General features: G+C 34.7%; 3 protein-coding genes across 3 annotated transcripts; 1 reads left to right on the forward strand and 2 right to left on the reverse strand.

Moving 5' to 3' along the window:
* Nucleotides 1-14,908: 14,908 nt before the first annotated feature.
* On the reverse strand, nt 14,909-18,010 carry LOC131643435 (cysteine-rich receptor-like protein kinase 44). Its single transcript, XM_058913646.1, has 7 exons — nt 17,185-18,010; nt 16,420-16,554; nt 16,209-16,330; nt 15,914-16,124; nt 15,562-15,799; nt 15,301-15,451; nt 14,909-15,223 (listed from the first exon to the last, which is right to left on the reverse strand). The coding sequence occupies exons 1-7, from the start codon at nt 18,008-18,010 to the stop codon at nt 14,909-14,911; spliced, it is 1,998 nt and encodes a 665-aa protein (XP_058769629.1).
* A 6,536-nt stretch (nt 18,011-24,546) lies between these two features.
* Nucleotides 24,547-25,605, reverse strand: LOC131611408 (NDR1/HIN1-like protein 26). The gene has a single exon (XM_058883440.1). The coding sequence runs from the start codon at nt 25,448-25,450 to the stop codon at nt 24,749-24,751; it is 702 nt and encodes a 233-aa protein (XP_058739423.1). The 5' UTR covers nt 25,451-25,605; the 3' UTR covers nt 24,547-24,748.
* A 9,650-nt stretch (nt 25,606-35,255) lies between these two features.
* On the forward strand, nt 35,256-57,572 carry LOC131648478 (uncharacterized). Its single transcript, XM_058918231.1, has 4 exons — nt 35,256-35,475; nt 35,553-35,654; nt 35,894-36,212; nt 57,487-57,572. The coding sequence occupies exons 1-4, from the start codon at nt 35,257-35,259 to the stop codon at nt 57,570-57,572; spliced, it is 726 nt and encodes a 241-aa protein (XP_058774214.1). The 5' UTR covers nt 35,256.
* The last annotated feature ends 14,517 nt before the right edge of the window (nt 57,573-72,089 follow it).

Below are 72,089 nucleotides of genomic sequence, written 5' to 3' on the forward strand. Positions count from 1 at the left end.
TTTAAATCCTCTCTTTATTTAATATCCTCCAAAATAAATTTAGGCCCAATAAAAGATATAACTCAAATAATCAATTATATCACTTATAATAATAATTCCTTCAATATAATAATTCCGACTTATAAATAATATTATTCTTAATATTATTTTCCGACTATCCGACTTCGATTTATATAATTCCAAATACGCCCTTAAATAACACCGACAATCCAATTTCGACTAAATCAAATATTTAAATCCTTCAATAATTTAATTAACCAATTTAATTAAATTCGGGGTGTTACAACTCTCCCCCACTTAGAATATTTCCGTCCTCGAAAATTGGCTCAACACCATCCAAACACAAACCTCGTATCCAAATATCAATCTCCAAATCGCGCTTGGTAACACTTCGATCACTACCTCTTCGTCACAACAATGATTCTCATGAATATAAACACATTACAGTTCTTACCAGTTTTGCAATAATCAACGACTCAATGCAGTATTTTGGCGCATCACACTTATTCCAACAGTCCATCAATCCAAATATCAAGATAACTCATCTTTACCGACTTCTGGCATATAGTTTCTTACTCCCTCAAGCCTTACAACAACAGTGTCACCTAAGGCTTCCGCTGATCAACTCTGATAATTCTCTTTCAAGTCACCATTCTCGATAAAATTCCGTCCACTTATATGGTTCACAAATTCTCGATCCAATACAAACTTTCTTCAATACTCATCCTCACATCGTTGTTTACTTGATAATTCCAATCTTTCACTTTGTGACACTCGCTTGCATAAAACGTACTACACCGATTGTTAATCTCATCTAATTCTAACTCAACCATCCCTCTTACCAAGCTACACAAGCTAATGGGCGACTATCTTCACGATAAAATATAGATATTCTTTCTACACTATTAAGACAACAAGACAAATCTATAACGTCCAACACGAGTTTCGTCTACCATTAACAATAGATTGAGGGTGATCAGTTCCCCAATTTGCCAATTAGTATCCGACAACCTTAGTGGAGTATAAATCGTTGTTACAACAAAATAGCGTCCTTTCCGAATTTCCACTTAAATCCATTAACACGACGTAATCCAATGATTCACTTTATGTTTTTACAACTCCCACAACCTCTTACTCATAATATCTCGTCGATGAGACACCAACGTCAAACATATTACAGAATCCACTTCATAGTCACTTAGCATCACACAATCATCAAACGTCTTTCCATTTTCAAAATTACTTCTATACTCGTACTTCACAATTCATCTCATCTCAACCGAAATCCTTCTCAAAATAAATTGGCGATAAAAATTCCATACAGTCCTTCTTTTACATACACCGCCACTTTTTGGCATCCCAAATACGACTTCAATCATCCTTAAGTCTGACTTTTTCCTCACTACTTCTCCACTCCTCCTTCATAGTCATCAACACTTAAATTATCTTTAATACCGAACATCTTGTCCTCTCTTCTTAATCATCAATAAGTTATGCTTAACTTCGCTTCAGACCATTGCGGTGATAACCATTCTTATTCAACACGCTTACACATTTCCATAAGGTAGAATACAACTTCACCTCTTAGTAGGTTCAAATGGTACTTCCAACCGATACTCGAAACTCAAGATACAATCTCCGACGTTATCCAAAATTGTAACATCGACGCCAAGCATCTATAATCTTTATGGTAGCTCCCAAACTCATTCTTAGCTTCACGTCGCCTTCGAATCCGTAAACATCCAAAACTCTCAACAATAATTGCATCGTCGCTTATCGACGACATATCAGATTCTCTTACAACAGAAACCTCTTCGAGAAGCAAGGCTTCTCCCCCACTTATCGTCAAACTACTTCCTGCAACAAAACAAATAAGTACTAACAGTGCTTCACACACATGTCGCGTACTAAAGGATAAAACACCGACAGCATTCAACTGTCGTACAAACTCAACAGACTCGACAACTTGGCCGGACGGACCGACCTGCTCTGATACCACTATTGTAACACCCCATTTCTACCCGGCAAATATATATAAATCAGAGTTTTTCAAAATTTCTCAAAAAACAAATGAGGCGTCACATAATCAAAACAAAACAAATCACCTCGTCGCATAAAGCGGATACATAGCACCTTTGAAATAGAATAACTTATTTGATTAAAACACAGCGGAATCACTTAAGAATATATTCAATAAAATATCTTCAGTTAACTTAACATTTTGTCCAACCAAAATGAAACAATTAAATAGCAACATCAATAATAGTATAAATCGTCCCCCCCAGAGTGCTACGTATCAGAGCGACAACCGACTCGATTAACGGCAACTAAATCTTCATACTTGAATACCTACATGTTGCCAATATAAAGGCGACGGCGAAACAAGAAAAAAAAAGGGTGAGATATCAAATCATATAAGTGGGCATATGATAAATTGCATGCTAGGATTCAGACATATAAAATCATCACATCACAAGTATCAATAGCTACTATACACATCATACTTCTACAGTTCATTAATCTCACATACTTTTCATCACACAACAAGTCATAATCATGTAAATAGTATCATCTAATAAATTTCACATATTCAAGTAAGAACAACATTCAATAGTATAATACTCAAAAGATTCAATACTATTGTCCCAAATATATACACAATCCATCATTATCACATATTCACACGTTTAACCAATTATATATCCAAACATCACCAATTCCAATTATCACATCTCATGTACACATGACAATCACATAAATGCATATATTCAAACATCACTTAACCTCAATGTGACTCAATGCAAGACATGTGACTCTATGCATGTGGTACCCAATGTGGACCCAAAGTTCCACCGCTTCCGATTCATATAGAATCTAGCCACGCTTCAGATCCGGACAAGATCAAAGCCACCAAATGTAAACATATAGTTTACCGCTTCCGATTCACTTTAGAATCTAAGCCTCGCTTATGTTTCAAAGCAAACCACCTTTGTTTCAAGGCATCCATGATATGAATGTATGTACAATGTTAATCAAACATATGCAATTAAGATCATCTCTACCATCTTAATATTTAGCATATCACAATAATTCAACTCGATGAATTATCCACCAATTGTACACAACATTCACAACACATACATATCATTCACATATAAAAGGTCAATTAATCAATTACGATTTACAAAATCCAATTAACACTAGTAACCATACTATCTCATGTTAATTCTCATTTTTCCAATTATATATGAACATACACATTTAAAATCAAGCAATTAATCATTAAAATTAATGCTATCCAACTAACCACAGAGAATCAATACTAGCACAACATCATGACATATACATATATTATTCTCAACATACATATTCAAGTCAAAACACAATTACGGACGAATCCTCAAAATACCGTAATTTACCGACAAACTGAATGATTGATCCAACTTCAAGTATATTCCAATCAATTAAACTCATTGCAATTAATTTAACTATTAATTTAACCAATTAATATCAAACTATATTAATTTAATTCACTTCAATTTCTACTCCATTTCCAATTTCTAGCATTCTATTGCTCAAAATCATTTTTATTGAAAAGAATATCACGCTAGCTTTCTAACGCTTCGAACGGAGACTCAAACGGAGTTACGGTTCAAAAGATATGAATTGTTAAAGTTCCAATAAAAAAACAAACACCGACGTTATACACTGACAACTCTAAACATGTCAGAATTACTCAAAACAAATAAAAATATGACTCTTAATAATTTTCAAACAACTCTGACAACTTATTGTCGACTCTAAAAACTCTATTGACAACTCTAACAACTCTATTGACAATTCTATTAAATTATTATAATTTATTTATAAAGAATATTTAAACCAAATACAATTTCAGTCGATTCGTAAAATATCACAATTTCAACAAAATAACACCACCATGTTAATCTACTAATTAAATTTAGCTATCATGCGAATTTTCATCAAATTTCGGACAACTAATTATATCGCTTAATTCGACTATTTTGATCAAGCGGGACTATTTTCATTTTATTATAACTGCTATTGTATTAATTCATATGTACTGCTATTTGAAACATATAATTTAATACTAATTCTATATATGTTGCTATGGCTAATATATATTGTCACTGCTACTAGAAAATTCATGTGCCAGTACCATAAAAAAATTCATTAAGGGAATAGAAAAAAAGATAACATGACATAGCACACTAGCAGCACAATGAAAGCACGATGAAACAAAGAGAACAAGAATTCATGAAATACAATGGGTGCCGGTTTTCTTACCGTCCGTCAACGGACCCTTCGCCAGTCACAACCTAAACCTTGTATATAATGATCTTTCTTTTCAATTACCAACCCAAACCAGTCCCTATGTTATTCCTCTTTGATTTCTCTCATATGCATCAAGAAAGACTTGACAGTTCTAGCCCATGCAATTATTAACACCACCAGTGACAAACAATAGCGGCAGAGATGCAGAATTTCAAGTTTTCGGAACAATTTAACACACAACCACAAAATTTAAATCCCTAATTTCCAGCAATAATTATCACAAACAAATGCAATAAATCTACACACCCAATCCCCACATACAAAGTTTCATAAGCCCTATTATAGGAAGAGAACCCCACCCTTACCTTATCAATGGAAGCAATTCAATGGGTCTCTAATTGCATCTTTACTTGACACCATGGATGCAAAATCTTCAAGCTTTTTCTTCTTCTCCATAGTCTTGCCTCTTTCTCCTCCATTATTGTTTCTTCATTATGACAACTCCCCCTTTCCAAAATCTCTAAAACCCTAATATAAAACCAATTGGGCTTAGTGTTTAAATCCTCTCTTTATTTAATATCCTCCAAAATAAATTTAGGCCCAATAAAAGATATAACTCAAATAATCAATTATATCACTTATAATAATAATTCCTTCAATATAATAATTCCGACTTATAAATAATATTATTCTTAATATTATTTTCCGACTATCCGACTTCGATTTATATAATTCCAAATACGCCCTTAAATAACACCGACAATCCAATTTCGACTAAATCAAATATTTAAATCCTTCAATAATTTAATTAACCAATTTAATTAAATTCGGGGTGTTACAGTTACTATACACACAGTATTGCTCAAAATCGCACAAGGGTTAATGATCTACTACTAATGATGCACAATTCAGAGTTTAGTTCTACCTATCACACTAAGAATGCACAACAAATATATCATATCACACCACAAGTCTTTAATTAATAAAACAAAGAAATGACTCACAAACACTTGCAACCCAAAAACCAAAGAATAAGCATGCATTTTAAACAATTTTTTTTTCATTTATTTCAAAGGAAACTGAAAGAAAACAAAACAAAGAAATAGTTCACTCCCCCACACTTAAAACATGCATTGTTCTCAATAAAATGAAAAAACATAAGTTTAAAATAAGGATGAGAGAGAGGAAAGAACACACCTGAGCAGTCAAGGAGGACATGTGTTTGCATACGCAACATTTTCTAGTAAGGGCTCTTCTACAATCTATCCTTCCAAAGTGGGACTCTCATGGAACTCCTCTAGGTAGTGCCCATTTAATTTTTTATTAGTTCCTTTGCCTTTTATTCTAGGATCAAAGAATGATCTTTGATAAGTAAAAGTTTCGAATGAGCACGTAAAAGTGGTCTCATTTCTCACAACAACAAGCATCAATGGTTTAAGGGGATGCCTTACTGCTTTTGTTTCATTTGAAACTAAGATCTTATGCACATTACAGGATGGAATAATATCAAGAATATCTCTCAAGGTCCATCCAATTCCCTTCTTATGTTCCTGCAATGATTCCTCTTCCTTCTCAATTTGAGTCTTTGGCGAATAATTTAAATCTTCAGAAAGTAATCCGGACTCTAAAGAAGGTGGTTGTCCAATGGATGATATGTTGAGGACAGTCAGGCTGTTAAGAGCTTCAGCTTCATAAACAACTTCATTTACAATGTCACCCTACAAGGCAACATCAATCTCATCACAAACAACACAAAGGTTAGTGTTAGTACAATCATCAAATGAGCAAACATCATTAAAACCAGATAAAGATGGAAAATAAGTCGAAAACAAATCAAAATAGGCATCATCAACCAACTCAGAAAGAAATTCAATGTGAAAAACAGAATTTTTTTCCACGGTATGTTTCATAACATAATAAATGTTAAATTTAGCAATGATATCACCAAACTCCATGGACATTGTTCCTTCATCAACATCAATTTTTGTTTTCGCTATTTTCATAAATTGTCTGCCTAAAATGATAGGTGCTTTGCTTGAATTTGTTTATTCTGTCATGTCCAGAATGTAGAAATCTGCAGGAAAAATCAAGTCATTAACTTGAACAAGCACATCTTCCACTACTCCAATAGGGCGAGCATTGCTCCTGTTTGCCAACTGAATAGTAAGACATATATGCTGCAAAGGACCAAGATCAAGATTGTTTAAAATACAAGTAGGCATAACATTAATAGAAGATCCTAAATCTAACATGCAATTTTTAAATTTACTATCCCCAATGGTACATGAAATAACAAAAGTTCCCGGATCCTTGCATTTTTTGGGGCATGGCCTGATTATGGGAAGAAATAATAGCCTTTTTAGGTGAAGGTTTTGGCTAAATAAGGGCCAAAAAATTTTGTCCCAAATTGAATCTCTCATTTCCCTTCAACTTCCTCTTGTGTGTACACAAATTTTTCCAGAAATTTTGTGTTATTCGAAACCTACTTAATCACATCAAGGAGCAGAATATTTACCGCAACCTTTCTGAATACACCCAAAATCTCTCCCTCACTTTCTTCCTCATCAATCTTTTTATTTTCCAGTACTCTTTGTGGGAAAGGGATTGATGGCACATACTCTTTTTCAACCTCAATAACAACAGAAGGGATTGGTGTTATCTCAATAATTTTTTTTATTTTTTCTGGGGCTGGTTCTGCAACTTTGTCGGATCTCAAGGAAATTGCACTCACATTCAAATTAGGGTCATTAGGATTCTTCACTACTGTTTGGGCAGGTAGTTGGTTCAATCCTTGAGCTTGCCGCATGGTATTCTTTGAAGTGGTAAGCTGTCCAATCTGTGTTTGCAAAGTCTGAATACTAGAATCTGTTTGTTGCTGAAACTAGAGATTGTTTATAGCCATTTGCTTGATAAGGTCCTCTAGTGAAGGTCCGAAAAATGCAGGGGGGTTACTTGGGGAGAGTTTCTGATAAGTGCCAAAATGTTGTTATTTTGTATATGTAATTTGTGGCACTTATCGATACTTTTTATTTATATCGTTTGAATCATCTCCGCTTTTTGTGTAAATATGTATACTTTAAGTATTATTAAGTTTTTGTGTAATTGTGTACCGTTTGATAGTTTTAATGTATTTTTGTAGGTATTATTGCGTATTCGGAGCCTCAAGGAATAAAGTGTCGAAGACACGACTGCGAACACGATTTTGAAAAAAGAAGAATAAAGTTCTGGTGTAGCGCGCCAAGCGCGCTTAGAGCGGTCTCGGAGCATTTCAGAAAAGTTTGGAAGAATGAAGCGTGCTTAGCGCAACTTTTAAGGCACGACGTGCAGTCTGTCGATTTAAGTTTTAAGTGAGGGCGCTTAGCGTGCTTAGCGCGGTCTGCGTTTTTCTGTTTTTCTATTTATAGGACAACTTTGTTATTTTTAGGTTTTATCATCCTTTTTCCCCTTGGAGAGGCTTTGATCCATTCTTTGTATTTTATAGGTTCAAACAAAATCATTGGGTGGTTCATATGTCGATTAGTTGCGGGTTGTTTCTGATTGCGACGACAACACGAGAAGTTTCTGCTTGTGTTCCTTCTTCCCTATAACCCATTCCAATGGTGGGTGTTGTATGTACATTTTTCTCTTCTTGTATGTACATTTTTTGATCTTAGGATCATCTATATATTTGCTTTACAAATCATTATTGATATTGTTCTTGATCTTTTTGCTTAAATGCGTCATATTTGTGTTGTTGTAGAAATAAACTTCATGAATCTTGATTAAGGATAATATCTATTGGTTTCTAAACTCTAGACATAGATTTAGGACAAATAATCTTTATGGGTATCAGAGCTTAATGCCTCCGTGTTGTTTATGTCGGTTGGGACATCCCCGATGCGAATGATATGGTTGTTCGCGATTTTGCGTTAAACATAACCTCTGTTATGGTAAGTCTCGAGCGATGCTTGGTGATTTTGATGCGTATGGTGAGTGTGTTGGGATAGATATTCAGATTTAAGTATTTGACGGGTAGAAAGAAATACGATTCCATATTTAATTCTTTTGATCTGCAATATATTGTTTATTTGCTTTTATTTACTTTTCCGCATTTACCTTCCGCAAACCAATTTATGAAACTTAGAGTACGAGAATGTTGAACGGCAGTTTTCCCTCACACCAATCTCTATAGACACAATATGATATAACCTATATCACCCAGTAATTTATTACCTATTACTTTTTCTTGCCGCTTTACCGCTCCAAAGTTGCCATACCAAAGAATTGGCTGGTATCTGTATTCGTTGTTGCTATGAGGATTGTAAATGTTTGCTGCCTATGCTTGAGGCAAATCAGTAATTACACCCTCTTGCAATGTAGGACATTATCTGTTGGGTGTTCATGGGAAGTGCAAATACCACATAACCTTGATGTTTGAGTTTTTATAACTTCCAACTGTCTCACAAATGAAGTAAGTTCATCAATTCTGGTCTCTAAAGCCTTGTTGGAAGAAACTTGAATCTCATTCTCCCCTTTTTTCAAGATCAAAGAATTGTTTCTATTTGTGAATTGTTGGGAGTTGAGTGACATGTTCTCGATCAAGGATTTGGCATCAACTTGAGTCTTATCAACAAGTGCTCCACCACTAGCAGTATCCAAAATATTTCTATCCATTGGTAACAACCCCTCATAAAAATACTAAATAAGCAACAACTTGGTAATCTGGTGTTGAGGGGAGCTGGATACTAATTGTCTGAACCTCTCGCAATACTCAGCCAATGATTCATTTTCCTGTCTAATACCACATATCTCTTTTTTGATTGATGCAGCTCTGGAGGCAGGGAAGACTTTATTCAAATCATTCCAGGTCGTGACAGAATTCGGTTCAAGAGAGTATAATCAATGTTTGGCAGCGCCTTGTAGTGAGAATGGAAAGGCTTTGAGCTTAATGTGATCTTCAGTTATTCCTTCAGGTCTCAATGGTGTAGATCAAACAACATGGAGTTCCTTTAGATGCTTATGCAGATCCTCACTTGCAAGACCACTAAACCTTGACAACAAGTGTATTATACCAGATTTCAATTCAAAAGGAACAACAACATCACCATATTCAATACATAAACCATTGTAATTAACATCAGGAGCAACAAGATGCCTTAGTGTTCTTTTATCAACCATGTTATCAAAATCAAGTTCAGAATCGGAATCAATTAAGCAATGCAACTACAAATGCGAAAATGACAGCAATGTCCTTATTAGGCATAAACAAATCGCAAGAAGCAATATGATTAAAATAAATTCAGAAAAATTCAAAAACACGAAATTTAATATAATTAAGTGAAATAAGAATTTTGAGAATTTTTTGGAATTATTTGAAACTATGAAAACAGTAAAAAAAATTAATAAAAAATAGAAAAATGATGAATTTGGGAACAAATTTTAATTCGGACACAATTTTCCTAAAAACCAGATTTTTGACTCTAGGTCGAGAATTGGCCAAAACTGTGAGGAAGCTAGGGCCTAATCTTAAGAAAACTAAACCTATGACTCTAAAATGAGTTGATAACAATACAAGAATCCCCGGAAACGGTGCTAATTGGACCCGCTGTCGCGCGCGAATAAAAAACGTGTATTTTTGAAATATAGTTTACGGTAACGACAACTCGAGTATCGTGTCTCAAGGATTCATGTTCAATTTTTAACCAAATGAAAACGATTATGGGAGGGTTTGTTCGATTAAGAAAAATAGTGCAAATAAGTGATTATTAAAATAAGCTAAGACGATTAATCTATTGTTTTGGTTTCCAAACTTATCATCGACCCAAACAATTCCATTCCTAAGCAGACTCTATTTTCTCTTCGATTATAATAACAATCATACATGCGCAATTGATATTACACGATAGATATTCCTAATTTTCCTAATTAAGCAAACAAATATAACAATCGTGAAATAAGTAAACACGACAAACAAACACAGATTAAGCAAACACAATTAAAATATAGGAACATGCAATCATCAAAATAAATCAATCAACCCTAAGACAAATCAAATTAAACAAACAAGATATCAAAGAGAATAATTGAAAGGAAATAGATTTTTATTGGAAATTAAAAGAACCTCAAATTGTCGGCGGAAACCGATTAAAACAAATTAATCGCTTGGAATTAGTTCTCCATTATCAAGCGTATGAAAATTTTGTCAATAGTCAATATGCTAGAGTACCGCGGCTGTAATAGGTAAAAAGAAACTAGGATTTCCCCCATCTAATTCTAACCGGGTCGAAAACATAAAAACCGGCCCAAAATTAGCCCAAGACTAATTATTTCATAAAGTTTGAAACTTCAATGAATTATTTGAGACTCCTCCACTCCGAATCAACTTTTAGCTTCAACAGAAAAGTTGTAACTCTTTCTCTTAGCTTTATGTCGCACATTAGAACGCACAAAACGGCACCCCATAGCTCCAGGTGTGATCCGCGCAGTAAAAATAGCTTATGCTGAAAATAAAATACGAAAATAAATTAAGAGTAAAAGTAAACTTAAATCTAAAAACACAATAAAATAGTAAAATAAATACAACAAACTAAGAAATGCCTAAGTACAATCATAGAAGAATGAGCATCAAAATGCACTGATCACTTAGGATATGTTTGTTCACTGATACCCTATTACAAGTGGATATTAGATGAAATGGCCCATTGGGCTAATTGAATTAATGAATGATAATCATCTCAATATGCAAGAGGAAATGTCAAGTGGCTAATTGAATTAATGAATGATAATCATCTCAATATGCAAGAGGAAATGTCAAGTGACTTATATAAGCATTTGGGTTGTAACAAACCATAAGACTAAATCCCAACAAACTAACTATCTAAACTAATTATCCAAAATAATAGGTAACGGTAATTAAGTTTCTAATAAAAAGAACGGTATAAAAATCATATTTGACTAAAAAGGGCATTATAAAATCATTTTTCCAAAAATAGAATTAATGAGAAGAAATCTTGGAGATTTTATATTCAAAGGTAAGTTTAAAACTCACCATCTTTAGATCATACCAGATAGAATATTGACCAAGCTAGCTACTTGGAAGAGACACATTCTTTCTATGATACATATGATTCAATTGGTCTAATTCGTCATACAAGACATGCTTCTATATAGTTTTAGAATTTATGGATGACCGACCAACCTTCTTAACAAACTAAATTCTTGAATCAATTTTTTTTTTGTCAAAAGGTAGCATAAAAAAATTAACAAAGCCGATTGGGAGAATGTTTATGTTTTTTTTCTCACCTTTGTATGAAGGAGGTCTTGGTCTGAGAGATATTAAGACAATTAACAAAGCCGATTGTTCATCACTTTGTTGGAATTTATTGACTACCAATAATCAATGGTCTTCTATGCTTATTAGTAGATAATCCAGGCACATAAAATCAATCATGCATCTTATTTCTTCTTTAATATGGCCTAACATTAAGCAATTTTTCTCCCTTTTGGAGGAATATAGTATATGGTAGGTTGGCAATGAAAAGTTCATTGATTTATGGACTAACAATTATTGGAGTACAAAATTAAAGATTTATACCTTATATTTCCATTGGATAATTAATTTTGCAAATTGCTAAGGTCAATTCAATGATCTAGGATATAAATTGGAACATTCTTCATGATGAACTAATTTAGACATGATCTGCAAATGGTTATCTATCTTTTAAAGATGCTTACAAATGTATTAAGAGGTATCACATTGAGTCTTCTTGTACAAAATTCATTTGACATCCATACATATCTCCTACTAAGTCATCATTGTCTTGGAAGCTAATGCATAATGTTGTTGCAACATAATACAACCTAATTGAAGGATAATGTTTATGATTTCGAGGTTCTCTCTCTACAAACATGACGTGGAAACTGCATAATACTTATTTCTTAGATGCATTTACACTAGGGTGGCAAAGCGAGATACCGGCCCCGCCATATACCCGCCAAAAAAAGGGCGGGGATGGCAAGCTCGCTAAGTTGAAATGGGCATAAAAACCTAACCCGCCCCGTCAAGATAATGGGTTGGTGGGCGGTGGGCTTCCCCGTCTATTTTTGTATTTTTAATTTTTTTTTAGATTAATAGACTTTTTCACATTTCAATTAGATTTTTCACATTGTTTTTAGAACAATTTTTTACAAAGCATTTTTTAAACAAATTTTACTTAAAAATATTACATATATTCACAAATAAATGTATAAAATAAAACCATTAAGAATTGAAATTACTAGAATTAACTAAACAAGAGCGGGTTTTGGCGGGACAAACTATGGAGAGCGGCGGGTTTTGGCAAGGCGAGTTTTGGCGAGCAGCGGACCCAAAATCCCAACCCAATCCTCCATTTTTTGGCGGGTGCGTGAGACGGCCCGACGGGCCATGGCCTGTTTTGCCACCCCTAATTTACACCTTACTTTTCTTATAATTGATGAAGTGATTGTTTGATATGAAGATTGATATAACAAATTATGAAAGCTTATTTAAACTTGATGGTTGAAGTTGAATTTCTCAAATTCAGAATCTAATCATGATATCAGATTCAAAATGGTACTAGGTTTTAAAACTTGACACACAAGAAATGTTTTCAGGTTTCAAGTGTCATGTGCAATCTTTCATTCACGAGCTTACAATTATAAAATGTGTCCATATCAAATGTTCACTTTCTCTCGCATCTAAAATTATACAAGTGATATGGTGCTTTCCAGTAATAATTGGATTAAGTGTAATGCAAATGGAGTTTCAAGAGGAAATCCTAGAATCTCAACATGTGTTGGCAATGTTTAGAAGTAATTTAGGAACATTTTTGAGAGCTTTCTCATCTAAGATCAGAGTTAGCAGCTCCTTTGAAGCTAAATTAAATAAAATCGTGTTTGCTATCGAATATGCTAACAAGAGTAATTAGAGAAACCTTTAGTTTAAAAGTGACTCAATGTTAGGCATTTGTGAATTTTCTAATATAATTATTGTTAATTGACATCTTTTAATTAAATAAAAGAATATTTTACGCTATACACTTTATTTAGATTCAAGATATATATTTTTAAAGAACAAAATACATACGTATTAGATATATTTGGCAATGAGGATTTTTTGTTTATTAGAATTTACTTTTTATTTGTATTTTAATTTTTTTTTTAAAATATAGGCTGAAAATGTCCAACTACCATTTTTTTTAGCTATTTGATGGATTAGATTTTGTGGTCGGTTTTCGTATTAATAATTTATTTTTTCAACGAGAAATGTAAGTATTGCAGAGAAAGAAGGATTTCAATTTATTTTAAATGGAGAATACATGCAATTTTCTTAGATATGGTTTGTATTATTTTAATAATATAAATTATATTAAAGAAATTGTAGGTAAGATTTTTCTATTTTAAAATTTAGTCATATTTTGACTTTATAATTTATAAGGTCGTATGATAAAAAAAATATGTTTCGTAACGGTCTTTTCATCACGAGTTTATAATTTATTTACTAACTTATAGCTTATTTTCCCGTCACTATTTTAAATAGCATTTTACCTTATAGTTTATAGTTTATCTTTTTTTCTTCCATTAATACTCTTATAAATTTTAATTATTTTAAATATGTATTTAATTATTAATTAAGAAATGTTTTTTGTGTCATTTTATATTTATCAACTAGTTAACCGTTAATTTTACTAAACACTTTAGTTAGGTTATCAACTACTAATTTATAATTTATAAGCTAACTTTTAATTTTAAGAAAGTGCCTAAATCAACCACTTTAACCGTATCAATAAGTTGGATAACTAACATCTGATGTTGCGACGTAATCAGTTAATGTCCACGTCAGATGCAGGAACGGGTTGGACTTCATTCAAAATTGGCGAGTTCATTACCTATTTTTTCTCTTGCTTTCCCTATTCAATCTTGATACAATCTGAGTGCAAAGAATGCAAAATAAAAGCACTTAATCCAACAGAGCTTCACAGTTGCAACTTCCATATTATTGCAAATTCAACTCCCACTCCTCAGACCTCAATCATCCATCACGCATTGAATTCACAAGATGTGCCAAGGTGATTTCTCAAGACATATTCTAACACCAAGTTATTCACTATATATGAAAACAATAAGAGTCTTGTTTTATTTTGCTGACTATACTTTACACCCCACAACTGTTTGATTAAATGTCTCTCAAAAACATGCACGCAGATTTCGCTATACATATATATGAAAACAATAATAATAATCTTGTTTTGTTTTGCTGACCATACTTTACACCCCACAACTGTTTGATAAAATGTCTAAAAAAATGAGTTAGTAAGTTTTCTTTTTCTGTATAAGAAGCTCTTAATTTAAGGTAGATTTCCATACACCCATCAATAGAATGGCCTGTTTGAAAACGTTCTATTTTGTATTCTCTCGCTTTGCCATTTATTTTTATATCGGAAGATGTAGATCTTTTCTAGCATATACTATAATTTAATATTGTCTGTTTCCAAACTCTGGGAGATTTATTCCAACTCTATTTCAGATGGTTCAATTCCGTGGTCTATACTATGGTCATTATGTAACAACAAATGATAATAATTATACAGTGAAGATTGTTTTCATCCATGTCTTAACGCGGAAAGAATTGAGTCATAGTGATACCGTTGTTTGAATCACCAATATTGTCTGACTCCTTGTTGGGGGCCATGTTTTCTTCATTTCCGCTACGCTTAAAATACGGTGGTTCAAGAGGGGACGGCAAGTTGATTGAAGAGCTGTTCAGGTAAAATGCAATTGTTGCCATTGTAGGTCTTTCATCTGGATCTTCCTGAACACATAACAAACCAATGTGGATGTACTTGATGACTTCTTCTTGGGAATAGGTTCCTTCTATACTAGAATCCATTAGTTCGAGTGGTGTTTGCGATGCCCATTTTGTCCATGCCTGCAATATTCATTTGTTAATGAAGAAAATCTTTCTTTCAACTCTATAAAGAGAAGTCAAAGAAGTTTGGTACTCACGTATCTCCGGATGTCATCTATACACTCTGATTCAGCAGAACAACCTTTCCTCTTTCCACTAATAATCTCTAGAACCATGATTCCGAAACTATACACATCGGATTTCACAGAGAAATATCCATGCATTGCATATTCTGGAGATATGTAACCACTATATATGAACAACAAAAGTGTTTGTTTAGTGGGCGTCAATAATAATGACTGCTAGGTTAAAAGGCATGTGAAAAAGTAAGTAAAGTAAAGTAGGAATTATAAGCTTACTATGTTCCTACAATCGTGCATGTGCTTTCTTCAATTTGATCTATAGATACAATTCTAGCCATGCCAAAATCTGATATTTTTGGATTCATATTACTATCTAACAAAACATTGCTAGGTTTCAGATCACGATGTATTATTTTGAGGCGGGAATCTTCATGGAGATAAAGAATTCCACGGGCAATTCCTTTGATGATCTTCTGACGTTGAGACCAAGATAGTAGTTTTCTCTTCTGGAGATCTACGTTATTAGTTTCTTGGAACAGTCAATTATCTATTTCGAATCATAATGGATCCATTAAGGTGATTCATTTATCAAGACATGCCTTTAGCTTATAGGTTAGAAATGACATACCAAATAAAAAGTAATCAAGACTCTTGTTTGGCACATACTCGTAGATAAGTATTTTTTCCTCTTCTTCCAAACAAAATCCTAGTAATCTCACTAGATTTCTATGTTGAAGCTTGGCTATAACTTGAACCTCATTTTTAAACTCTACTGCACCTTGTCCAGAGCTTCTTGTAAGCCTCTTCACAGCAATTTCTTGTCCATCCGAAAGAATTCCCTAAACAGCATAAAACAGAAGTCAATATAGAAAATAAGTATAGATGATATTATCGTTTAATGTAGTACTAGTTGATGTATTTACCTTGTATACTTCTCCGAAACCACCTTTGCCTATCCTGTTTTCTGCAGCAAATCTGTTTGTTGCTGCTTCAATTTGGGCAAATTCAAATTGCAAGGACTCCAAAGTGCTAATGTCATCTCCAACTACAAAAACAAGTTTGAATTTTGTAAATTATATGGCTAAAGGGAAAGCTTCTTTTTGTTTGCAATAGAAGTATATTTTTCCATCTTACAGCTTTCTTTGAGAATATCATGCTTGCTCTTTCTTTCTTTTCTATATAGAAAGCAACAATATCCCAAGACTAAAAGCACCAGTAAAACAATAATTGGAACAATGATCTCAAATATTGTTTTTGTCTTCTGTTTTCCTGCATCAATATCAGTAGTACATTGTGTTATTTTGTGTTTCCATCAAGAAAAATGAGAAAATCCTTAAGCAGAAAACCAACGAGAAAAATAGGAGTTTCATTTTTAGTGTCTTCTATGAATTAGCTTATTGTGTGTGTTGTCAGGGAAGTTAATAATAATCCAAAATATCGTAGAGCATTTTATTGTAAAGCCGATTTTCCTCAAATATCATGCTTATTCAAATGTGCTAATTGATTTTACTTTTACTTAATTGATTTGTATGTGTAAATTGTTATTGCTGTATTTTATTAAGGAAGCGTATAGAGTTTATAGTGCAACAAATTTTTCAACTTGACCAATCAAGATTTTTTCACTGGAGCAAAATCACATATCCCTTCTCTTATGCTCACAACAGAACGTAAAAACATAACACCGAGCAGAAACTTTTTTCTCTAAAAGCTAACACCCTCTAGTAGTTGATAAAATAGTGATGAACCAGATTATTACAGAAGATATATTTCTTGCTAGATATAGTAATCATGGGTTGATAGTAATATATGGTATGATAATAACTTGATTGATGTTTTATTGTGTCAAAATTGATAGTAAAATTAAGGAAATGCATATTAGGGTCAGTCAAAAGTTTAAACCTGGTGGAGCTAAAGAGTTAGGACTTGTGGGTGATGGTGGCACCCAAGAAATACTTTCGTATGTCTTGCGAAATGGATATAATTCGAATCTAACACCACAACTGGGATAAAATATCGTGCCTCCAGATTTTCCTCTGCAGCAACTAGTTGGAACTTCTGCTATGGCATCCGTAAGACACCACCTGCAGTTTTCTGCAGATAGGTATGGGAGGCACCAAGCGTTGGCATATAGTTTTTGGTTTTCTGTGAGATTCGTCGACTTGTTAGCCAACTTTGCAGAAGAATTTGCTGCTGCATTTCTCAAATCGTTCAACATATCCCAAAGAATGTTGTTGAAGCTTCCAACCTGACCGACATAATCCTTATCGTTCATGAAAGAAAGTTCTGGAGTTTTCTCAACGATGGAAAAGAAGCTATTATCAGAATAGCGCACATAGCATATTGTGTACCAAACTACGGCTTCTTTTGCAGTGGTGCACAGTGATGATATGATTTTGGCTGCTTCTATCACACACGACTGGCAGACTTTGGGGTCAATGTCTCTAACGCAAAGGAAGAGACCGTAGACAGTGTCCACGTTATTGTCGCCAACAACTGTGGCGTTGTAGTATCTTGCATTATTACTACTATTGGAGGAGAGCAAATCTAGGAGTGTTTTGATGTTGGAACGGTAAGTGTTATACGTTGCAGAAGTGCTGTTCCTTGTGCAGTTATAGTAAGCATGTGTGTCATTATCAATAGCAGCTTGCATGATGGGAGAAGAAGAGCAATGGACAAAGTGGAAAGAGAAAGTTGCAAGTAGAAACAGAAAACTGAAGGAATCCATACTTTGCAAGGAGGGAATCAAGAGCTCAAATAATACACCAACAATACATTGTCATGTTGGTGGTGGTAGGTATGTGTTTTCTTCTGTAAACTTTTAAGGATTAAGTTAAGTGATCCTATGACAAAATGATTTAGTTCAGTGATACTTAATATATTAATCCCAACCCACTGTGTATTTATTCATTTTCGTTCTCTTGATTGAGTTTCTTACAGAAAACTTTTCTTTGCCATACATGATGCTATCTCCACTCAATAATTTTATACTCTGACAGTCTACACTACCTCCAGAAAGTCATGTGAAACATCAAGTACCAACCCACTTCATTCACACTGCAATTATGAAAGTTCAATTTGGCTGCTTTTGGTGTCCACATAGAGTATATATTTATATTTTCCCCTCTAAAATAGGACACATGGCCTTAAATACTGTTGTTTATTTTAAAAACATAGGAGAGAATAGTGGGAGAAAATTATGAAATTGAATGCTGTTGGAAAATGCATTACAACAGAGTTTTATGCAGTGGTCTTTAAGTCAGAGGATGAAGAAATTGTAAACAACAAACAATCACATACAATGAATCATAGAAAAGGGGTTAATTTAATATATATACATATACCTTCTTGTCAACAAAATCAGGCCATGTAAGGATCAGAAAGACAAGAAAGGAGATCTATCATTCCAAACCTCATCAATATACTGAATCATATCTCCCAGAAAGGTAGCCGCCTATGCACATTGAACATGTGCTAGTAATAGTGGGGAAGTTAAATTGTTATTTTTAGGCTGTTTTATTAAGTATACTTTTAACATAGTCCAAGCAAGAGTTTTAGATTCTTTTGCAGTTGGTGTGTGTTTGTGAAGAATTGTCATTTTACTAAGTAAAACTTGAGGGAGAATATTCTTATTGAATAATGCAGATGGGTTTTAAATAACTTTTACTCAAACTAAACAAATCCTAACAACATCGGTATAATGGCTAAAGGATAAGTGTTCTTAGGTGTAATGGCTAGAGAATAAGTAAAACACCCACTAAACTCTAAACGCTGCTGATTTTATTTTAATTATAAATTTTTAAAATATTTTAAACATAAAAAACAATTATAAATTTTACTTATTTTATTGTTTTTATATTACTTTATTTTATTTTTCTAAATGAGTCGCTAAAAACTATTGTTGAAGCATATAATTCATACCATTGAGAATTATTTATCATTAATTAATTGGTTAATTTTTAAAATTTTAAAAAGCATTATAATATAATATATGATTAAAACTATACACGTAACAAATAATTGTTATTAAATAACTAAATAAAATTAATTTTTTTAAATCTCCAATGTAAATATGAGAACGAATAGGTTGGTTTAAATAAAATTTGAATTACAACAGTGTTTTCTGCAGCAGTTGACTTAAAGTTAGAGGATGATTGTGTGCATTGTTACTATATCTTAGGTGTGTGTGAAATTATATCCCTTAAGAAAGGTAGCTGCCTATGCACACTGAATATATGCTAGTAGTGGTAGGGAAGTTAAATTGTTATTTAGTATACTTTAAAGATGGTGCAAGCTGAGTTTCAGGTTCTTTTGCGGTTGGGGTGTAAAGAATTGCCATTTTACAAAGTAAAAGTTGAGGGAGAATATTCTTATTATTCAATAAAGCAACTGTTACACAAACTAGAGAAAAAATAGTCAACTGAACAAATCCAAACAAATCCTAAGAACATTGTTATAATGGCTAAAGAATAAGTGGTCTTATGTATATAATGGCTAAATAATAAGTAAAAAAAAACCCACTTAACTCAAACACTAACATTGCAGATTTTATTTTAATTAATAAATTAATAAATTAAAATATAAAACAAAAACAACTCTAGTGTCCTCCCTTAAACAAAAAAAATTAAACTACTAGCAATCATTTTAATTTGGCGGAATACACTCCCAGTAGGTTGGGCAATTTTACAAAAGCATCAAGTTTTAAAAGCTTTGTTATCACATCAGCTATATGTTCATGAGTATTGCAGGGAACTAGTTCTACCATTTCATCTTTTATGAATTCAGAGAAAATTTTGTTATCACATCAGCTATATCATATGTTCATGAGTATTGCAGGGAATTAGTTCTACCATTTCATCTTTTATAAATTCAGAGAAAATAAAACAGATATCAATATGTTTGTTATGACCATGCATCATATTGCTAGCAAGTTTAATCCAAGTTGTTGTTACACTAAAAAATTGTAGAGTTGTTTTTAGTATGTCCAAACTTCTCTAAAATCCTTCTGAATCAAACTACTTGACAAACTCAAGTAGAAGCAATCCCGTCTCATGTTTTTTTTTTTTTGGATAATCAAGATATTGCATAAGAATTCAATAGAAACACATATCTTGAAGGCTATTGTTATGTGTTGTGGTCATCAAAACTTCGTATATTGATCTTCATTACCTACACGCACATAGATTCGCAGAAGCCTTATCAAGTCTCATCATATAGAAGGAGTCAAGTCCCGAATGAAATGTTGTCATTATTGTATATATCAAGCAAGGGATTTTGTATCTTCTGAGTTGTTAAAGAGATTGCTTGTCCATGTCAGGTGATTTGTGTATTTCAAGATATAAGATTAGATCTTAAATTACTAAGGCAAATCACACAAGCACACTTTCAAATGATAAAAAAGCCTATACTTTTATTAATCACCAGAAAATGTTTTGTGCAAGTACCTAGTTAGTTACTAGCCTGAATAATCTTTTATGAGCGTAGTTTACACCATAAAATGTTTTGTAACATTTTCTAATAGACTATTAGGGTTTTTAATTGATTAGTGACGTTGCCTTTTAAAACTTTCCATATTTGAACTACATAGTCGATTATGGGATATGCATTATCGATTATGAGCATTAAAAGCCCATGAATTCTTTATATTTTTAAGTCACACTCTGTCCTATAAATACATAGTTCATTTCTCGTTTCATATACATCAGAAAACATATTTTGAATACTATTTCTCACTCTCCATTATCTTCTCTCTCTTTATTTCTTCCTCACTTTTTCCTTAATGCTTTGAGAGTGAAATTTATATGTGAGGTGTTTGGTTATTGATGTAGGACGGCTTTTTAAGCCACCCAAGTATGTTTCAGGCCCAAAAATAGCATTTTAATATTTTTCATAATTATCTATTTTTTTTGGATTAAATGTTCATTAGGGTTTCTTTTTCTATTTTATTTATGTTTTATTTTAAAATCTCATTAGAGTTTATTAGCTTCTGTATTTAAACACTTTTGGCATGAGTCAAAGATCATCTTTTAATGTAATAAAATTCAGTAATTTCTTTATCTGGTGGATTCCAAAGTTTATCTGACAAATTTTGCGCTTGCAATCTTATGTTCTCATTGTAGGTTTAGTGTTTGCTAATCCCTAGTGTTTCCAACTGCGTATGGTGGCATCAGATCGTGTTTTCTTCTGTTTCTTTTTGTAACTTGGTCAACTATGGGTGATCAACCGATGACTAGAAAAGTCTTGAGAGAATTATTACAGCTTTTACCGCGACTCTAACTACTTTGAATGAACATATGAAGAATTTTGAAAATCAGGTGAACAATGCTAACAACGTGAATCGAATAGACAAAGGAGGAGAAAAGGTTAGGGTTCTCCGGGGTGGAAACAATCATTGTGCTGTTATTACTGAAAATTCAAGTTTTAAAGAAGAAAAACCCTACGAGGAAGAGGAAGTTGATCATGGGACTCGACATAACCATGATTATCGAATGAAGGTTGATATTCCATTACTCTATGGAACGATGGGAGTGGAGGAGTTTCCGGATTAGAAGATCGATGTCGACATGTTCTTCGACTTTATGGGCGTCCCTGAGAACAAATAAGTTACGATGGTAGCGATTAGGCTGAACAGTACTGCTGTTGTCTGGTGGAATAAACTTGTTGTTCAGAGGTTGAGGCAAAGGAATGGGTCAGTAAGAACTTGGCGAAGAATGAAACAATTGATGTTGGAGTGATTTTTACCAAAGGATTATAAACAAATTCTTTATAAGATGTATATTGAGTATGTTCATGGTAAGAGAATTGTGACTGAATACAGAGTCGAGTTCCTGCGTTTTTCTTAGCACAATGAGTTGGGTGAATTAGAGAGCCAGAAAGTGGCTTGATACATCAGTGGCCTAAAGAGATCCTTGTAATAAAAGATGAGTTTACAAGATGTATGGACCATAGTTGAGGCATCTAGTCTAAATTTGAAGGAAGAATTAATGGAAAAATCCCCTCGAAATTTCTCATCTTTTAGGTATTCTCCCTAGAATAACTTTGAATCAGCATGCAACAAGAAAAAGAATGTAACAACCAGGGATTCCAACCCTGAGAATAAGGGGACTAACAACCCTAACTGTGTGCATCAGTGTAAAGCACCAGTCCAGAAATAGAATAATCCATATGCTAAACTCATTGGAGCCACATGTTATCATTGTAATGGAATAGGTCACAGTTCAAATGTTTGACCAACAAGTAGAGTCATTGTTGTTGCGGAAGAAAGGGAAGAGAAAGAGGAAAGAGAAGAACATGCAGTTGAGAAAGATGAATATGCAGGGGTCGAGTTTGGAGAGGAAGAATCTGATGAGAGGGTAAATTTTGTGTCGTAAAGAATTTTACTAGCATCTAAAGATGAAGGGCAACACAAAAATTTGTTTGAAACACATTGTTCTATCAAGAAAAAAATGTATAATAAGATTATGGATAATGGCAGCACAAAGATTTTAGGGTCGTAAAATTTGGTAGATTATTTAAAGTTGTCCACAGAATCCCGTGAGAAGCCATACACCCTCGATTGAATAAGCTAGGGCTCTTAAGTTTGAGTAACACTAACCTACAAAGTTCCTATCTCCATCGAAAAACATTATAAAGAAAAGGTACTTTGTGATGTTCTTGATATGGATGTTTATCATATTTTACTTGGTAGACCTTGACAGTTTGATAATGATATCACTTATCGAGGATGCAATAACATGATGATGTTTACATGGGGCATACATAAAATTTCTATGGCTCCTGTTTTGCACTTTGATAAAAATCCAGGAGGAAAGAAGTTTAGTTTCATGGTAATGACACAGAGTGAAAAAGAGCTTGATGAGGCTATTAAAGAAACTGACTTTTTCTGTCGAGTGGTGAGTAAAGGGCCGGTGAGTGTTGTAAAGGTGGAAACAACAATTTCAGAAGAAGTGATAGGGATCCTAGAGAATTTCAAGGAATTGACCGCAGATGAGATACCGAACAATTTGCCTCCTATTTGAGATAAACGCCAGAAAGTTAAATCTTTTAATATGGGAGACGATGTGATGGTGTTTTTTTGCATAAAGAGAGGCTTCTAGTTGGTACTTACAGCAAGCTGCAGCCACACAATTATGACTTGTTCATAGTGATCCAAAAGATCAATGATAATGTTTATGTGGTAGCTCTCTCGAATTTCATGAATATATCCAATACTTTCAATGTTGCTAACATTCATAAATATCAAGCAGATGAGAATCTTTATCAAGAAGAGAACTCAAGATTGAGTTCTTTAGATGTGGATGAGACTGATGTAAGAAGATTTTTTAAGCTATCCAAGTTTGATTCAGGCCCAAAAACAACATTTTAATATTTTCTGCAATTTTCTATTTTATTTCTCTGTTGAATTAAAAGTCCATTAGAGTTTCTTTTTCTATTTTATGTTTTGAATTAAAAGCCTAATATTGCTTCTAAATTTAAACACTTTTGGCGTGAGTCAAAGATCATCTTTTAATATAATAAAATTCATTATTTTTTTTATCTGGTAGATTTCAGAATTTATCTGATAAGTTTCGCGTTTGCAATCATGTGTTCCCATTCTAGATTTAGGGCTTGCTTATCCCTAGTGTTTTCGAGTGTGCCAATTATGGTGTTGGGGGAATGTTGTAATATATGTCTTACGAGATTATGTTATTTGGTTTTGAGTTATACCAAATTAAAAAGTTCTTATTTAGTTTGTGAGGTTATCGGTCAATATCTCGTGTTTGATTTGTGAGCTTTATCTTTTAAAAAAGATTATCATAAGATTATCATTCATTTGCGGGATTGTCTGTCAAAATCCCGTATTTGATAAGAGTACAATGAATACTTCAATTATTTTTTGAAGGAGTCTTATTCTACTTGTTTAACACGAGATTTTCAACGTTCTTTCACAAGAACAAGTTGGTCACGTTAGATCACATGCATGACATATGACCTCGCATTTATTACCCAAATGCTCCTCATTTTATTTTGGTGAAGGAGAGTTAGTATGCCGAACCATTTAGGCCTCAATCCAAGATATCCTAGTCCAAGACTAATTTGAAAATTGATGCTGACAATATCAACTTATTTTTCACAGCTTTTTGGGTACAATTTTCTTCCACACATTTTAATGATTTTGCCTTATTATTTCAAAGTGCAAAAATCTTGCTATCTTTGTTTGGTAGAATCTTTAACAGGAGTGGTTATGCAGTTAAGATAGTTATAATAATAAATAACAAATGATGGTTACATTGGTGCCATGCAATAAAATTCTTATAAACTAGTAAACTCCAATATATAAAAGGGACAAACAACATAATTACAAACCCGAACAACAATGAATTATTTGAAAATAAATAAAATAGTTGGAAAAAAAATGGTAGACAAAGAAAAAAAAGGTAATCAAATAGAAAACAAATTAGTGAAATTATATTCCCATTGAAAATCCTTAAGCAAAGGAAACGATGCATCTCTTGTCTTTGTATATAGGCAAGAGAGAACCATTGGCTGCGACTCCCACATCACAGTTAGCATGCATCTTGTGGGGCTGGCTTTCCCACGAAGATATCTTAAATTTAATCACAGACGTCAATTCCAAACCAAACATCACACTACCATCAGCCCTATCGTTCTGGATTTCCCTCCAACCTTGACTGCTAACAGTTAAGGTTGGACCGGAAAAAACTGCAATAACTTTTGTAGTGTTTTTTGGCCCTTGATAAGACGGAAACGTTATCGGTGTTGACCCGATAGCGTTTTTTCGGTAATAAACCGTCCCGGCCATAGACTCATAATAAACTCCAATATTTAGGTTGGAGTTCCGCGCGTCTACTTTGAAGACTAATTGGGCTGTTTCGACTCCGGATTGGCCCTGAAGGCCCGCAACGGTGAAGTCACGGAGAAAGAACCTGGGCCGGTGTGGACGTAGGCTGAGCCAGACGATGAAGGTGATGAGCCCGATGATTGCGAGGAGGCTTAAGAAGATGGTGCAGACCATTTTGGAGACACGGGTTGTGAGGCTGTCTTGGACACGTTGGAGGTAGTATTTGGTGGTATGATGGCGCTTTAAGGGCTTCTGGTGTTGGTGTGGGTGTGGGTTCGGGCCCGAGCCCGTGACGTGGTGGACGGGTATGTGGTCGTTTTCATACATTTTGTTGTGTTTGTGAGGTGAAGAATGATGGAGTTTGAGGAACGTATTATGGTTGTGGTTGTGGTTTTGTAATGAAGTTGCATAGAGAAGAGAAAAATAAAATATAGGAAGGATATAATGAAGTTTGAGTATGGTGCATAGAAGAAGGAAAGAATAAGCTTTATGTGTTAAAGTTGTATGTCATGTCCTGGTTTATAAGAAAAATCACATTCTTTTGCTCTGTTATGCCTTTTCTAACACGTTTGAATCTTTGAGGAATTATAACTTATACTTATAACGTTTGCTACATGAACATTGAACACTACATTGATCATAACCATTAATTAAGGTGGGTACTTTTCATATATAAACAAATTCATTTTTATTTTTAAAAACTTTTATGGATGATTGTAGACAAGGTTGTTAAAATCATGAATTAACTCAAGGAATGATCTAATTCTAAAGTTTAAATATCAATTTTAATTTAACTCAAATGTAAATTCAAATTTTAATAATGTCAGAAAATAAAATTGAATTTATTTGGCTGAGCTCTTAGTCAAATTGATAGATTATGACTAAATTCTTAGAAGTTTTTTACAAAGTGTTTTATTTATTTTTTATAGAATTTTTTTCCGATTTATTTATTTATTTTTAGTTTGAATTTGTCCATGTTAATTGCGGATTTGTTTAATATGACAGTTCTAGACTGCCATCCCAAACTTAGAGACACGATAATAACAACTTGGACGCACACGGTCCATCGCATTTAGCTTACTAAAATTGAGACGAGGTTTAAAGTCTCTTCTCATAATATTCTGATAACGGTGGAAATCATTATGGCGCATACAAAAATGAGTTCCTCCCTCTCAAAGAGTTGGATATCGCACAGTCAAAGAGAGTTAAATATTTTGGATAGATTGTAGATTGAGTGCTGACATAGAAATACTCTGAGAATTATCACGATTATGTGGCTAAAAACTAATATGCGGCGGACAAAAATAAACACATACGAATCAATTCAAAATAACTTAACCTCAAGGGGGCATTCCTTGAGACCATCTGAGAGGGTCCCTAGGTGTGTTTATCGTTAATCTAGGACTGACTAATAACATTAAAAAATATAGCTGTTAGAGGATGGTCAAGAGTTTGAATAGATAGTCTTTCTTGGAGATGGTTGTATGTTGGATATACTAAGTTTAGACCAAGCTATTACGAATGGTTTAAACTTCCTTTATGCGATTCAATTACTCTTTAGGGTCGTATCTTTTTTGTAAGCGTTGCACCCCTTAGGGGTGATCGCGGTGCGGTTTGGGCGGTTTTGACGAAAAAAATCATCCGAACCGCAAGAGAAAAAATCGTGCGGTTTGGTTTGGTTCGGTTGGCTTTTAAAAAAAATCCGAACCAAACCAAACCAACCTAATGCGGTTTGGTTCGGTGCGGTTGGTTCGGTTTTTTAGAAATATTTTATTGAACCATTCATATACATATAGATGATAACGAAACTTTGTATTTAGACATTCATACACTATTAAATAACAACAAAACCCGTCATATTTTGACAATAACTTTCTATTTAATATGTAAAAATTAAATTAGACAAAAGTGGAATAATAAACATAAAATAATAGTATAAACCAATATAAAAATTATTAGAATGAAACAAAAAAATAGAAGATACGAGAGATTAGTGAATGTGAAAAAGAAAAAACAAAAGAGTTGAGAGATTAGAGAAGAAGATGTGCGATAAAAACAAAACTGAAATAGGGAACATTTGCCTAAAAATGAGAAGGTGAAAAAGAAAGAATATAAGAGAGTAGAGATTATAGAAAAAGAGGGAAAATGTATGTGACAAAGAAGACGCGATAATGCTATTAGAGATTTGAGAAGACCGAGACTAAAATCATGTGTAAGGATGAGAAAATTCTTCGTAATCATAAGGTTAAAGTATTATAGATTTAAGTTTGGGTTGGATGTGAGTTAAGTAAAAGTTAGGTTGTAACATAATGCGGTTTGATTCGGTTTAGTTCGGTTTATAAAATACAAACCGAACCATGCAGTTTTGTTAAAAGATGACCCAAACTAATCCGAACCAAATGCGATTTTTTGCGCTTTCGGTTTGGTTTGGTTTGGTTTGCGGTTTTCTATTGGATTGGTTTGGTTTTGATCACCCCTAGCACCCCTAGTGAGAGCTTTATCAATCAAATTGCCTATTAAAAAAATGAGTTCTTCATTGCATCGAGAATGAGATTTTGATGACATGGTGAGAGCTTTGGAACAGATAAGCTGATTACATGAATCCTAGTAAAGTTATGGTCTTCACTCATATTTACAGGGAAAGTAACATGTGTGCTGATAAGCTCGCTATTCAAGGTCATGCAATCCAGGACTTTCAGTGGAAAATTTCGGTTCCTCATTTCATTAAAGAAAAGTTCTACAAGGATAAGTTGTAACTATCATTATCCATAAGTTACGTTTGATTTTTCTTTGAGAAGTGGGAGACAGGTTGACATGCTGGAGGTATTGTTCGATTCCTGTACCCTGGTATTTATGGTTATTTTAGTTTGTCAAATTTATTAATTTTCACCGATATATATATATATATATATATATATATATATATATATATATATATATATATATATATATATATATATATATATATATATATATATATATATATATATATATATATAGCATATCATATGAGAATGAATCTGAACCATTAGATTTTAAAATAAATGGTAGAGATTATTGGGAATTTTTTTTCTCTCCTCGATTATTAAAATAAATGATGTAGGAAAGAGAAAAAAAGATTCTCACATAATCTCTACCATTTATTTTAAAATCTAAGGATTCAGATTCATTCTCACATTCTCATGTAAATAAGACATTCTTATATGATATGACCTCATATATAATCTTCTTCTATACACTACAAGAAATATGTTCTCCTGCGACATATATTAGCGGCGTGTTTTCCACGTGTGTAGTTGCGACGTGTTTCCAACGTCACAACAAACTTTTATAATAAAAAAATCAATCCAACGTTATAATCAGACGTGTCAGAGGTTGCTTTTTTTTAAAAACAGTTGCGACGTGTGAGTCACGTCGCTACTAAAAAGTAAAAAATAAAAAAAATACAAACTTTAACGTTGTAGCTGGAGGGAGATTTGAAATTTTTTGAATTTTAGAAGTGACGTTAGGCCCACGTCGCAACCTATTACTTGGGAAAATAACTCTGCCACTTTTACAGATGTGGCAGAGTGTGTCATTATTATTATGACCGTTTGAGTGTAGCGACGTGGAAACCACGTGGCAAAGTAGCGGCGTGAAGACCACGTCGCTGATGTCCTTATATATTTTATCAAAAAACCAAAACACTTGTGTTTCAGAAACAAAACCAAAAACAATTTCACTTCTTCTTCTCCAACGCCCCTCCCCTTTCTTCCTCCATCCATTGCTCCAACTCCCACTCCCCTGTTCTTCCCCATTGCTGTCTCAACTCTCTCTCAAATATCAATCAAAGGTAACTAATTTTATTTTTTATTTGTATAATTTTATTTTTGAAGAACTTTTAAATTTCTGAATTTAATTTAGGGTTTTTTTTGAAGAATTGAAGATTGAAGAATTGTGAAGAAGAGGTACTACAAGAGTGAAGGAGATTTGAAGAAGAGGTATTTTAGTTATTTTTTAATTTTATTTTTATTGTGATATACTGAAATAAATTTATTTAGTTGTGAAAATGAATTTTTATATACAAAAATGTGTGGATGTGAGTTTATAAATTTAGTATATAAATTTATTCTGTATATTTGTTAATTTATATGTGTGGATGTGAGTTTATTCTGTATAAATTAATGTATATTTGTTAGTTAGGTTTTAATTTATATGTGTGGATGTGAGTTTATTCTGTATATTTATTTCAGAATATCTAAGTTTAATATATATATATATATATATATATTCTGTTTTTCATAACTAAATAAATTTATTTAGTCTAAGTTTAATATAAATTTTTATATATTCTGTTTTTTTGTATAAGTTTAATTTTATATACTTAAGTATTATCTTTTGATCATGTATAAATATATATACGAAAATGTATAAATATATAAATAAAAAACAGAATTATGAACATTATGAAAATATTTTTAAAACAGAATTATTTTTGCATATATAGAAATTAAATTTTTTATGTTTATAATAAAAAGATAATATTTTTATATTATGAATTATGAAAATAAAATATTAAAAAGAAAATAATTTTATACATATAAGTTATGAATTTTTTATGTTTATATAAAATAAGTTATTTTTTTGAAGAATAGAAAGATAAACAAACTATAATTAAAAATACATCATTTTTATATATATTTGATAAAAATAGTTTTATTAAAAAATTCTAATAGAATATGTTTTATATGTAATATATATTATTATTTTTAAAAATAGAAATTATTATTAAAAATAATATACATATTAATCTTAATGAATGTAGAAGTTATGTTTACAAAATATTATTAATATTTAAAAGTTAAAAATAAAATATTATAAATTTACATTTTGTATATAGAATATATTATATATTTAATAAAAAATTATATTTATTATCTTTATGAACTATGGTGTTATATGAGTAGTACTTTTTAATATATAATATTTATTTATATGGTACATGTTTAATAGTTGAATAAAAAATAATATTTTTAGTAATAGTAAATATTTAAAAGTAGTATTTTTATTAAAGAATATTTTCAATATGTGTAGCTTAAAATGTGTAGTTAAAAAAATAGTAACTTTATGGTTAACATAGGTTCAATATAACATGTGTAGTTAAAAATATTAGTAGTATTGTTATTAAATAATATTTTTAAGAATAGTAAATATTAACTAGTATACGTCTAAGAATAATATCAAGTTGATTAGTATTCTAACTCAAAATGACAATGATTGTATAAATGTGCAGTATGGAATATTATCGGTATTATCGTAGTTGGATGTACGATAGAACATTTCCAGGAAGAATGGGACTTAAACCCAATTTTATAGTAGGAGTTGAAGGGTTTATCAGTTGGGCGTTTGCTCAGGAATTATGTCGAAGCGAAGGAGGAGTTAGGTGTCCCTGTCTTAAATGTGAATGTAGACCAATAATTAGTGACCCACAGGAAATAACAGCTCATTTGCATAGAAGGGGCTTCATTGCAAATTATTGGGTTTGGACGTTTAACGGTGAAGAACTGCCTAGTAACGTACCAGAGACTAGCAACTCTCATGCTTCAAGTAGTCGGCCGCCTGTGGAATATGAGGAAAACTTTAATCTGATTGGTGACATGGTTGAGGATGCTTTTGGTGTGAACGTGACCTATGATGAGCCTAAAGATTTTGGTGGGGAAGAGTTGCCGAATGAGGAAGCGCAGAAATTTTATCAGTTGTTGAATGAGATGAATACGCCGTTGTTTGATGGATCGTCTGACTCAAAGTTATCAATGTGTGTGAGATTGTTGGCCGCCAAGGAAAATTGGAATGTTCCTGATCAGTGTTTGGAATTCTTCGTAAAGATGATGTTGGACTCAACTGCAATGAAAGACAACTTGCCTACAACATTTTATGAAGCAAAGAAGTTGGTGTCGAAGTTGGGCTTAAGAGTAAGAAAGATTGATTGTTGCATTAATGGCTGTATGTTGTTTTACGACAATGAGTTTGGTACTCAAGATGGGTTGTTGGAGGAATGTAAGTTTTGTAAGAGTCCAAGATATAAAGTTCCCAGTAGAGCCGTTAACACTAATCAAGACCGTGTAGCAGTAAAGTCCATGTTTTATCTTCCGATAATACCAAGGTTAAAAAGAATGTTTGCTTCAATGCACAGTGCAAGTCAAATGACATGGCATCACACAAATAACACAAGTCCAGGCACTATGCGGCATCCATCTGATGGCGAGGCATGAAAGCATTTTGATCGAATGCATCATGATTTTGCCGCAGAACCTAGAAATGTCAGGCTTGGATTATGCTCAGATGGTTTTACTCCTTATGTTCAAGCGTCGGGAAGTATGTATTCTTGTTGGCCAGTTATTGTAACCCCTTACAACCTCCCTCCTGAGATGTGCATGACAAAACCATACATGTTTTTGACGTGCGTCATTCCAGGACCTTCGAGTCCAAAAGCAGGAATTGATGTGTATTTACAACCTTTAATTGATGATTTGAAGAGATTGTGGATTGGAGAATGGACTTATGATATATCACGTAAAGAAAACTTTACAATGCGAGCTTCATTGATGTGGACCATCAACGACTTTCCAGCATATGGCATGTTGTCTGGTTGGGGTACGCACGGCAAAATGGGTTGTCCGCATTGCATGGGAAACAACAAAGGGTTCACGTTAGATAAAGGTGGGAAAAGCTCGTGGTTTGACTGTCACCGCAGATTCCTACCACGAAATCACTCCTATAGAAGAAACATGACAAACTTTAAAAAAGATGTACGAGTGAAAGATTCGCCTCCGCCTCGATTGTCACCATGGGCTATATGGGAACAAGTTAGTGAGCTACCAAAATTTACAGATACTGGCAAAGAATTCCGAATTGAAGGATACGGAGTCACGCACAATTGGACAAAAAGAAGTATATTTTGGGACCTCCCGTATTGGAAAGATAACTTGTTGCGCCATAATCTAGATGTTATGCATATTGAGAAGAATTTTTTTGATAATGTATTTAACACAGTGATGGATGTGAAAGGCAAAACGAAAGATAATGAAAAGGCCAGACAAGACATGGAAAAATGGTGTAACAGAAGAGAGTTGGAGTTGAAGCCTCTACCGAATGGAAAGTTATTAAAACCCAAGGCTTGTTTCACTCTGACTTCCCAAGAAGCTAAAGCTGTTTGTCGATGGCTAAAAGATTTGAGAATGGCCGATGGGTATTCATCGAATTTATCAAGGTGTGCTGACCCTAACACTGGGAAGTTGCATGGAATGAAAAGTCACGATTGTCACATTTTTATGGAACAATTGTTACCAATTGCATTTGGCTCGCTACCCAAACATGTTCTTGATCCACTAACTGAAATTAGTCAGTTTTTTAGAGATATTTGTGCATCAGCTTTAAAAGTGGAAGACATCATGAAGTTGGACCAAAACATTGCAATCATTCTTTGTAAGTTGGAGCAAGTATTTCCTCCTGGTTTCTTTGACTCCATGGAACATTTACATGTGCATCTTGCATATGAAGCTTTTCTTGGTGGACCAGTTCAATATAGGTGGATGTATCCGTTTGAAAGGTTCATGGGTGATTCAAAGCGATCAGTGAAGAATAAAGAAAGAGTTGAAGGTTCTATATGTGCACATTACCTGCATCGAGAAACATCACATTTTTGCAGTCATTATTTCAATCACTTGATGTTAACTCCTAGAACCATACGGAATCCGGTAAATGTCAACCAGAGGAGTCAATTCACCTTATCGGTATTCGGTCTTCCAGGTCGACCTTCTGGAAAGAAGAGTGTGCATTGGTTGACCCAGAAAGAAATGCAATCCGCACATGTCCATGTCTTGATCAACTGCGTTGAAGTTAAACAATACCTTGAGTAAGTTTACCCAATAGTTTTTTTTACCTTTGTTGACAATGTCGGTATACCAAACTTATTTAACTTATGGTGTATATTTTGTAGGGAATTTAACAATGCCTATTTTCATAGTACCGGTGTACAGTCAACATCCGGCGTCATTCATGCTCAATTTCCCTTATGGTTCAAGCAAAGATTGTCTACCGTGTTTCCACCAACTCCAGAAATACTCCATTTGAGAAACTTGGCAGAAGGCCCTATCCAAAGCGCAAATGAATGGCACACATACTTCGTGAATGGATATAAGTTTCACACTGAGGCATGGACCGAAGGGAAAAAACCATAAACAGTGGTGTATTTGTAAAAGGAGTTACAGATGGTGGTGAAGATGACTTTTATGGAGTTATTAAACATATCTACGAGTTGGTATACCATTACATGGATTCAGAAAATAAAGTTGTCTTGTTTTATTGTGAATGGTATGATCCAAGTAGAGGCACAAAAATAGACAGGTCATACGGTACTGTTGAGATTCAATTGAACCGGAAATACAAAGAGTATGATCCTTTCATAATGTCAAATATTGTTAGGCAAGTTTATTATGTACCTTATCCTTCATTTGTGACACGTAAAAGAGGATGGTGTGTTGTAATAAAAACAAAACCGCAAGGTCATATTGAAAATGGCAATCAAGTAGAAGATGTTGCCTATCAAGTTGATGATGTTGATCAAATTAATGAAGTGGTTGCAGCTGAAGACATTACAAGTTTGTCTGATACAATTGTTGAGGGACATCAAGTTGATGCATCTATATTGTTGGTTGAAAATAATGTGGATGAAGAGAATGATGAAGAGTTTGAATCCGATGACAACAATGAAGAGAATGACGAAGAGAACGACGAAAAGAATGATGAAGAGAATGATGAAGAGAATGATGTGGATAGCGAAGATGAAGAATAACTAAACATTGAATGTATATTTATATGTTAATGAATATTTATTTATGTGTTAATGAATATTTACTTATGTGTTAATGAATATCTATTTATGTGTTAATGGATATCTATTAAATATATATTTATGTGTTAATGAATATCTATTTATGTGTTAATGAATATTTATGTGTTGATGAATAATAAAATAGGTAAAATGCCACCTAAGAGTAAAGATAGTGGTAAGAAGTCCCAACGTCCGAGGATAGTAGTATGTGAGGCGCCTCACATGGCCGTGTCTTCCCGCCCTCAGAGTGTTGATCCTATGTCTTTAGCCAGTACTCAGGCTTTTACCCCATTACTCTCCTCCCACACGTTCCCGTCTGGGGTACCGCCATCCTTCCAGTACTCAGCGGTACCGCCATCCTTCCAGTACTCAGCGGTACCGCCATCCTTCCAGCATCCTGGTGTGCCCTCGTCCTTCCAGCAGGCGGGAGGACCTAGCTTTCCATTCACACATACTGGTGTGCCCCCGCCCAGCTTTCCATTCGCCCATACTGGCATGCCTTCATCCTTCCAGCATACTGGAGGATCTGGTTTTTCATATCCCATGCAGATGACTTCCTCCTTTCAGCAGACGGGAGGATCCAGCAGTACACATCCGACACAGGCTGGACGATCTCCTAGTCCACGCCCCACACAGGCTGGACGATCTCCCCGTCCACGTCCGACACAGGCTGGACGATCTCCTAGTCCACGCCCCACACAGGTTGGAGGCTCACGCACCCCACATCCCACACATGTACCAGCCTGTGAGGTTGATGAGGCAGTTGATGAGATAGACGGAGCTGATCTTCGTGGGAGGGATGATCTCGATGAGATTCATGTCGTTGACGGTAGATTTTGGATTCATCCCGAAGGAAGCAAGTAAGTTTCCTATTTAAAAACTTTTATAGTATGTATACATTTTCATTTTTTATATAAATTTATATCTAACATTTTCATTTTTTGTTTCAGTTTTACGCCGAGTCGGACTGCTGCTAGGATTGTTAACTATATAATTCAGCAGATGTATAAATCAGCTTTTAAGAGCTATGGGGACGTCAAAAATAAAGATGAATGGTTTAGAATGTTTAAGGTATTGTTATTTATATAGGTTATGCATTTAATTTATTGTTTTAGTTATAGTTATTTAAATAAAATTCTCATTATAATTACTTAACATTTTATTTTAATGTCGTACAACATTATTGCAGGAGAAATGTGTGTGGGATCCTTTGAGTGAAAAAAGTGTTCAGAAAGTTTTCAATACCAGATGCTCTAAAAGAATGTCTGATATGCTGCGGCAAGTAAGGGAGAATTATGAGCTTCACGGCATCCGTCCTAGCTGGATAGGCGAGGAGGTTTTTCAAGAGCTTGTAATATATTGGAGGACTCCAGAATTCCGGGCTAAATCAGAAACTTTTAAGAAGATGAGGGCATCTGAAAAGGGCGGTTGTGTCAACACAGTTGGAAGTATTAGCACCGCCGAGCATGCCCGACGATTGGTAAAAGTTTTAAAATTTTTAAGTTACTTCTTTATTCATAATATAATTTACTAATTATTTTTAATTATATTATTTAGGCTAAGCAGTTGGGGAGAAGACCATTGATGCCTGAGCTGATTTCGAGGACCCGGACAAGGAGATCGGGAGGTGTTGTCGACGAGCGCACGAGGATGTATCTTGTAAGTGAAATTTACGTTGTTTATTTTTTTTATATTGATACAAAGTTTGTGATGTGAATTTCATGTGGCAATTGATAATTTGCCACGTGAAAATCATGTGGCAAATCATAAGTTGTGGCGTGAAAATCACGTGGCAACGTTTTAATATATTTTAATTTATAATATGTATATATTTATTTAGCATCATTAAATATGCATTTAAATATTTAACTTAATTTTTTTATTGAATATGTGTGCAGGAAGAATATGATAGACGACTTGCCATTTTTCTGGAAAATAATCCTCAATTCATGCCAGCAGAGGGGGAGCCGCTTAACGCGGATGTTGATCACTACATTTGGTGTGAGGTTATTAAAGATAAAGGGCCTAATGGTTGCTTTTTTGGGGCTGGAAATTTGGCGTCCAGCTATAGATCTGGTGACCGTAATCTGTTCCAAAGAGTTCAGGATGGAGAGGGTGGATCGCGTCAACCAAATCTGACACAGGAACAAACTGAATTAGTAAGGCAATTGGCGAGACGCGAAAGTGAGGCCCAGATCGAGATGATTGTTGAATGCAGTATAGGGCAAGCAACAAAAAATATTTGGAAATATTGATCCAGGAATTATCGTCCACAGAGATGGAGAGATGCCATTCAACAGTTTCTACGGTTTCGAGCTTGGGTTTGAATGAGCAAAAAGTAAACAAAGATATAGACAAGAAAAGAATAAACACATTCTTAGAAGAGAAATAACTTATCAGGAATGTAAATATACCCACTCTTCACAAACATACACTTACCAACCTATTATACTCAACCTACGATACTCATCTATGTTATCACGTATCTCTCACATAAGCGTCCATCTCTGGAGCACAAACGAGATCATCTCACAACTAAGGTTATCTCTAACACGAAGCTGCGAGAACATCCGTATTCTCGCGTCGGCGATCTCTCGCGCGCCGCTTAAACACGAAAGCATTACGTACAGATACAAACGGTGAATGCTAGCTCTAAATCTATCTCTAGAGTTCAGAACCAACAGATTATCATCCTAGATAAGGATTCAAGAAGTTTATCTCTAAAGCACCCCAAATCCCCAGCATAGAGCAAAAATCCAGGATAACATCAACACAGATTCGTAAAGCAAGTTAAATATAACATTATAATCGGTAAATATACATAAGATTCAAGTAAATATACAAACAAAACCAACCAAAGAGAAATACACAAAGAAGAAGAGAAATGAACCGAAAATCTCCCGGTTTGTCAGCTCCGTTCGACGCTCAATCCACCCCCGATCATCCTTATGCAACCTCCGAAGTTGTTTTCTAAGCTAATTTTACTCTAAGAATGAAGTTGATGGTGTTGGGACTCAAAAATACCCAAAACATGACCTAAAAATGTGATTTTGGCCCCTTTTAACGAGCTGCTGTCTTAGCAGGTCCGCTTAGCGGACCCCCTCCGCTCAGCGGACTCAAAATTGCACCCAGACGCTGATTTGCTCCGCTGGAGCTCCGCTCAGCGGACCCCCCTCCGCTTAGCGGAGTCTGCTAAAAACCAGATTTTGTTTTCGCCATAACTCGAGAACCGTAACTCCGAATTGCGCCCGGTTCGAAGCGTTGGGAAGCTTATTCAATGCTCTATCCAATAATGAATGAATGGAAACCAAAATGATGATTTTGGTCATCCTTATTTTGAGTCTTTTGAAGTCCGCTTGATGGTGGCTAAGCGAGCTTTCACCAAAATTGCGAAATCGAAGCCGTGCCTTTGACACTTTATTCCTCAAGGCTCCAATAAGCATGAATACCTATAAAAACAAAGGAAAAACTATCAAATGGTATAAAAGTATATGAAAATACAACTATTCACAAAGTATACGTATTTATACACAAAACGGGGAATTACTCAAACGGTATTAACAAAAGTATCGATAAGTGCCACTATTTACATACTCAAAACATCGACATTTTGGCACTTATCAAACTCTCCCCAACTTGAAACTTTGTTTGTCCTCAAACAATGTCAAATAAATCAAAGAATCAAAAGTAATAAACCAAAGAATTGTGAATCAACAAGTTTTGAAAACCAAAAACAAATGTATGGCTCAATAGAAAAACGTATAAACAAAGTAAATACTTACCACTATCCTACAACGACAACATGTAAACGAAACGAATCCTAAGTACAAAAAGCATACAAAACATTCTAACACAATACATGCTCACATCATGAATCACACCTAGCAAAAATTCATCAATGGATGAAGAACACACAAAGGTGAAGGACTTTTAACACTCATCCAACAATCTTGCAAACAAAAGATTAAATTATGCATTCATCTAAAAATCACATTGAAGATACAAAAGCAAGAATCACAAGGACTTTTCAAGGTTGTAATGTGGCTTGGTTAACAAACAAGGGATATGTCCTAAGGCTAATCGAAACAAAAACTTGCCTAAACCTAAGGGAGCGATCAATCCACCAAAGATTCAAACAACAAAATCTCGATCAAACTTCTTCCTTAACCACAAGTTTCTCAAACCAATCACAATACTTATTAGCACAATTATTCACTTCTCTTTTCTTTTTCTTTTTCAAAACTTTTTCTCCTTTTTTTTTCTTTTCTTTTCTTTTCACTTTTTTTTTCTTTCTTTTTCTTTTCTTTTTCAACCTCATAGCAACAACCAAATAAGTGCACAATCATTTTTCTCCCCAACTTGAATTCAACCACACCATCATATGAATACTCTCTACTTCCTAAGGCAAGGTAAAAATTCATACCAAAAATCATGGTTGAGGGTTCAAGAAAACAAAGAATCAATCATCCATGCAAAAATGAGAACTAAACACTCAAAGATAAGCATTTAGTAAAAACAACATGGACGTTGACAAAAAGGCTCAGAAGGGTTAACAAATGATCACACACTCACAAGGTGAATTTAACTATTTGGTTTTTGTAGTTGTGCTCAAAATGAAACAAAATGCCTTGATCCTTTTCATGCTTTCATAAAATCAACATAAACAAAAGATTAAGCATAATAAAATCCAGTTAAAACAAAGATTGTGGCCTCCAGCATATGTAAACAATGGAAAACTTCCTTACATTTATGGTTTGGGAACTAAAGTGATTCAATCAATAAGCAAGTAATGCAAAAGAATGAATGGTATGGTAATTGTACAAATGAAAAGTTTCCTAAACATGTTATGCTATAGAAAGCGATAAATAATTACCTTGAGTGATACAACTTCAAAAATAATATCCTACCATACATCCGCAAGTTGAAACACTCAAGCTTTGGAGAATCACCTCAAAAATCTTCGAATTATCGAACAAAATTTGAGTACAAACAACCACAAAAGAATTAGAAAAACAAAACTACTATACACTACTAATTAGCCTTGGTGAAAGTGGGAAAAATGAGTGAACCAGGTGGAATGGGAACCTCACTGGTACAGAGCAGAAAAACAAAATTATGCTATGCTCGCTTAGCGAGCTATGCTCCACTTAGCGGACATAGCAGAAACCAGAAAAATCAGAACAGGATCTGTTGTTCCAATCACTCACCACTTCACCTAAATAACTCATAAACAGAAATATAAACAATATTTACAACCATTGGGGTGCCTCCCAACAAGCGCTTGTTTTACGTCGTTAGCTCGACGCCTTTATTGTTTCGGTGTTTGGAAAGTAGCCTCCTCTAGTCATGCCATGGTGACGTCTCACCGCACAAGCCTAAAGAAAGTGTCCTAACCAAAACACTCAACAAACGTTACGGGTACAAATATATACAACAATTATACAAACATAAAAGAAAACACACATATACAAATATGTACAAGAGCAAACACATATATACAAACATGAAACACATATAACTATTAACATACATAAAGAGAAAGTTGGTGAATGTTGGATGCACAAGTTGAAAAGTGAAGATTTGTAAGGAAATAGCTAATCCGAGATCAATATGTTTCACCAACATTCACCAATAAAAGTATAATTATATGTAACATATACAAGTAAACTTATATGGTGAACATAAACAAGTAAACATGTACAAGTAAATATATATACAAGTGAAACTATACAATATATACGATATATACAAAGCTCAAGACCACGAAAACTATTGCGATGCAATCACAACCATCCCCGGCAACGGCGCCATTTTGTTGAATGCAGTATAGGGCAAGCAACAAAAAATATTTGGAAATATTGATCCAGGAATTATCGTCCACAGAGATGGAGAGATGCCATTCAACAGTTTCTACGGTTTCGAGCTTGGGTTTGAATGAGCAAAAAGTAAACAAAGATATAGACAAGAAAAGAATAAACACATTCTTAGAAGAGAAATAACTTATCAGGAATGTAAATATACCCACTCTTCACAAACATACACTTACCAACCTATTATACTCAACCTACGATACTCATCTATGTTATCACGTATCTCTCACATAAGCGTCCATCTCTGGAGCACAAACGAGATCATCTCACAACTAAGGTTATCTCTAACACGAAGCTGCGAGAACATCCGTATTCTCGCGTCGGCGATCTCTCGCGCGCCGCTTAAACACGAAAGCATTACGTACAGATACAAACGGTGAATGCTAGCTCTAAATCTATCTCTAGAGTTCAGAACCAACAGATTATCATCCTAGATAAGGATTCAAGAAGTTTATCTCTAAAGCACCCCAAATCCCCAGCATAGAGCAAAAATCCAGGATAACATCAACACAGATTCGTAAAGCAAGTTAAATATAACATTATAATCGGTAAATATACATAAGATTCAAGTAAATATACAAACAAAACCAACCAAAGAGAAATACACAAAGAAGAAGAGAAATGAACCGAAAATCTCCCGGTTTGTCAGCTCCGTTCGACGCTCAATCCACCCCCGATCATCCTTATGCAACCTCCGAAGTTGTTTTCTAAGCTAATTTTACTCTAAGAATGAAGTTGATGGTGTTGGGACTCAAAAATACCCAAAACATGACCTAAAAATGTGATTTTGGCCCCTTTTAACGAGCTGCTGTCTTAGCAGGTCCGCTTAGCGGACCCCCTCCGCTCAGCGGACTCAAAATTGCACCCAGACGCTGATTTGCTCCGCTGGAGCTCCGCTCAGCGGACCCCCCTCCGCTTAGCGGAGTCTGCTAAAAACCAGATTTTGTTTTCGCCATAACTCGAGAACCGTAACTCCGAATTGCGCCCGGTTCGAAGCGTTGGGAAGCTTATTCAATGCTCTATCCAATAATGAATGAATGGAAACCAAAATGATGATTTTGGTCATCCTTATTTTGAGTCTTTTGAAGTCCGCTTGATGGTGGCTAAGCGAGCTTTCACCAAAATTGCGAAATCGAAGCCGTGCCTTTGACACTTTATTCCTCAAGGCTCCAATAAGCATGAATACCTATAAAAACAAAGGAAAAACTATCAAATGGTATAAAAGTATATGAAAATACAACTATTCACAAAGTATACGTATTTATACACAAAACGGGGAATTACTCAAACGGTATTAACAAAAGTATCGATAAGTGCCACTATTTACATACTCAAAACATCGACATTTTGGCACTTATCAATGATGCGGAAGAAGCAGACTGATATGGAGGAGCAGCATGCGCGACAGATGGAGGGCATTATGAAGAAGCAAGCTGAGATGGAGGAGCAGATGAGACAGTTTATGCAAGGAGGAGGAAATTACAGTAATGCTCCTCCTCAAGAGCCGGAGGATGACGGGGTGGCTGATGATTTTAATCCGGATAATTATTTTCCGGATGATGCCTCTTAAAAACATTTTGTATTTTATTTGTTTTAAATTTATTTTTATGTAAAATATTCTACATTTTAATTCATTAAAATATTAGTTTTAAATTTTTAATTTTATTTAATTGAATTTATTATATAATGTTTATTATATTAATTTATTTTATATAAATTTATTATATAAATTAGTTTTTATAGATTTTATTATATAAATTTTATTTTATAGATTTTATTATATAAATTTTATTATATAAATTTTATTATATATAAATTTTATTATATATATTTTATTATATATTATATTTTATTATATATTAATTAATTATATAAAATATATAAAACAAAACAAATCTAGCGTGAATAAATTTTTTTTAAAAAAAAAGCATTTAATGTAGCAATGTGGGAAACACGTCGCTACATTGGTCAACAAACACACTTCCCCACACCTGCCACACCTGGTGTGTGTGTAGTGGGCTGTTTCCTATGTAATCCGGTTGCGACGTGGGAGTCACGTTGCTACTTTCTGACGTGGTCTCCACGTCGCTACAATGTTGCCACGCGTGCTCCTGCGACATATATGCTCACGTCGCTACTTTTTGGTTACCACGTGATTTTGCACGTTGCGACGTGTAATCCACGTCGCTGCAGAGAACATTTTTTGTAGTGATATTAATATATCTTGATTAAAAAAAAAAACTTTAAGCGTCGCTCAAAAATCATGGTTACTTTACCTAATAAAAGTCTTTTTAACATAAAAATTTAAATGAAAGTGGCAATATAATGAAGATTACTCAAGTTACAGTATAATGTGTTTAATTTTTTTTTTTTTAATTTAATAGTTATTGGAAGCGCATTATTTATATTATTTTGTTATGCATTTCTTTTAATTGCAAATATAAGAAAACGTTTTTTTTTATAAAAAATACTTAAGCTAAAGTTTTCATTATTTATAGAAAATTCCTTGCTATTTTTGTTGTTAAATAATTTAGTTGCTAGAGTCAAACACATACCTTAAAGTCATTCATATTTAACTAATTATACATTGTATGATATTTTATCTTCTTTACCTAAAATATCATGTATAAGTGTTAATATTAACTTATAAATATTATGTTGTATAACCATATGAAAATAAACATTACGTTGTATAACTACATGAAAATAAACATTACATGTCCACCATAAATATCACTAGAAAACTCTAACAATTATGAAATATTTCAATAGAAGACATATGCACAATTTGTGTTATATAAATATTTCCTCAGATTTAGAACATTATATTCTTTTAATAAACAATTTATATATAGCGGATTTTAATATATTATTTTCTTAAAGTGGGGAAAATTAGGGTCATTTCAAACCATTAGCAGGTTTTATTCTAATTTATAAAATTGAAATTAGTAAAAATAAACACAAATTAAAAAGAATCTTTTGTTTTAATAGTAAATAACATTAAAAATATCAAAAGTAAAAAATAATTTAAAAAATATTTTAGCAGAAATTTCAATTATTTATATATGATTTTTATATTTTTTTCTACTTTTTAAGATCTCCTGTTCATAGAACAATTCATATAAATTAGTGAAGAAAAATAGTTTTTTTAAAACAAATTTGATACTATGTACATTATTGCTCTATGGTTCTCTCGCTGCAAGGTTGCAAGAATATGTGATTAGATCAGATGATATAGTCAATGATGAAGGTGAGCTGGTACATTATACTTTCTATGCAGATGTCGAACCTGTCAATGCAACTGAGGCATTGAAGGATTCGAAGTGGGTGAAAGCTATGAATGAAGAATTGAAGTCCATCGAAGACAACAATACTTGGTCACTTGTCGAATTGTCTCATGGCAAGAAGGAAATTGATGTGAAGTGGGTATACAAGGTGAAGTGTAATCCCAAAGGTGAAGGGACTCGACACAAGCCAAGACTTGTGGCGAAAGGATTTCTTCAGAAGGAAGGAATTGACTTCGATGAGGTTATTGCACCTGTTGCCAGGATCGAAATGATCAGGTTGATTGTTGGCCTGGCGAACAATTGGCACATGTATCAGATGGACGTTAAACGTGCATTCCTGAATTCGACCCTCCCCGATTGTTGCACTAACAAACTCTCCTCGAATTAAAAAAAAATTGCTTCTAAAAATTAAAAAAAACTAAAATTATTTTTTATATTTAAATTATAAATAATGTTAAAAACTAAAATAAAGAAATCATTCATAAGTATTTTGATAGAATTTGCCTAATACAAAATGTGATTTTTTAATCTACAATGTTAATATCGAAGTGTTTTAGTTAATGAACAATTAAATTTAAAAGGATAAACTATGAGAATATATATTGACCTTTTGATTTTTAAAATAAACATTTGAAAAATTTATTTTAAAAATATATTTAAAATAACGGTTACAAAACACCATTTAAATTGTGGAAAATTATTAGAAATTACTCCAACAGTGAGTTATTTTGGATGTTATGACGAGCACGTTCTAGATAACGGTTAATCCGTCGGAACAGAAAAAACCTAAAATTTAGATTCATCATACATTTTTGAGTTGGAGTTCCTACCTTAATACCTAAAGATTGATACCAATTTTTCAATGTCCGGTGTAAATGATCAATTTATTACAATAAAAAAAATATAAAATGACATTGAAAACAATAAAACTAAGCTAATAACATGCTGAAAATACTTGTTTTCTTATGTTCTATCATTTGATAATAAATAAAGTATGTAGTTTATTTTCTAATTGATAAAGCATGTGTTGTGTTGAGTATATTTTCGGAAATAATAAATAAAAGTAGTAGAAACATAACTTTATTCTAATCCACATTGTCTCTGTTTTGATTAGGAAGGGATAATAGGGTTAATAGTAGTTTATCCCGTGTAATATTTCAGTTTATCCCACAGTTATCAAAGGCAAGTTTTGGCAACGGTTTTTTTTTTGTTTAAAAACCGTTACCAAAAGGTAGGGAGGGAGAAAAACAAAATTCGCTAACATTAGAGGAGGTGAATTACTATTAACCCGATTATGAAAGATGAGTATTGCTATTTAGATGTATTATATGTTAGATTTAAATTTTTATTAGTTAATAGTTATTGAATGATCTAATATGAGAATGATTTTTCTTCATACAAATGCACGGATTTATAATTAGTTTTTAATTATAAAAAAATAATATTTTTTTTAAATAAGGTATTAAAAAAATTACGCAAATAACCACGTTTCGGAGAAAATTACGCAAATAATCATGTTTCAAAAACCTTTTACACCAAGGCGCCATTTGAGATTGCTTATTCCAACTTTTTTCCCTTGGCGCCATCTGACATGGCCCTTGCAGTACTGATAAGCCATGTCATATGGCGCCTCCACTAACTTTATAGGAGGAGGAGCCATCTCATATGACTCCTCCTTGTAAATGTGTTTTCTATAAATAAATACCCCCTTTCTCCACCATTTTTCATATTTTCTCACTACACCTTCTCATTTCCTCCTAACTTTTTTCATAACGGGCTCTGAGATTTTCACAAGAGATGGCTATGTATTCTTCTCTCCCCTGAAATCAACGATAAAAATGAAATTTTGGCACATCCATTCCATGGAGCATCTTAAGAGAGAGAGAGAGTTGAAACGCTGGTTAGACAGGGACATCCCAAAGGGCGAAGAAATTAGAAGAATCCAGAGAAGAACCGCCATCTCACTTGCAACTGGAACGTCTCGCACTTGGTTGGAGGAAGTTGAAAGAGACAGAGACGTAATGATGATGATGCACGGTTCTGATGACTTTGTTTTGGTGCTTGTAATTTCTTAGATATTTTGTCGTGTTGTTGACTTTTTTTATCCGCCGATGTGTTGTTTTTTAGTCGTTATGTCATTTTATTTTTGGCAAACGTTCTTAATGAAAAAAAGCTTTGTTTAGATCTTAAAGGAAATGTGCATACTGATTTCAATTGGTTGAGCCATTAGCATGTTGTAATACGGTGAACTGACTTTTTTATCGAAATGTCGTGGTTAAGCATGAGTCGCCACCGACTTTTATTTTATCCAATTTAAAGAAAGGCTAAAAGAACAGAAAAAGACCTTTTGAAAAGATTTTGAGTTCGGGGGGTAAGTTATACAAAGGGAAGGTGTAAGGCACCCTTTGCATCCATGGTTATCCATGGGCTCTTAATTGCTTAGCTCGCTTTTGTATTGTTTGAATGTTTGAAAATGAGGTGTGAAAAGTAAAAACTTTGAAGAAGAACTTTAGCTTGTAAATAAGCACAGTCTTTTGAAAAGTATTTGAAAATTAGTGGAAAAAGAGTTTGAATTTGATTTTGAATTTGAAATAGAGCAAGCAATTAATAGCAACTACCCTAAGTTTGAAAAATCGTTCTTTTAGCTTTTCGGGCGAAAGAATCTATCCACGCCATAAGAGGGCAGGAAGCCTTTCAATTGGATGTAAAGGGTCATCGAGTTATCATTCTCCATGAGACTGTCCCTTGCCATAAAGAGGGCAGGTAGTCTAAGGGAAGGATATAATAGTCATTTGAGGCATCATGCGAGGATACCTTAGCAATTGGGACAATCATTTTTATAAGGCAGCTTCGAGGGAGTTTCAATAACTTTGAAGGCGACAGGCAACATTGCTTTAGTTATCCTCGGAATCGAGGGACTTGACTATTTTAAGGCAACAAAATTAATAAGGCAACCAGGCAACAATATAAGGCAACAGGCAGCATAAGAAGGGTTACCCTAAAGGTGTGTGTGTGGCACAATCATGTGTTTAATTCAGATATTGTTATCTTGTAATTAGTGAGCTAATTCAGTTCAAGGCTTGCACTCCCTAAGATTACTAACTAAAGCAGAAAAGTAAAGGCAGAATGAAAATCCTACACTATTACAATAAACACCTGCGGGGATGGGGAATTAAAAGGCAAAGAATAAGAAGGAACAATAATTAATCAAAAAATCTTGAATGTCCTAATCTTCCTTGAACCCTTGATCAACCCTGAAAATTAAAAGGCAAAATAATAGAGTGAGTGTAGGCATGATTCATTGATATTTGAATAAACCCTATTTTAATGAAGAGGCAAAAAAAAATTAAGATGACATTTAAACAAAAAGATAGTTAGAAACTTAGCTTTTTATATGGACGCGCGTAGTCGGAGGAAATCCTGGTGCTAACCCTGAAAAACTGCACAATGAGAGAAAATTTCAGTGTAGGGATTGATCTTCGTAAACCCTGATTAATTAATTAAAAAAAAGAAAACTTATTGTGACCTAAAGGGTTCATAAGGCTAAAAATGCGTTAGTGGATAACACCTACCAATAGCAGTGATTAGTGATCATGGTGAATAAAAATAATGAATCGGGGTTTTAAACATTAGATTATTACCCTAAAATATAATTAACTTAAAACAACAAATTAATTATGTTAACTATTATAAAAAAAATCGGATTTTCGATTAAATATTAATGATTAAAATTTACTATATAAAAAAAACTAATTTTAAAATAAATAAAAATGTAACCAAATATAGTTATAATAATAAAAAAGGGAGAATAAAATAAAAACATGTATGCAATCAAAAATAAAAAGAAAATTAAAAACTTAGCTCTAATTCCACGTGACAGGTTTATGAGGGACTATGGTGGACCTTCGCTTCTGATCTGTTGGGATGATATGCTGGTGTTGATTCAGTGGTTGAGATGGAGGGTGTAACGTGCGCGTGTGGGGAACAGGTGCACAGGATCAGCGATCAACTAAATTGTAAAAATAAACTCGTTGCATCTGGGAATCGAACCCAGGTGTAGAACTTTGCAAACTATACGCTTGGCCATGCAAGCTATCTTTGATCGCTGTTTAATATAAAGTCAAAATAAATTAAATATATAATTTAAACGATATTGGGAAAAGGTTAAAGAGTACATAGCTGGGCCCATATGTGTTGCGCGGACCAATGAGAGGAGAGAGACAGGGTTGACACTTTGACCAGCGAATGGTGGCTGTCCACGCGCGAAGAGAGAGGATCAAGGGGGGTCAGATTACTGTTCATCTCCTTCATCAAATTACCTGCGGATTCTTTTGTGGATTCTGCTACGATTTTTCTTGCGAATTTCACCTTCGAATTCCCTGCAACTTCAAAACTTAAAAGAAACATGTTAAAAGAGCGTGAATCGCGCCCAGATCCGTTAATTGTGATCTTGCGAACACGATGGAACAATCATCTTGGCCAAACGTCTACTGAATCTATGAGAACGAACACTTCCTTCCACTGTGCCCTAACAATGGTGTTCTGTGATCCGGGCCTCTAAACTTTGTTTTAATGATCCAGTAGTACTCTACTCATGGTCAGGAACTCATACATAGGGTTAGATATCATTTAGGCACATTAAATCACAAGATATGGAAACTCAAAGCGTGTATGAATATGTTATCGATGACATGAACAATACAAACGAATGCAAAGCTTAGATAACAACGTGTTCTTACCCTATTTTACCTGAGGAGTAGATTGGGACGAGTAGTTTGCTCAGAAATCCTCTTGACCTTGCAATACGATCTTTTCAAATTTTTGTGAACTTTTCACTTTTGAAACCCTAGCCTCATTCACTCCTCTTTTTCGTCCCTTTGTGGCTGCACTTGTAGGATATATATATCATGAGAGATTAGGGTTGAAAGTTTTAGAAAAAAATCACATCTTTGATTGGAGAAAATATTGAGAAAAAGTTTGATTGAATTTTGCACAAAATCATACTATATTTGGTTCAATCTCTTTCCAATCAATATATTTGATTTTCTTGTGCCCCAAGATTATTATTTGATTGAAGGAATCAAATCATGCATCAAATTGATATTTATTCTATTTTTCTTGATTTAATTTGCATAAAATTAAAAAATAAATAAATATATAAATCCAAACCATGCACCAACGAAACTTGCTAGTCTCCAAGGTGAATCTTGGGCCTTCATATGATCCAAAACAAAGCCCCATAATTTATTTCATCATTTTTGGTATTTTACTTTAATTTATTTTGCATTTAAATGAATAAAATTCAAATAAATAAAATTAAAAAAGCCAAAAAGATAAGAATGGTTTTATAGGTTCTTATTTGGGTCATATATATGTTTGAAGTCCAAAACCTAAGCCCATTAGCTCAAAAACACAAAATTGTTCAATTATGGTTTCATGCGCTTCTTGAAATTTGACCAACTTTTGAACCTCATATCTCCTTCAATATTGATCATATGAAAGTGTTATTGGACTTTTTAGAAATCTCAAAGAGTCCTCTAAAGGCTCCTTTTGGTTTCATCTCAATTGATTCTACCATGTCCCAGTTATGAGCTTTGAGAAAAAATGACTTTTTGCGATCTTTTAGAAGGACCTGTAATGTATTGGCTCATATCTCTCAAATGGTGCATTTTTAGACTTGGCGTGTGAGAGACAAAATTGTAGAGAATTCAATTTCCTTCAAATTGAGCTTTGGATGGGAAATTTCTGATGTTCCATGTGGGAGTTATGGGCGGTCAAAGTTCAGTTGACTTTTTCCTTAAAAACCCTAATTTAGAAACTTAGGTTCTTGATGATTCTGGAGCTTTTCTTGATGAATCATGATCAATCCTTGATCAAATGATGAATGATACTCCATAATGAGGATGTTGACCAAAAAATCAGAAGTTTTGACTGTAGTTTGTCCATAGTTTGACTTTTAGGTCAACCCGTCGATTTATTGATCGTTTGGGCCATTGAGTGAGCAATCTCTTGAATCAAGGCTTGAACTTGGCATGGAGGTTCTTTGAATCGTATGAGAGGCCATGGGATTCATTTGAGGCCTTAGAACTTGATTTTTCTTTGAGAGATACAAAACCCTAGTTTGAGGGTTGTTGTTTAGGAGAGTGTATAGTCAGTCAAGTCTTGAGCTTGTGACATTCGAATGAGCTTGAGTATAAAAATATGGTGGGCAAATTTTGGGGTATGACAGCTGCCCCTGTTCAATCTTCTTTTATCTGAGGATGCAATTTGGCATGTATGCCTGTTGGAATCTGAAGGTGAAAGATGATTGAACACTAGAATACCAAGAAATTTGCCCTAGCTGAAGTAGGGACTTTTATCGGAGATGGGCTTAAAGATGCCATCTGTCTCGATAAGTTTTGAAATTTCGAATGAATCGTACGTTAGATTATATCTGAATTTTGAAGTGTTGAGAAGTAGTTGTTGAATGTTAATCGTGCCATTTTTGTTTGTAGTAACAGAATTTAGACTCTGACAGTTGATTGCGTCTACCTCGTTTGTGATGATAGGGCTATATCTTGGAAGGTTGATCGTGTCAGCACCGTTCGTAGTAACTGAATTAGATCTTGGAGAGATGATCGCGTCTACACCGTTCGTGATGATAGAATTAGATCTTGTAAATAGAATACCATAACGGGTCATACATTAGACCATATATGATAAAGGACGTCAGAACGAGTTATTCATAAAACCATATCTGAAGGAGAATATTATATCATATCTGTTGGAGGGTATCAGAACGAGCCATACATCAGACCATATCTGAGGAAGGATACCAAAACGAGTCGTACATTAGACCATATCTTGATGAAGGATGTCAGAATGAGTTATTCATTAAACCATATATGAAGGATAATGCCAGAACGAGTCATACATTAGACCATATCTGAGGAAGGATACCAGAACGAGTCGTACATTAGACCATATCTAATGAAGGATGTCAGAACGAGTTATTCATTAAACCATATCTGAAGGAGAATACCAGAATGAGTCATACATTAGACCATATCTGAGGAAGGATACTAGAACGAGTTATTCATTAAACCATATCTGAAGGATAATGCCAGAACGAGTCATACATTAGACCATATCCGAGGAAGGATCCTAGAACGAGTTATTCATTAAACCATATCTGAAGGATAATGCCAGAACGAGTCATACATTAGACCATATCTGACTGAGAATACCGGAACAGGTCATACATTAAACCATATCTGATAGAGGATGCTTTAGAGTTGATAAGTTATTTGATGAAGTTTTGGAATGAAAAAAAGCTTGTCGGAATGAATCTTTAGCTCGATTATATCTGAGAGGAATGCTTGTCGAGGCGGAACCTGAAAACAAAAGTAGAAATATGCAATTTCATGATGCATGTATGACGAGTCTCTCCAAATAAATGAGAAACCCGTATGTTTATCATGAAGTAATGTATGCAATGTATGAATATGTATGTGATGTATATGATGTATGACTGATGTTGTTCTGAGAAAATAAATCTCTGTATCATTGTGTAGCTGGGGATTTATGGTTTCTGCTTGGGGTATGATCTGTAGCTTGATGTACCCTAACTGGGGATGAAGGATGTCGGAGAACCGATAGTGTTGAAGATGTAGATCTCTGTTGGGGAGCCATGTATTCTGTCGAGAGTATTTGAAGGTATCTTCTTAATGATTACTCTGTGGGGATATGATATTGTGACATTGGCTTTGTGGAAGGCGTGGAGGTCTTGAGCGTTGCCCCCAGTGATGAGTAACTACCATTCCTGGATTTGATTAGGACACGCCACTGAGTATTGATCAAGATGTCTAACTGGACTTGCGTAGATTTTCCCCTGCTAGTGGGAACTTTGGAAAGATTCGCCTCGCGAGGACTTTATGAGGTGTGCACTATGGGCGACATGCCCCAAGTACTTAGTATGATGCCCCTGATTGTTGATGCTTCTGAGAGATTTTTGAAATTTGACATGATTATCCCAAATTGATCGGGAAATAGTTTGAAACCCACTTGTGATGTATGCCTTTGACTTTTTGGCATTTGAGATATTCTTCGAATCTTGACTTGATTGCCCCAGATTGTTTGGACAAAATGTGTCATGCCCCTTGTATACATAAGAGACATAGATTCTTGGAGTAATTTTGTTTGTCGGGATAACTTTCAGTCATTAGTTGTACCCTGTGCAAATTCTTTCTATTGCTAACATTTGAAATTATGTAGCAGAATATGTTTAATAATGAATTCATGAGATGCAATGCATACGTCTGTCTTGAGTTTTTGAAAAACATTAAAACTGGAGATGTAAAATCATGATATTTATAAAAACATGATGTTTGTAAAAAGCAGGATATCAACTTAACATTTGTAGTAAACCTTAAGGAGTCGGGATACCTTTTTGGTGACAGTATGCTTTCGAACTAACCATGCTTCAATTAGGACTTTCAAGGGTTGTAACGTGGCTTGGTTCACGGTTTAAGAAACAAAGGATAAAGGCTCAAAATTTGATTGTACCCATCCCCTTTGTGATGATCTTCAGTCCTAAGCTCAGCTAATTCAACTTATGCATTCAGGTTCCAAGAGACTTTTTGGATTTGCACCTTTGATAATGATGATGGTTCTCAAGCAAAGAGAACTTTTGAGATGGCAGTCACTTCTTCCTTTTGGTAGTCACAACATTGTGTTGTTCATGAATTTATTGACTTCTCTTTTTCATCTTTTTGATATCCCTAACTTTTGCCTGAACTGTCTATTTTGAGTTTACAGTCAGCGGGATGCCTTGATTTTTGCCTAAGTCATCTTTTTGCTTTTTGACTTAGCAGGCTCTTCTTTGTATATATGTTTTTTCATTTCATTCATTTTTTTGAAAGATATTGACTGCCTTGCTTAATGATTGATGAACCATCATTGGCTTTTGATTGACATCTCCAACACTTTTTTGATGTGTGCGGATGAACGCTTGTGATTGAAACCTTTGTTGAAAGGTGTACTGAATGATTCTCTTAAAATAGAATGTACAGCCAAATTAACTGAGAACTACCATGCCCCAGGTTATGATTAAGGGTTCAATTTGCATATGAAAAAAAACTTCTACACCTTAGGCTCAAAGGGGTTGACGAGGGATTAGCATCCTTATATCTCCACTGTTTAGGAATTGAAATAATGCCTGTACATCGTCAGCATAGTCCGTTCAAAGGCATACTGTATGAGGTTGCGGTATCGTTTTCGTCATCCTCCCTCAAAAGGCTTACAGCTTTGCAGGAGTTGAATATCACAAAACATATGCAAAGTAAAGACGCAATTTAAAATGAGTGACAGCGAAATAATTTATTCAAAACAAACATATGCAATGCACTGATGATGATTATTAAAACATATAATGTCTATCATAAGTCAAGTGTTTAAACAAACAGGATAGCAATTGCACATGAAAGTAGATCTAATGATCCAAAAGTTCGCCCGTCTAGATGTCAATCAGTCTTGTCATGACTAGGTATAGGAGCGGTGATCACCACAGTAGTTTCGAGAGGGTTAAATTTGATTTTCCCGTTATCGATTAGATCTTGGAGTGGTTCGTGCACCTCGCATTGAGTTTATAACCAGGAGTGGAGGTGTTAGAATTCTCAGGAGCATCTCTCAGAGTAATGTTTGAGCCGACGACATATTGATTTTGGTGAATTGACACTTAGGTGCATCTGGCTTGCGTCGTTGCTGTGGAATTGGTGTAGAGATTCAGAGTATCCGGGGTTCGAGCTTCCGGAATGTATATCTGATTGGAATGTTTCAGAAGTCTGGGGGTCAAGCTTCCAGAATGTTCATCTGATTGGAATGTTTCAGAATGTACGGGGTTCGAGCTTCCGGAATGTATATCTGATTGGAATGTTTCAGAAGTCTGGGGGGTCAAGCTTCCAGAATGTTCATCTGATTGGAACTTTCAGAATGCCCGGGGTTCGAGCTTCCGGAATGTATATCTGATTGGAATGTTTCAGAAGTCTGGGGGGTCAAGCTTCCAGAATGTTCATCTGATTGGAACTTTCAGAATGTCCGGGGTTCGAGCTTCCGGAATGTATATCTGATTGGAATGTTTCAGAAGTCTGGGGGGTCAAGCTTCCAGAATGTTCATCTGATTGGAACTTTCAGAATGTCCGGGGTTCGAGCTTCCGGAATGTTCATCTGATTGGAATGTTTCAGAAGTCTGGGGGGTCAAGCTTCCAGAATGTTCATCTGATTGGGACTGTTTCAGAAGTCTGGGGGTTAAGCTTCCAGAATGTTCATCTGATTAGGATTGATTTGTTGATGGTATTTTTCTGACCAGTCGGTCGACCTGAAAGGAAAAGTTAGTTTTATGCGATGTTATGAATGCAAATGCAATCTTTTCAAGGATCTTTAGGAATTTAGTTAGCAACATTAGAAAATGGTTTGGTCGCGTCTTTGTCTGAAGAATTCTGACTTTTGTCTTTGAATGTCTTTCTTTGAGAATCAAGCTCACCATATCCAGTGGGTCATAGCCTATGATTCGGGATACTTCTGAATTTGAAGGTACACGACTAGAGGAAAATAAATCCTCTTGCCCCTTGATAGGTGCTGAGTCTCTGAATTGGAAGGTATGTGGCCAGAGGAAAATAAATCCTCTTGCCCCTTGATTAGGAATTCAGTCCTTGATAAGAGTACCTGAAATTGTGCGCCCTAAATTTCTAAGATCCTTGAAAGGGTTAGTTAAATCATGTTATGCTTATGATGTCATGATGTTATGCAATGCATCAGGCAAAACGTAAGATAGTAAGGACGAGTGAGTCCCATAAGAAAAACCTGCAAGAAAACCAAAGGGTTAGTAGCAAGCACAGACAAGTCACACAAGTGTCCTTAGGTTTAAAGGCTTGTGTGAAGTTCGTAGGTAAGTACCCTCCCCACTGAAGTTAAGTTGGTTCAACCTGTCCTAGAATAGTAACCGGGTTCTATGGTGCTCATATCCCTGATCTTTCTCGCGGGCATTGTCTCAACATGGCACTCGATCGGCCAGCCAAAAGCATCCCTAGAGTCCAATCTCAATGAGTGTAGCATCGAGTATCAACCGGCTTCAGTCAGGAATCCAAAGCCAGCTATCTCGCTACTTCCTATAGGCAAAAGTCAAGTTCAACTAGGGTTCTAAGGGCGAATTAGTGCTTATGACACCACGCGGTAGCCAAATGTCTTCTCGATCATATTCAAGGGCCATCAGGACAAACCAAAGCGTCGCACTAACGGTGGCCATCAGTTCAACCATAACGATACATGTCGTACAACCTCCCTGGTCTCATGCCACATACCTAAGGTACACTAGATCCGGGTGTAGGATCTTTCACACAGCAGAATACCCAAAACAGCCTTTAAAGATAAAGCAAACAAGTCAAACAAATTTAAAGTGATCCTAGCTCTAAGGTAACCCCTCGATTTATTGATCGTTTGGGCCATTGAGTGAGCAATCTCTTGAATCAAGACTTGAAACTTGGCATGGAGGTTCTTTGAATCGTATGAGAGGCCATGGGATTCATTTGAGGCCTTAGAACTTGATTTTTCTTTGAGAGATACAAAACCCTAGTTTGAGGGTTGTTGTTTAGGAGAGTGTATAGTCAGTCAAGTCTTGAGCTTCTGACATTCGAATGAGCTTGAGTATAAAAATATGGTGGGCAATTTTTGGGGTATGACACATGTGTAGGACAATTTTTTTACTGTGTCTGACTTGACGGCACAAATCACACTTTCTTTCTAGCTTGTGAAGCTCGTCCATTTCAGTTGTGATACGCTTGCTCTTGGGACGACCCTTTCTATTTCTTCGCATTTGGTTGTTTTGCCAAACAATTTCCCCCTTGTACGCAGGCCAATAATCCTCTTTTGCTACCACTGCAAAGCCATTGTAAATGGGAGACAGAAGTGCTAATGCATCTATGTGAGAATGGGCACATACTACAATGACATGGGAGCAAGGCATACGAAATGCTTGAAACTTTCCGCAATCGCACCAACGTTCTTCTAGTAGAACCATATACTCTAGTCTTGGTAGCCCCTCGTTATGGTCGATTGTCTATTTGACCATGAAATTCTAGTTATGTCGGTCAAACCTTGTAACCATATGTGTGTTGGCTTTGGCACCTTCTGCCTTGATAAATCTTATGCAACATTCACTCCATAATTGTCCAAATCGTAACATCGCGTCCCACCTTTCACCTTTTGGTGCAAACAACGAAGCCATCCTAAAATATGTTGATTTTACCAAAGCGGTTATATGGAGGTTTCGTATACCTTTGAAGACACCGTCATTGATTCAAAAAGATTTTTTGTCATGTGGCCCCATCGTTGTCCATTTTCGTATGACCTAGTCCATTTCTCCACTAGAATATTATCAATCCAAGCATCTGCATTTGGGTTTGACAATCTTATCTCTCTACGATAGTTTGAACGATGGTTGAGTTAATGTATACCCTGCGTTCATAACCAATTTTCGAAGAGCTTTGTCTTTAATCTCTCGCGTGAAATTTTGTACAATATGTCTAATGCAGAAGACATACTTAAGATCCGTCAAGATTTTGATGTCGTGGACATGGTTTAGTGTTGCTCCCCCACAATTCAAACTCGCCACATGAGTTATGAAAATAGTTAAAAAAAGTTACAAATCCAAAGAAAAATTATGTCAAACAATTCAAAAAAGAAGCTTGCTCAAGAAGTTTCTATAGGGTAATATAAGAGTAATTGCAAACCGCTTGGTGCTCATACAAGAAGTGAGTTAACTTTTATTTTTTTATAACTTGACTGGAGTTCCATTTTCTATTCAAAAACCCATACAAAAATAGAGTACGTAACCGCTCACACAAGAATAATAATCTTTTTTGATTTGATAATTGAGAATGATATATGATATATGTCTCTAAATTCTATTAATACATATACATTTATCTAACTTTTTTAACTTAATTTTCTTTTTTATTATACTTCGAGAGTCTTTTCTACATTTCCTTCATATATTCGAAATTCAAAAAAATCATAAATTATTTGGAGGATAAATCATAATTTAAATCAATAAATCTATCATCTAAGAATTATAATAAATCTAACTTAAATTATAGAATAGCCATCAAATTCATTTGTTGTAAGTGATTAACTTACCATTAATAATATAAAAATACCATACAATTAGAATATTAGATACAAAATTAAAACTATAAATCATCACATCACATAAACCACACTATAAAGTGGTCCATTGTAGCTTATGCAATATTTTACACGCCACTTTAAATGCACAATCTAGAATTATTAATTTTGACTATACAATTTAGAGAATTTAGAAAGCTGCCTTTCTTTTTCTTGGCCAACAAAAAGCACTTATTTGAGTTGATCCTTCTCATTGGCATCTAGTACTCTATTATTATATACCATATATATACAAACATTTATTTGTGGGGTGGTGAATGTATCAATTTTTAGTGAAATTAAAATAAACTATTGTGTCATTGCCCTCACTTAACCTATTCTCTTTCAAATTATATATAATATCCTTACTCCTAAGCTACTTATTATGTGTACATGATCACAAATATCAAATCATTATTGGTTAACTGTCAATTATTTTTATAGAGTTTTCAATATTTATTGGGCCTCATGAGGACCAAGGTAAAGAAAAATGCATATAAGACAGATATGTTGTGGCAGGCAAATGTGAATGTGAATGTATGACCACATACATAACTTTTTTGCTGGAATTTCAACCGACCTTGTAGAGCATGATAGCTTACCATACCGTTCACGGAATAACATAAGGAAAATGTTATTTCAGCAACATAAACAAAATTGAAAAAGGCTATTGATGTATTGGAGCTCACATGCAAAGCTAGATGAAAAATAATTAAATGTGAATAATGATTATTGATTATTGTGTTGATATAAAGTCGATGACATGCTCTTTAGGTAGTTTGACACTAAGAATATTTTGTATAATTAAATGTTTAAATTGAACTATATTTAAAAACTAAAGAGAGAAGATGAAAAGTGTTCACTTGACTACTAGTTCTCGAAATAAAAATAAAAAGATTGCGGAAAATCTTTCTCAAAATAAAAAGACAGAGTAACAAATTAAAGAGTTCACTTGCTTATTTTACAAGAAAGATGGACACATGAAGAAAGAATGTTCCAAATACGCTACATGACGTGAAAAGAAAGATAATTTTTTCACTTTTGTTTGTTTTGAAATTCATTTAGTTTTTGTACCTAAGGATATATATTTGGTGGGTAGATTCTGGTGCTACTACTGACATAAGTATATTCATGCAGGGTTGCATGTGGAGCCGTCCACCAAATATGTTAAAAGATTCATCTATGTGAGCGATGGTAATAAAAGTGCAGTAAGGATTATATGAATTTTTATATTATTATTAAAGACTAGTTTTCATTTGAATTTGGTTGAGACTTTTGTAGCTGTTGAAAGTATTTTGGGTAAATATTTTCTAATATATCGTATCCACAGAGACTGAGTAATATTGCTGCCGTTCTATAGTCGGATTATAATGAGTTAGCGAAAAATAGTGGTTTTGATTGTTTGTTCTCAAATTGCATATAACAGAATAATAATTGACTGATAAAAAGCTTAAAGACGAATAACAATGGTGAATGAATATGTTGAGTTCTAGGGTTCATCAACCTATTCACATACAATAATCAATTAATCCACGAGTGAACATTATTTAAGTTATTATCTTCATTCATCCTCAAAACTGATATTATGTCTAATGATCAATCTAGAACCACCTCTACCGGTATGATATTCGATCTCTCAGAATAACTATAAAGATAAAGGGAATTAACCACGATGATTTATGAAAACTTCTTCAAAATCTCATCTCTGAGTATTAATCAACAAGTCAATGTAAAAACCTAGGGCAAAAGTATAAACCCTATCTCTCGATTGATAGTTCAACAATGATATAAAATAAAAGCAAGGTTTTTCATTGATAATAAAGCTTAAACAATTGTTCACAAGAATTAATCAAAGTAATTGCATCTTCATAGGTTAACTACTACCTTAAACTCAACACAATGGGGTTTAGCTCTCCATGGCCATGAAGAACATACAAGATTTCATGGAAGGATTCATCTTCATCAAGGGAATGTCTTCAATTGATGTTGAATTCTCCGTCGGAAGTTGTTTTCTGCTCTAGAATAGGATTGCTCTCTGAAATTCGTTCACCAAGGATTCCCTCTTATGAGGATTAGGGCTTCTAGTTATAACAATTTATCTTTGTAATGCAACCATTGCGCCTCGGCACGTATTGGCGCGGCGCGAACCCAAGTCAGAAGGAATGGCACGTCTCGCTCCGTATTGGCGCGGCTCGGCCTTTGTTTCACCTTCCTTCTTTGTGATTCTTCCTCTCTAGAAGCTCTACACCTGCGTGTTTCTTCGTCTTTACTTCTAAACTTCAATATCTGCACAAATAACACCCAAAGTGACGCAAATTATTCTACAATTAGCATCGAACCTCTAAAGTTCAATTCTAACTAAAAAATCCTTAAAAAGCACAAGATATGTTCACTTCCAGCTCAAAAGGTAGTTAATTTGACAAATGAAAACACTAATAATTCACTCCTAACAGTAGCACCGTCTATTAGAAAGAATCTAATTTTTATTTCTATTTTGGATAAATCGAGTTATGCTTGTTCTTTTAGAAGTAATAAATTTAGTCTCTCGTATGATTCAAAGGTTGTTGGTTCTGGTTCTTTGAATAATAATCTTTATATGCTTGATATTGAATGTCTTTATAACAAAATAATGCAAATAGAGTCACATGGTACAAAATAAAAATTAAACGAGAATTCTGCCATTTTATTGCATGAGTGATTGGAACATATCCCAACAGAGAATTCATAGACTTTGTCGGAAGGTATTCTTGGATCTCTTGATTTGTCAGAATTTCAAATATGCATTCAATGTATCAAGAGTAAGCAAAGAAACAAAAGGAATTTCCATGGGGAAAGAGTTAAGGATGTCTTAGAACTAATTCATACCGATATATGTAGTTTTTCCCTATAGGTTCATGGAATGGAAAAAGGTATTTTATTACGTTCATAGACGATTAATCAAGGTATGACTACCTATATTTGATTCATGAGAAATCTCAATCTTTGGACATGTTCAAGTCATTCAGAGCTGACATCGAACTTCATTTTGGAAAGAAAATAAAGGTTGTCCAGTTGGACCTGTAGCGGTAAAAATGTGACTCGACGCGTTTTCACGCATTCAAAGTACAACAGAGTCGCCACCGAACTTTATTTATTCCAAAAGGAAAGGGAAAATATCGATAAAACCCACGAATAAAAAGAGAAGGATAAGATGGTCATTCGTAACCAAATTAGGGTTCGGGAGTCGGTTAAGCAAGGGGAAGGTATTAGCACCCCTCACCTCCATCGTACTCGATGGGACCCATTTAGTTAGTTTCGCGTTTGAGTGTTAGCATTTTTGTTTGCGTTTTTTAGCTTATTAATCGAGAAAAGATGAAAGAAATGTTTTTTAGGGTTTTTTATTATTATGAAGAAAAAAGAAATGATTTTTTACTATTGTGCTCGCCAAGACGTTTGTATCTTGTGCCTACGTATTCCCTAATGCAATGGGAAAGTCAGAGCAATCGTAGTTCGGGCGATGAACCACGAAAGTTTGGTTGGTTGATTTTAGCGAGAGGTACTCGATCGCTTTCAAATGGAAATACTACGCGCACATGGATATGAGATCACTACAAGAATGGATGACTAAATCAAGATAAAACAAGATTTTGGCCATCATCGCATTCGAGTGGAAGATATTCGATCTTCACATGTGGAAGTATGTTCGTATTGAAAATTGGATAAGTGTCTCGTTTATGAAAAGAGTTTAAAAAAAAGCCCTAAGGCAAAAAGGTTGAATGAAATTGAGATTATGTTTTAAAGGGACATTTAGCAAAGGATTGAGCATAGGTGTTCACCTAGCGCGTCTTTACCCAAGGTATTGAACAGGAGCGAGCCCCATTTTCACTTGTTGTCCAAGTTAATTAATTTTGGTTCGAAAGATCAGGGTATTCAAGAGGTGTGCACTTCTTGTCACAAGATCTTTCGGTTTGATTAATGTATTTTAAATTCAAAAGATCAAGGTATTCAAGAGGTGTTCACCCCTTGTCACAGGACCTTTCGGTTTGATTAAGTGTTTTAGATTCAAAAGATCAAGGTATTCAAGAGGTGTGCACCCCTTGTCACAGGATCACTTTGATTAATTAATGAGTTTTGGTTCAAGAAAATCAAGGTATTCAAGAGGTGTGCACTTCTTGTCACTTGATTTCTTTGATTTGATTAAAAAAGTTTTTTATTGTTTTGATTCAAAGGATCGAAGGTATTCAAGAGGTGTGCACTTCTTGTCACTTGATCACTTTGATTTTATTAATGTGTTTTAGTTTCAAAAGATCAGGGTATTCAAGAGGTGTTCACCCCTTGTCACAAGATCTTTCGATTTAATTAAAGAAAGGTTTAAGAAAATGTGTTAATCCAAAAGAATCGAGGTATTCAAGAGGTGTACACCCCTTGTCACACGATCTTTCGGTATGGTTTAAAGAAAGTTATTTTTGTAACAAAGAAAACTCGACGTTGGATCGAGAAGTTTATTGTAATCACTTGGCGTTGGACCAAGGTTTATGGATTTTTGGATTGAGATGAATATAATATTTTTGGTATTTTAATAATAAAATCTAACAAGCCTACATAATACAATTATTTTTTGTGCTTTGCTATATCATAGAAATAAAATTAAAACTACACAATATTAATATTATATTTTTTGTATTTCTTAATTAAGCAAGCAAGATCATAACTAAAATAATAGAAAAAAAAGATAAAAACAAAAATCAATATCAATAGACTTAAAAGAAAGTAAAATGGGGGTGTGAAGAATGAACAGGGGCGCTGGGCTGTCATTGGAAAAACAGGCCCAAAAGTTGTAAAAAAACAAATCTCAAGAGGTGGTGTGGCACTGGGTTTAAGGGTGTACATGAGAAATTCGGGTGGGCTGAGACTGTTTAGGCCCAAATTGAATTAAAACAACAACCCTAAATCTATGAGGGACAACAGCGGCTCCTTCCTCTTCTCTGTATCTCACGATGAAACGAAATTTTTCTAGTTTCTCTCTCAATCATTATCGAACAACAACGATGGAAAAAAAAAAAGCGTTCCTCTTCATCTCTCTCTATCTCGCATCTCACATCTCTCTCGCACAAATCTCTCAACTGATTTCTCTCGATCCTAACTCGAAATCGCAAAAGAACAACAAAACATACAAGCCCAATCCCTACATGAATCTATTTACCCATATTCCATTATATCATTTTCAATTACAGCTATATAAATACGGGAGCAAGGTTAAGAAGATACAAATACCCCAGCAAAGTTAACAAAGATCCGCTCCAGGTAGGCTTCCTCGACTCGATTTCTCTTCTTTGACCTGAGTTGCCCTGTTTCTTCTTCTCCAATGCTTCTGTTTGTGCTTCCGTGTGTTTGGTTGTGTGTTGTGGTTTGAGTGAGTGAGAGGTCTGTAGTTTGAGGTTTATGGAGTGATTCTGTTGGTTTTGCAGAGGTATCGAGAATGTGGTTAAGTGAAGATTGTGTGTAGTATGTTGAAGGTGATTCGGTGGGTTGTATGATTCACAGAAGCTGTGGTTGAAGGTTTGGGAGATTGAGCAGAGGTTTGGTGTTGTTGTTTTGTGGAGATATTGAAGTGAAGACTTTGTAGAGGTTTCTTCTTTCTTTTTTCGTGTGGCTCCCCTTTTGATCTGTTGCTGTTGAGTATTTTATAGAGAGATTATAGTGGGTTTTGGGGGGAATTGGGATCAAAATTTGAACAGATTTGTTAACTGTGTTTGATCCTTTTTTGATACAGATTGTGTCATGAACAAAATGGTGTAACTTTTGTCTTGTATATGCAGTAAAGGGAGCAGCAGGTTGGAGTGTAGTGTTTGTAGTTTTGGAGCAGGGTATTTGGACCTGTTATGTGGCTGGAGAAAGATGCAGAGTCTGATGGAGCAGGGTAACAGCAAGATTATGATGTATAGACACATGAAGACAAAACGAAGAACCAAAAGGCCAAAGGGTTAATGGGCCACATGACACCTTAACATTTTTGCAAAAAATATACATATACTTTTGAAATTTTGAAATTGTTTTTTTTTATTCGAATGTTATTTAAACAAAGACTAATAGAAATAATAATAATAATAATTACAATAAAAATACAAAATAGACAATAAGACCAATTCTTTTTTAAAATAAATAAAAAAAACAACTATTTATTATATAAAAAAGAAAGAAAAAAAATCTTGGATAAATAAAATAAACAAATGTGGATGCAGAAGTTATTTTTTGTTGACTTTAATAAAAAGTCAATTTTTTCAAGATATGCAAAATGTGATGATTGGATGCACATGAAATGCGAATGTGACATGATTATATAAAAAAGACTAGGTCAAAAATTGGGGTGCGACAGATGCCCCTATTTAAGTTTCTTCTATCGAAGATGTGAAGAGACTTAAATATAAAGTACACAATTTTTGTCCTAAGATCGCCACAACAATGCTTATGACATGAATGCAATGGATACTTTTTTTCATTTTGAATGCAATATGATATGAGACAGACTCAAATCTCTGTGGGAAACTAGCGCCACATGAGATTAACTATTGATGGAGAAACTTGGAAAAGAGGGATAAAACTTTGGGTAAGAAAATAGTAGGAACGTCTAAGTGTGGCATTAGACGACATCAATAATCAGATAAATTCGAGAGTGGCATTGAATGAGGTGAAAACACTTTACTAGGGATTGTGACATCCAATTACTCGCTTTTGGACGACAACAAGGATTATGACATCCGATAACAAGCTTTGGATGGCAATGAAAGATTATGACATCCGATAACAGGCTTCGGATTGCAATGAAAGAATTATGACATCCGATAACAGGCTTTGGATGGCAATGGAGAATTATGACATCCGATAACAGGCTTCGGATTGCAATGGAGAATTATGACATCCGATAATAGGCTTTGGATGGCAATGGAGAGTTATGACATCCGATAACAGGCTTTGGATGGCAATGAAAGATTTATGACATCCGATAACAGGCTTCAGATGAAAGAAAGATTATGACAGCTGATAACAGGCTTCAGATGGCAATGACATCCGATAACAGGCTTTGGATGACAATGAAAATTTATGACATCTGATAACAGGCTTCAGATGGCAATGAAAGATTATGACATCCAATAACAGGCTTTGGACGACAATGAAAGATTATGACATCCGATAACAGGCTTTGGACGACAAAGGAGGTTTATGACATCTGATAACAAGCCTCAGATGGCAATGAAAGATTACGACATCCGATAACAGGCTTTGGATGACAATGAAGATTTATGACATCTGATAACAGGCCTCAGATGGCAATGAAGTATTATGACATCCAATAACAGGCTTTGGATGACAATGAAAGATTATGACATCTGATAACAGGCCTCAGATGGCAATGAAGGGTTAGAAATCCAATGACTAGCTTCGGATGAAAGGACAAACAACGTTTTGGTAGATGCCAAGTAAGTTGGGCTTTGATCTCAAGGTAAAGACGTAAATGAGTGTGAATTTTGTTTAGATGCATGATTTTTTTGAATTTTCTATGCATGATATGTGAATGATGAATGTAATGCAATTGATTACGACAACTGAGGTAGACTCTTTTGTGAGGGAAGATTGAGACTCTGATTCCTCAACACAAGAACATTGTCAACATGGTTTTGTCACACTGATGATCCTTTTGAGAAGGACTGATAAATTGCTTGGGGATCACTGAAGAAAACTGCCCCTAATTGAGTGATTGTTATCTGATCGTTGCTTCAGTACTTGAAATGAATGTCAGGAACACATGCCCCAGTATAAGTCTTGAATAACATGATCTTGAAGTAACGTGCCCCTGATAGGATCACTAATCAAGTCTCTTGACTGTTTGAACTTCCTTGAAGATGAGTACTTACAAATAAAATGTTCATTCAAAAATGGTAATTTTAATGCAATGCTTAAAACATATTTTGAAATCAAAATCATTGTAGGAATGATATTATTGATGTAAAGAAAATGAATCAAAAGCCTGAACACAATGGTTTAGACATTCAAAATGATGGATAAAGAAAAAGGTATGGTAAAACAAACGATTTGCAAAGATCTTTAGGAGTCAGGTTAACGCAACCTTGTTGTAGTATGCTTTCAAAATAAACCTTGCTTCAATTAGGTCTTTTAAAGGTTGTAACGTGGCTTGGTTCACGATTTTTGAAACAAAAGATATAGGCTCAAAATTTATTTGTACCCACCCCATTCTTCATAATGATCTCCAATCCTACGCTCAGTTAATTCAAATTATGCATTCAGGCTCCAAGAGGCTTTGGAATTGCACCTATGATAATGATGATGGTTTAAAGCCAAGGGAATCTTTGAGATGGCAGTCACCTCTTCCTTTTGATAGTCACATTGTTTATTGTTGTTCAAGGAATTTATTGACTTCTCTTTTTTTTGCTTTATATCCCTAACTTTTGCCTGAACTGTTTTATTTGAAATTACAGCCAGCGGGATGCCCCAGTTTTGCCTAAGTCTCCTTCATAGGTTGACTTAGCGGGCTTTTTCTTTTGAATTTTTTATTGTAATTGGAAAGATAGTGACTGCCTTGATAATGGTTAATGATAACCATCTTGGTCATTTTTTATTGAAACCCTTATTGGAAGGTGTACTTAATAATTCTCGTGAAATTGAATGCACAGGTAACTTAACTGAGAACTACCATGCCCCAGGTTAAAATTGTGGGTTATTTTCATATAGAAAGAAACACCAACTTCCAGGCTCAAAGGGGTTGACTAGGGGTTAACTTCCTTATTTCTCCAGTGTTTGGGGATTGAAATAATGCCTGTACATCATCAGCAAAGTTTTGTTTGAAAGCATACAATTCAACAACTTGGGTATTTCGTTGTCATCATCCTCCCTCCAATCTTTGCATAAAACACAAATTTGAACAAGAGATATATTTTTGTTTTTTTTTTTTAAGATAAAACATAAAGATAAACACAGTGGATTGAATTGAATCAAAATTACGCAATGCTCATTTCATTAACATTAAACAATTAAGAACAAACATAATTCAAATGCAGTACACAAGATAAAATAAGGAAATTGCAAACGGAAGGAAGCTAGGCCTAGTGACTAATCAGGGACGAGGAGGAGCTGTCCTGCCTGAAACACTCGGCTTTAGGGAAGTAGGTTGCCATTCTCAATCTTCAGCCACTTTTGTCATGCTCGGGCAAAGGGTTGTCGACAACGTTGGGATTGATGTCTTTGAAAGTGAGCATCTTTGCATTAATCAGCTCTTGTACTCTAGTCTTCAATGCATAACAACCTTCCAAGTCGTGTCCTATACCACCTTGATGAAACTCACAGCGAAGATCAGGTCGGAATCCTCTTGGAGGAGGATCTCGAAGCGGAGGTGGAGCCCTAGTCGTTATCAACCCCTTATGAACCATTGCAGGATACAATTCAGTGTACGACATAGGAATAGGATCAAATCGGGTGTCAGCACGGTTCAAATTCTGATTAGCAGCTTGGGGTCGAGGAGCTTGAACTTGCGGAGCCTTGGTCACAGGAGCAACTGTAACTACAATTGGTTGATCATAATTATTAGTCCTTTGACGAGGCCTTCTTCCTTCATCATTCACAGCATTTATTTCTCCTTCCTTTTTCTTATGGAAGTTTCCAAAAGACCTCCTTGCCCCACTAGAGGATTCACCAGCATTGACAACCTTGCCACTCTTAATTCCTTCCTCTAGCCTTTGACCAATGGTTATCAAATCAGTAAAGTTGGAGGATACGCTTCCAATCATCTTCTCCCAATAGAAGGGTGAGAGAGTGTCCATAAACATGCCAGTCAATTCCTTTTCAGCCAAAGGAGGTTCCACTTGAGAAGCTAGCTCTCTCCAACGTTGAGCGTACTCCTTGAAGGACTCTCTTTCTTTTTGAGACATGTTCTGTAGTTGACGGTGATCAGGAGCCATGTCCAGATTGTACTTGTATTGCTTCATGAAAGCATCGGTCAGATCTTGGAAGCACTGGATACGACTCTTCTCTAGTCCCATATACCACTTTAGGGAAGCACCAGTCAGACTGTCTTGAAAACAGTGAATCAACAATTTGTCGTTCTTGGTATAGGCAGACATCTTGCGGTAGTACATGGTCAAATGACTTCTTGGACAAGTGTACCCTTTGTACTTTTCAAACTCGGGAGTTTTGAACTTGGCAGGCATGACCAGGTCAGAAACTAAGCACATGTTTTCAGCAGCAACCCCAAAATGATCAGCACCTTCCATGGCTCTTAGTCTTTTTTCCAGGAATTGATATTGTTCTTTGACTTCATCAATGTCACCAGCTTCTCTTTGGATTTCACTTTGATGCTCTCCAGCATGGTACTCAAAGAGAGGATTCCCATAAGCGGTTTGGGCAGCAGCATGCACAATTGGCTGAGACTCAGTCATGATTGGAGCTTGGAATATTGGTCGTGAAGTTTGACCAACCATAGCAGCAGTAGCGTGAGGCGGAGAATAATTTGGAGGTAAACCAAACTCGGGCCAAGTAGTGGCTGGCCTCGGAACAGGAATAGGGTCTTCAACATTGTCGGCGACCTCTTGAATGACAGTCCTTTGAGGTGGTTCTCCTCTAGCAATCAGAACTTGCAACATCTCGGTGAGTTTAGTCATTCCTGACTTCAGATCCTCAATCTCCATTCTAACTTCAGCGTTGTGTTGTTCTTGGTCCGCCATTCTTCGTCTGACGTTGGCTCTAGTCTCGTACTCGTGTGGAGGAACCAGTTTGACAGATGACAGATAACTGAATGAAAGAGACAGTTGGGATGAGGTACTTGGACAACATGCATGATGCAAATGATATGCAATGCCATGCAATGCAAAGCATGATAACAAAACAACCTATAGGAAGGCTCCTCAAGTTAGGATAGTTCTAAGTTCTTTACCCAAAAATCCCCTCACAAGGTTAGCTCTAAGGTTTTTGATAGTAGAGATGTCTACATCACCATAGATGGAACGGGTTCTAAAGGTCCTTGGAGTTAGCGACGAAATCAGATTTCTGCCATGCGATGGGTGAACCATCTTATGACAAATTTCATGACTAAGTCTCCTCCAAGTGGGGTTCTCGTATTAGCCATTCAAGGTGTTCACCTTGGGGACTAGCACTACACAACCACCTCCTAACTTATGTTTTTCTCTTGTTTTTCAAAGCTCGGGTTGAGAGCTTCACTCAAATATCATTCCCACACCCACAATTGAGTATATACAGAAATAAATAAAAAGCGGTAAAGCAAGAGTAAAGAAACATAAATAGTACAAGAATAAATATAAAGAACATAAGCATAAAAAACACAAGAATAAACAAACAAAAGTAAACACTCAAACATAAAACAAACTAAACTAGGGTTGACTCTCTTAGGATAGTCCCCAGCAGAGTCGCCACTTTCTGTAGCGGTAAAAATGTGACTCGACGCGTTTTCACGCATTCAAAGTACAACAGAGTCGCCACCGAACTTTATTTATTCCAAAAGGAAAGGGAAAATATCGATAAAACCCACGAATAAAAAGAGAAGGATAAGATGGTCATTCGTAACCAAATTAGGGTTCGGGAGTCGGTTAAGCAAGGGGAAGGTATTAGCACCCCTCACCTCCATCGTACTCGATGGGACCCATTTAGTTAGTTTCGCGTTTGAGTGTTAGCATTTTTGTTTGCGTTTTTTAGCTTATTAATCGAGAAAAGATGAAAGAAATGTTTTTTAGGGTTTTTTATTATTATGAAGAAAAAAGAAATGATTTTTTACTATTGTGCTCGCCAAGACGTTTGTATCTTGTGCCTACGTATTCCCTAATGCAATGGGAAAGTCAGAGCAATCGTAGTTCGGGCGATGAACCACGAAAGTTTGGTTGGTTGATTTTAGCGAGAGGTACTCGATCGCTTTCAAATGGAAATACTACGCGCACATGGATATGAGATCACTACAAGAATGGATGACTAAATCAAGATAAAACAAGATTTTGGCCATCATCGCATTCGAGTGGAAGATATTCGATCTTCACATGTGGAAGTATGTTCGTATTGAAAATTGGATAAGTGTCTCGTTTATGAAAAGAGTTTAAAAAAAAGCCCTAAGGCAAAAAGGTTGAATGAAATTGAGATTATGTTTTAAAGGGACATTTAGCAAAGGATTGAGCATAGGTGTTCACCTAGCGCGTCTTTACCCAAGGTATTGAACAGGAGCGAGCCCCATTTTCACTTGTTGTCCAAGTTAATTAATTTTGGTTCGAAAGATCAGGGTATTCAAGAGGTGTGCACTTCTTGTCACAAGATCTTTCGGTTTGATTAATGTATTTTAAATTCAAAAGATCAAGGTATTCAAGAGGTGTTCACCCCTTGTCACAGGACCTTTCGGTTTGATTAAGTGTTTTAGATTCAAAAGATCAAGGTATTCAAGAGGTGTGCACCCCTTGTCACAGGATCACTTTGATTAATTAATGAGTTTTGGTTCAAGAAAATCAAGGTATTCAAGAGGTGTGCACTTCTTGTCACTTGATTTCTTTGATTTGATTAAAAAAGTTTTTTATTGTTTTGATTCAAAGGATCGAAGGTATTCAAGAGGTGTGCACTTCTTGTCACTTGATCACTTTGATTTTATTAATGTGTTTTAGTTTCAAAAGATCAGGGTATTCAAGAGGTGTTCACCCCTTGTCACAAGATCTTTCGATTTAATTAAAGAAAGGTTTAAGAAAATGTGTTAATCCAAAAGAATCGAGGTATTCAAGAGGTGTACACCCCTTGTCACACGATCTTTCGGTATGGTTTAAAGAAAGTTATTTTTGTAACAAAGAAAACTCGACGTTGGATCGAGAAGTTTATTGTAATCACTTGGCGTTGGACCAAGGTTTATGGATTTTTGGATTGAGATGAATATAATATTTTTGGTATTTTAATAATAAAATCTAACAAGCCTACATAATACAATTATTTTTTGTGCTTTGCTATATCATAGAAATAAAATTAAAACTACACAATATTAATATTATATTTTTTGTATTTCTTAATTAAGCAAGCAAGATCATAACTAAAATAATAGAAAAAAAAGATAAAAACAAAAATCAATATCAATAGACTTAAAAGAAAGTAAAATGGGGGTGTGAAGAATGAACAGGGGCGCTGGGCTGTCATTGGAAAAACAGGCCCAAAAGTTGTAAAAAAACAAATCTCAAGAGGTGGTGTGGCACTGGGTTTAAGGGTGTACATGAGAAATTCGGGTGGGCTGAGACTGTTTAGGCCCAAATTGAATTAAAACAACAACCCTAAATCTATGAGGGACAACAGCGGCTCCTTCCTCTTCTCTGTATCTCACGATGAAACGAAATTTTTCTAGTTTCTCTCTCAATCATTATCGAACAACAACGATGGAAAAAAAAAAAGCGTTCCTCTTCATCTCTCTCTATCTCGCATCTCACATCTCTCTCGCACAAATCTCTCAACTGATTTCTCTCGATCCTAACTCGAAATCGCAAAAGAACAACAAAACATACAAGCCCAATCCCTACATGAATCTATTTACCCATATTCCATTATATCATTTTCAATTACAGCTATATAAATACGGGAGCAAGGTTAAGAAGATACAAATACCCCAGCAAAGTTAACAAAGATCCGCTCCAGGTAGGCTTCCTCGACTCGATTTCTCTTCTTTGACCTGAGTTGCCCTGTTTCTTCTTCTCCAATGCTTCTGTTTGTGCTTCCGTGTGTTTGGTTGTGTGTTGTGGTTTGAGTGAGTGAGAGGTCTGTAGTTTGAGGTTTATGGAGTGATTCTGTTGGTTTTGCAGAGGTATCGAGAATGTGGTTAAGTGAAGATTGTGTGTAGTATGTTGAAGGTGATTCGGTGGGTTGTATGATTCACAGAAGCTGTGGTTGAAGGTTTGGGAGATTGAGCAGAGGTTTGGTGTTGTTGTTTTGTGGAGATATTGAAGTGAAGACTTTGTAGAGGTTTCTTCTTTCTTTTTTCGTGTGGCTCCCCTTTTGATCTGTTGCTGTTGAGTATTTTATAGAGAGATTATAGTGGGTTTTGGGGGGAATTGGGATCAAAATTTGAACAGATTTGTTAACTGTGTTTGATCCTTTTTTGATACAGATTGTGTCATGAACAAAATGGTGTAACTTTTGTCTTGTATATGCAGTAAAGGGAGCAGCAGGTTGGAGTGTAGTGTTTGTAGTTTTGGAGCAGGGTATTTGGACCTGTTATGTGGCTGGAGAAAGATGCAGAGTCTGATGGAGCAGGGTAACAGCAAGATTATGATGTATAGACACATGAAGACAAAACGAAGAACCAAAAGGCCAAAGGGTTAATGGGCCACATGACACCTTAACATTTTTGCAAAAAATATACATATACTTTTGAAATTTTGAAATTGTTTTTTTTTATTCGAATGTTATTTAAACAAAGACTAATAGAAATAATAATAATAATAATTACAATAAAAATACAAAATAGACAATAAGACCAATTCTTTTTTAAAATAAATAAAAAAAACAACTATTTATTATATAAAAAAGAAAGAAAAAAAATCTTGGATAAATAAAATAAACAAATGTGGATGCAGAAGTTATTTTTTGTTGACTTTAATAAAAAGTCAATTTTTTCAAGATATGCAAAATGTGATGATTGGATGCACATGAAATGCGAATGTGACATGATTATATAAAAAAGACTAGGTCAAAAATTGGGGTGCGACAGGACCGCGGTGGTAAATAATATGGTCGGTATGATGGATCGGGGAGAACAAACTCCAAGACCCTTCGGGCTTTTTCTCGATGAGTGTGGAATTGCTTTACAATACATAATGTTAGGAAAACCAACATTAATCGAGTTGCAAATTGACAAAACCAGACTCTTATGAATACGGTGAGGAGTATGATTAATCATTCTTCTCTTCTAGAGTCACTTTGGGGTGAGGCATTAAAGACCGGAGTTTGTATCCTTAATAGAGTACCTAGTAAAGTAGTAGCTAAGACCTCTTATGATTATAGAATGGGAAAATCCCAGTCGGGCACTTGCACATTTGGGGATGTCCAGCTAAAGCAAGACCTTATATGATCCATAAAGGTAAGTTGGATGCAAAGACAATTAGCTATAATTTTATTGGATACGCCAAAAGGTCTTATGAGTATAAGTTTAATAATCCCATCACTGGAACAATTTTTGAAACGGGAACTGATAGATTCCTTGAGGATGTAAAGTTTGGACAGGAAGGAAGTATAAGGAGTGTTATCTTTTTATGAAGAAATAGTTTCTCATAATGAAGAAGTCTTGGTACCTATCCTTATTCCAAAAATAGATCCGGAAATAAACAGTGATGTTATTTCTAACATCCCTCAAGAACAAGACAATATTGAGTTTCTTCCTCAAACACCACCTATACTTCAAACTCAACAACCTCAAGAGCCACCATTAAGGAGATCCACTAGAGAAAGGAAGAGTTAAATTCAAGATGATTACGTTGTATTTATTCAGGAACATGAGGATGACATTGGTTTGACTGAGTAAGATCCTATCAACTTTAGTCATGCTACACAGTGTCCAAACTCTCTTAAGTGGGTTGATGCCATGAAGGATGATATGAAGTCGATGGATGACAATGATGTTTGGGATCTCGTTAAATTACCTGAAGGAAAGAAACTCATTGTTTGTAAATGGATATTTAAGACCAAAGGGATTCAAAGAGTAACATTGAGAGATATAAAGTTCGTCTTATTTC

This window comes from Vicia villosa, linkage group LG1 (genome assembly GCF_029867415.1).
Source record: "Vicia villosa cultivar HV-30 ecotype Madison, WI linkage group LG1, Vvil1.0, whole genome shotgun sequence".
Taxonomy (NCBI): domain Eukaryota; kingdom Viridiplantae; phylum Streptophyta; class Magnoliopsida; order Fabales; family Fabaceae; genus Vicia; species Vicia villosa.

Bases quoted from the DNA above. Each gene is read 5' to 3' on its own strand.
- LOC131611408 (XM_058883440.1), bottom strand. From the start codon at position 25,450: ATGTATGAAAACGACCACATACCCGTCCACCACGTCACGGGCTCGGGC.
- LOC131648478 (XM_058918231.1), top strand. From the start codon at position 35,257: ATGTCTGATATGCTGCGGCAAGTAAGGGAGAATTATGAGCTTCACGGC. The intron at 35,655-35,893 runs GTAAGTGAAATT...ATATGTGTGCAG, and splicing joins AGCGCACGAGGATGTATCTT to GAAGAATATGATAGACGACT. The intron at 36,213-57,486 runs GTATAGGGCAAG...ATATTCATGCAG, and splicing joins CGAGATGATTGTTGAATGCA to GGTTGCATGTGGAGCCGTCC.
- LOC131643435 (XM_058913646.1), bottom strand. From the start codon at position 18,010: ATGGATTCCTTCAGTTTTCTGTTTCTACTTGCAACTTTCTCTTTCCAC. The intron at 16,555-17,184 runs GTTTAAACTTTT...ATATTGATGCAG, and splicing joins TAACTCTTTAGCTCCACCAG to GAAAACAGAAGACAAAAACA. The intron at 15,224-15,300 runs GTGAGTACCAAA...TGAATATTGCAG, and splicing joins TAGATGACATCCGGAGATAC to GCATGGACAAAATGGGCATC.